This window comes from Hermetia illucens, chromosome 2 (assembly GCF_905115235.1).
Source record: "Hermetia illucens chromosome 2, iHerIll2.2.curated.20191125, whole genome shotgun sequence".
NCBI classification, from domain to species: Eukaryota; Metazoa; Arthropoda; class Insecta; order Diptera; family Stratiomyidae; genus Hermetia; species Hermetia illucens.
In genome coordinates, this window is record NC_051850.1 from 171,492,339 (window position 1) to 171,564,427 (window position 72,089).

At 42.1% G+C, this 72,089-nt stretch overlaps 1 protein-coding gene across 1 annotated transcript; it reads right to left on the bottom strand.

Moving 5' to 3' along the window:
- Positions 1-3,756: 3,756 nt before the first annotated feature.
- LOC119650179 (3-phosphoinositide-dependent protein kinase 1) lies at positions 3,757-34,268 on the bottom strand. Its single transcript, XM_038052733.1, has 5 exons — positions 32,968-34,268; positions 18,320-18,968; positions 9,737-10,759; positions 9,345-9,619; positions 3,757-6,392 (listed from the first exon to the last, which is right to left on the bottom strand). Exons 1-5 carry the CDS (start codon positions 33,031-33,033, stop codon positions 6,255-6,257), a joined length of 2,151 nt encoding a protein of 716 aa, XP_037908661.1. The 5' UTR covers positions 33,034-34,268; the 3' UTR covers positions 3,757-6,254.
- Between the last annotated feature and the right edge of the window lie 37,821 nt (positions 34,269-72,089).

Here is a 72,089-nt window from a genome sequence, read left to right on the forward strand (position 1 = left end):
AATCCTTTTAAAAAAGTGTTGAGTGCGAACTTTTTTTTGCCGGGCATTGTATGTATATCTAGATTTTAGCAATTAAGGAAGGAATATTTTGCATTTTTTGCTATGTACGAATAGAAAACCGTACATAGGGAGTTCTTCACATAAGATGAACACAAAAGCTTTTATCGACTTTTTTTGTATTGAGTCTAGGCACGTGAATAGAATCTGTGTCCTGACAGGGAAATAATATTTGAGAACCATCTCGCTGAACTGCTAGCATTCAGGTTAGTTCCAACAAGTTTGGTCGGTTGACAGCCTGGGTGATCGTGTTGGTGGCAAGATGATGCAACGCTGGACTCTCATCGTAACAATTGCAATTAAGGGGGTCATCCCGTGTGTCGGGTTGGAGAAATCGATATGTGGGCAAAGGGATTTTTCGATATTCCGAGTTGTTCCGAAATTACACTGTTAAACAGGTAAGGAGTTTGCAGCCGCAGCTAGAGTACTCGATGAGAAAGAGCATCGAATCTTTTTTTACCTGTTAGTTTTGTACCTGAGCCTTATAAATTCGAACACAGGTGTAAATATAAAAAGATGGAAAACCAATCAATTGTCTAAACTTATTTGCTGTTTGGAATAAAAAGGATAATCCAGTACAGAGTGAGCACTGGAAGGCTTTCAAGCTATACTCAGTTATATTTTGTTGTAAGTATTGTGCTGTTTGTGTGTTCAGTGATTTTTTTAAATGGATCGTACGAAGGGAGATCGCTTTAACGTTCAACATCATGCTCGCACTAAAAAACGAGTATTTCATGGGAATCGATACGTATCAGAGAAGAAAAAGGACTTCGCATCAACATCAATAAAGAAACTTTTAGCAAGCATGAACATGGATGTTCCAATTGCAACAAGTCTTGTATATTGTATATTGGATTTTGCTGGAGTTTTCTGCGGTATTTCTGCAAATTTCTGCAAATAATAAAATATACGTAGTAGTAAAAAAGGAATGCGTAGGACATGTCGAGAAAAGAATGGGAACACGGCTTAGAAATCCAAGGAAGAATCACAAAGGCATTGGTGGAAAAGGGGCTGGAAAACTTACTGATAAGGTTATTAACAACCTCACTACATTTTTTGGGCTAGCTATTCGTCGACACGCAAATTCGATAGAAGGAATGAAGCAAGAAATTTGGGAAAATTTCTCCCATAAATGTTCTACAGACGAAAATCCTCAGCATCAAAATTGTCTAGCAGGCGAGAACTGTTGGTGCAAATGGCGCAAAGCGGAAGCTAAAGGAGAACTGGATAGTTTCCACCGCGAGAAGGCACCTTTGACTGAAGAATTTCAAACAGTCATCAAACCAATCTACGAAGATTTGTCATGAGATGATCTCTTGAACAGATGTTTAGGAGCAGAGACCCAGAATAACAATCAGTCGTTAAATGCATTGATCTGGACTTTCGCTCCTAAACACCTTCATTCTGGGGCCAAGGTCGTAGAAATAGTAATTATTTTCAATGTAGGATACAATGGCATTCTCAAAATCCTAGTGACAATGGGATGTCAAGTTGGTCACATATATCAGGTTTATGTCCACCGCCATAATGAAGCGCGAATTTGGCGGTCCGAACGACGATCGACTAACCTCGCTAAAAGAGCCAGCATTGAAACCAGAGAGCAACAATCGTCCTTACAAGACTTTTTTGAAAAAACGGAGGGTGCTCTCTATGGACCAAGTATAGCAGATTAATGGTGAGTTAAAATTTTACTGTTGATAATCACATTTAAATTTTCAAATGCGTTTTTCTCGAAACTGCATCTTGAAAATCGGCTGCCACCATAGCTCAACATCTATCCAACCAAATTCTTTGAAATTTTCAAGACTTATTCAGAACATATTTCTACGGTCCGCAAACTAGGATAATTCGGACGGGACGTTTTTTTTTATTCATAAAAAAAGCCGTAAAAAACACCAAAATCCAAAAAATTAAGTTTAAAAGCCCACCAAAAATTTACCTTTTAATATTTTCTAATTATCCTAGTTTGCGGACCGTAGAATATTGTCCACATTAAAATGCCGTTCAGTTTTTTTTCCTCAGATGAACACAGCGCCCTCCAGCGTGGCAGCAGAAAAACACCTTTTTTGGAGATGAGTACATAAATTGACACGTATTCCGAAAACTAGCCACGATATCAAGCTGAATGATATCACATATACTAGAGATATCAATAAACATATGGTGAAAAAAATCACGTTTCTATCTTTATCCAGTCCTTCAAAATAATTTTTCAAAAAAAGGCAAAAAACGGCCTTCACACGGGATGACCTCCTTAAAGATGATCGACATTTTTCGCCATAACGGTTATTATGAATAACACATCGTTCAATAAGTCCCGGGACTAACTATGAAAACATTTTATCGGCAAAATTCTTTATTATTCATCAACATAATCTCCTTCAAGTGTAATACAATGATTACAACGCTTCTCTAACTTTTCAATGCCATGTTTGTAGAACGATTTGTCTTTTGACTCAAAATGAGCCTCAGTAGCAGCGATCACCTCCTCATTTGAGCCAAATCTTTTTCCCTGGAGCATCTTTTTCAGATCCGCAAAGAGCCAGTAGTCACTGGGGGCCAGATCCGGCGAAAACGGAGGATGAGGAAGCAGTTGGAAGCTTAATTCGTTGAATTTGATCATCGTTTTGATTGGCCTGTGGCATGGTGCGTTGTCTTGATGAAAGATGACTTTCTTCTTCTTCATGTGTGGGCGTTTTTTCGCTATTTCGGCCTTCAAACGATCCAATAACACCATGTAGTAGTCGCTATTGATGGTTTTTCCTTTTTCGAGTAGTCAATGAAAATTATACCATTCGTATCCCAGAATACGGATGCAATCACTTTGTCGGCGAGACTGTTTTGTTTTTGGACGCTTCGGGCGGCTTTCACCGGTCGTACGCCATTCAGCTGACTGCCGACTTGACTCCGGAGTGAAATGGTGAATCCATGTTTCGTCCACTGTCACATATCGACGCAAAAAATCCTGTTTATTGCGAGTAAACAGTGCCAAACAGCTCTCCGAATCATTGATACGTTGTTGCTTTTGTTCCATTGTGAGCAAACGCGGCACCCATTTGAAAAAAACCTTTTTCATAGCCAATTTTTGGTGCAAAATAGTAAATGCACTACCAGTTGATACGTTCACCATCTTAGCTATCTCGCGCACTTTCATTTTGCGATCACCCATCACGATTTTCAGTACTTGCTTGGTGTTTTCGGGAGTTACTGCTTCATTTGGCCGGCCCCCGTTCCGCATCATTTGTATCAGCACGACCGTGTTTCAAGTCAGCATACCACCGACAAATGGTTGTTTTCGACGGAGTAGAGTCCGGATAACGTTTTTCAAGCCATTGCTGAGCTTGAACAGTGTTTTTTCCCCATTAGAAAACAATGTTTTATCAACACACGAAACTCGTTTTGGTCCATTTTTTCACGATTGCAAAGGCAGCGTCACTTTAACCACTATAGCTTTCTTGGTTAAGTTTCGAATTACATCAAATTTTGACACATCTTATATAAAGGTTGGTACTTCTGAACCTTGGTATATAAATGGCATTATTAGCCCCATCTCTACGCTAGTCCCGAGACTTATTGAACGATGTGTTATTATGCATGCTTGATGCATGGCAAACAGCTCACAGCTCGCTAAAAGTAGAAATCTCACTTTCCACCTGGACTTTTTTCCCAATTCCACCTCAAAATTGAAACACTCAGAAATATAATTCATAATCCATTTTTTATTTGTTCCATTTTCTTTTTCCTCGGTTGTTCATTTTCATATTTATTTTTTTGGTTTTTACATTTTTCAATTTTTTTTTTACAATTTTCATTTAATTTAATTGTCTTCAAAAATAATATATGTGTTCTCCTATCGAAACTCAACGATCATTTCGCTCATCTAAAATCCAGTAAATAGTAATATAAATAATATGAACTACTAAAGACTACAATAAATTTAGTTACTTAATTAGAAATAAAATTAAATGATTCTATTATCAATTTCTCTGTACATAAAAAGGAAAAATCAATTCAATGGTAAATGTGAAGTTTCAGAAAAAAAAATCCATCTACATTCCAGTATTTTCAAGACTTGCATGTTTCGTGTCTTGTGAACGAAAAATTCTATTTAATTAAATCGCAACTTTTACAACATATTTCTCTTTCATATACACATGGTATCTGCATAGCTCTCGTTACGCACTTTATTTTTATTTCAACAATAGTGAGACATGTGCCGCGTTCACTCCTCGCTCAACCAGAAAACATAATTGAATTGTTTTGCTCAGCGCGGTTGCATATTAGATGAAACAATGTGTGTCTAGGTTATGAAAATGTAACCAAAAATGGTAAATACTCATGAAATAAGAATGGAGACAATTCAGACAACACAATATCGTGGCGAATATATATATATATATACATAATGCTTAGTCAATTGGCAGTGAGAAAATTAACTCTTCAAACACTATTGATCATAAACTTCTCAATAAATATAAATGTTCTGACTCCGAATAACATATTTTCTAGACAAATGATATAATAAATAATTAGCTCTGAGTGTGTAAATAATCTTTAAAGATGCTGCGCTTATGTACAACAAATAAAAGGAATAAATCCACAAAAACAACAGTAATATAAAAATATAAGTCATTCCAAAAAGAAAAATGTTTTTCAAACATTGAAATTTCAGAAATTAAAAAAAGTCACTTGCAGACAGCATTGAAACGAAATAATGAGGTCCAAAGTATACACGAGGAAAACCATGAATGAGCTGCTGCAAAGAAGCAAAACAAACGAGTTCAAGACAAAGTTCTTGCAACTTCCGAATTTTCTTTTTTTGTTTTTAAAGTTTTCTTTCCAATTTCACGTCAACCTCTCACGCGCAATTTACACGTTACTTCTAATATGTTGATAAAAATTAACAATGTTTCATTCTAGACCCACTCCCCCATTCAATCTATTTTCTCCTTTTTTAGTATTTCAATTTATTTTTATTATTTTCCTCTTTCTAATAATTCACACTAACGACGACTCTTCAATTAGTAATTCAGTTATCGGTTTTTTGTCATTTTTTTTTCATTTTCTTTTTGTTTTACTCATACTCAGTAATTCGTTTTATGATCGATTTGGATAAGTTAAATACTACACGACCTATTGGGGTGCTTTTCCTATTACTTATTACTCTGGACGCTGAGAGGTGGAGGGAGATGTAGCAGAAAATAAACAGCTTGTGATTCTTACTTTTGTGCTGCATCCTCGTCCAGCCCCCAGCATCCAAACTAGACAACTTACTTTAGGTATAATTTAACTTATTTGCTCAACTTACAAGACAACTTTAATCGGCGGCCTTCGCAGCCGCTCGGTCTATCTCCTAAATATTAACTTCATTTAATATAAATTTACATTTATCATAGATTTGGTTGTATATTCATGTATGTGTATGACTCCGTATCTCATTAGCTATTGCGTATAGTCTAGAAGTCATCGTGGTTTTTTGTTATTTTTGTTTCACCTAGTTAAGATTAGTTTTCTTTGCCTATTACACAAATTGGACTAAATTAAACATAGTCTTCTCAATTGATTTCTATTTCGTCTGTGCTGCTTTAGAGCTATGTAGGGTGTTTTTCATTCACCTTTGGTGAATCTAATTCAACTAAATTTTCCGCATTTCAATGCGTTTAAACGTATATATTTCATGAACAAAGCGAAATAGAAGGAAAATAACTGAACGATAATTCAATATTTCAATATTTCTGTTCGACAATTCAATATCTCCACAGTAACGTATCGTTTGCAGATTAGTTTAGATACAGAATTCAGACAATTTATTTAGAAAGCAAAAAATTATTCACAATATAATTACACCTTGTTCGCATACTTTGAATTTTCATTTGAAATTGTGACTAACTACGTTATTATTATTATTATTTTAATCAAGATCCATTGATCGAAATTTCTCACCGGTCTACCACACGGTGAAGTTGGTTGTGGCACTGTACAGACAATCGACAGTGGCACGTGTATCAGACACACAAATGGCTTTCATTTAATTGTTGTAATTCACAAGATTTCGATTTATTTTAGTATCTCATTCTAAGTGCCGCGAAACGAGAATGTGCATTTTATGATTCCTTCTTTTTTTTTAAAAAAAATTCAGCTACGTCTTCTTCTCATGTTGTTTGAGTTATTTGGGCGAGATCTTTTTAAGTTGTATTTCAGTTGGTGTGTTCGTTCTGACTGGCAGTTGAGGGTTCACTATCTCCACCATATATTTTCTGTCGGACGTTTTCAATTTCAGTTCCCCATTCCAAGGCGTAACCTTCTGGATCTTCGAGATAGTAGGTCCGATTTGGCTGCAATAGGAAGAAAATAGACTATTAGATTTGTAACTCCAACTATCATTGTAAATCTTAATTCAAAAAGTACGTGTGCCGCCGCTCACGGACAGTTTGAGAACGTTTGACAAAAAAAAAACAATTTTGAGCTCCAGTTTCCTTTTAATAACTTACAAAATTATGAAAGATTAACACAAAATAAATTATATTTCTTGAATTTATGTTTGACGTGCCGTTGCTAGCGTAAAAGTGTAGTAAAAATAATAATAAAAAATCACATTGAGAACTCTCTCGTCAATGACCCCAGTCCGGCAAATCTTTGGCATTTTATTGTTTATTGTTGTTTAAATTTCTCAATAGTGAGTTGCTAATTGGACACACCATTCTCACTTAGTGATCGAGTGCCTCCCATAACAGCTCACTTTGATTAAGGGTTAGCGATTACGGTGGCCACTTCATCACTTCTAGCGCACCTTCATCCTTTTCCGATTGCAAATAGTTTGTGCAGTTTCAAGGTGCGCTTGGGACTGTAAAGGTGTTGGAATGTGAATCTAAAGCCGCTTGAGTAGAGATGAATGTAATATCACAAAAGGGTATTATCACATTAACATCACCGAGTGTGATCCAAACACTACAACATCACAACACCATTTGGCATCACAGCATCACCACCCAGTCAAGTAATGAGGATATTACTCTTGTGATAACTATCGTTTTGTAATGGACGCAGTGATATCAAATCACAAGACCGCCGAGTGTGATTTTGGTGACGTAACACCACATGTAAATTTTGAATGAAAAGTGATGTTTGTGATATTACTATGTACGACGACGAACATATTGACGCTGCCTTTTTCCAAAAATACTCGAACTTTGATTCGATCGAACAAAAAACCCACTGTCATGTTCTGTCGTCCAATCTTGGTGTATTTTAGCCAAACCTAATGGATTTCATCGCTTCAGAGAGAAATTTCTTCACAGCAATGCATTCAAAATAACCCTCATCACTTAGTTTTTGGATTGGTTTGGCTATCGCTAGGAATGCAGTGCAGCTTAGAAAGGACTAATGGTACCTTCACGGTCAGGTTGGACCCAGGAGTATCCCTTGCAAAAAATGACGATGGCGAGCCAATCTCCTGGCACATGGGAAATCCTCATTGTTATTCGCTACCTCATCATGAAGGAAAAAACACCAGTTGAAGATCTTGAATGAGGCTAAAACTGCTTATGATGGAGAGCACAAGTTGTGTCCCAAATTTGCATCACGATCGGAGGAGCGGAAAACTTTCAATTGTAATTGACGAGGTTTTGGTAAAAATCGAGAATGCGGTTCATGACGATCGCAGATGAAGGTTGGATTAATTTTATGTGAAGTTTCCGCAGATTTCTAGGTCATTGTTACACGAAACAATCGAAGGAATCTGCGAATATCAAGCACTGTCTGTGAGATGGGTCTCAAAACAACTGACAGAGCAACACAAGTTTAATAGTGCTGACCTCCAAAGAGTTTTCGGGGCAATGCAAAATCGAAGCTGATGATTTTCTCGACACCTTTGGCGCAGGAGAATATCATCAACGCGGCAAAATACTGATAGACACAAAAAAAATTAAAAGACTAATTCAGAATAAAAGGAGAGGAGCATGCTGGCGAAAGGAGTCTGCCTGCTGCATAACAGTGAACTGCTACACACGGTGAACGCTACGAAGCAAGTATGAATAGAAGGTTCCGAACCGTCCTCTTCCCCTGAATGATGCCTTCAGTTTATCACTTCCTCGCTTCCCTAGTGGTACTCATGTGCGAAAAAAATGTTCAACGGAAGAAGAGGTGAAAACTTGATACGCTGGATGGTGATTTGAAAGCCTGGCGACTTTTTGGATGCGCCCCGTTTTCTACATAAATTGAAGAAATATAGTCTTTTTAGGAAATCGCCCTCAAAATATGAAAATAATTCTCAAATTTTCCGTCGACAATGTAAGCATTAATAAAGTACTTAAGTCAAAAAACTGAGCCAATCCCATATAATTGAGAAAAAAGTGGTTGCGTCTTTTTTTGCAACAGTTTTTTGGTACCCCTGCAGTCATTCGTCGATATCGGTTGACAGCTGTCAATTTAAGCTTGATTCCTTCCAAAAAGTTCCAAAAGGTCAAACAGTGCATTTTCGCCGTATTTAATTCTTTTATATCCGTAGAGGAAAGAGGGCGAGTGAAGCCCGTGAAAAATTGTGTTAAATTTACAGTGACAAGGTTCCAAAAAACGTAAATCCCGAAACTGATTTAAGGAATTCTACATTGATAATTTTGATATTAAAAATGCTCCTCGGTCAGGAAGGACCACTTGCACTTATGTGTAAGAAAGCTGGCGATGTGAATCCCTTATTTTTGCAATATGCAACGTAAACGGTCTTGGTCCCAAAACTATAACTTCATAAAAGGAAGGTTATCCTCTCAGTTTTGCGGGATTAGAAGGATGTGATATCTTTTAAGCTCCTACCAAGCAGCCGAACAATCAGATCAGCTCAGAAGTGTATTGGCGGCAATTGGGCAATTTTAACGTATTTCTCATCGACGAACAGAAATGGAGCTTGTCAATCATAAAGGAAGTGTGTTTCATGACGACAACGCAAAAGCACCCATATTTTTGGGAACTCGTCAAAAATTATTGTAACTTTCATGACTTTGCGTCAAAAGACTTCCATTTGTTTGGCTCTCTATCAAACTTCTTGAATGGAATGACGTTAAATTCGGACAAGGCGTTAATTCAGGATCTTTTTCAGTTTTTCGGAGAATTATGAAGCTCACCGAAAAAATGACAAAAGTCATAGAATAAAACAGAAAATGAACCACAATTGATCTTTGTTTTTCATAGAAATAAATGACTTTGAAAACCAAACGAAAACAAAAAATAACGCAGTTACTTTTTACTCAGCCCAATATAACTAAAATCCTAATCAAACTACTTGAAACACTTACCGTATGTACAAAGAATATTTTGAAGTTCTTAGGCTCTACCCTCAGATCAGCACTCCACGGAATCTCTCCCTTCTTAACCATCTGTACTGGATCGACGTAAATTAGTCGGGGGCCCGTTGTCAATAGTAACATTCGCTTTCTTGCAAATAATCCCTTTCGCTTATTCACGAAACCTTTCTTCAGTATGACTTCACCATCACAAAATTGACTCCATTTATCAATTCTTTGTAATTCTAATCGACGCTCCTTCTCTGCTTCACTTAAGTTTAATTTATCTGAAAAATAGAGGAAATGATCGTTAGAGAGGGCGACATTTTGTGAGTGCGAATGAAACTTCAGCGCACACACAGTTTGGGGTAATTGTAAAGAAATAGATTTGAATTCACACTTACTTTTAGATTCAGTCTTCTTCTCCTTTTGTTTAGTTTTTTCAATACTAGGCGTAACGGCTGTGCCCAACTCCAGCCCCAACAATCTGCTTAGCTGTCGGTCATCCAAACCAGGCTCCAAATTATGTGGCACAAAATAGTTACTCCTTAACTCCTCCTCTTCATGAACACCCGGCAAATACGGATTAATTCGTGGTGGTTTCTCTCTTCGAATTGTATCCCAGTTAATTTTCTCAAAGAATGGATGTGTTCGTATGCTTTCATATCGTCCATCTTTATCCTGAGCACCAATTCGTTCTTCTGGATCAAGTTTCAATAACTTTCTGACTAGATCTTCGGCATTCTTATCGAATCCTTCAGGAAATACTAGATTCAGGTTCATAATTTCGCGGAATATCAAATAATCACTGCTACCTCTAAAAGGAGGCAAACCAGCAATCATTTGATATATAATACAGCCTAAAGCCCAAAGATCAGCAGCCTTTGTTGTCTCCTTTCCTTGTAGGACTTCAGGTGAAACATACTGTGCTGTACCAACGAAACTTCCCCGTCGTCGAGGTGGCATGTTTCCTGTTGTTCCACCATTCGAATAAGAAGCTGCCGCAGGACTATCTTCAGTGCTTGTCGAACAGGAAGAGGATAAATCAGTCTTTTCAGCCGTTAGGATTTTCGCCGATCCAAAATCAGCGATTAAAGTGTGCATGTTTTCATCGAGTAGGATATTTTCTGGTTTCAGGTCGCGATGTACAATCCCTCGCTTATGCATTTGCTCGACAGCCAAAACTAGTTCGGCTGCATAATGGCAGGTGCATTCTAAGTCAAACGATCCAACTCGATTGATATACGGCAGGAGATCACTGTTTTTTGCATATGTCATCACGAAATAGAGATTTCGTGAATCTTGGAACGTACAGGAGAGATTCACGAAGCCTGGAACATTGTTCATAATATGCATGACTTCGCGTTCACGTCGAATGTATTCCTGTTTTCGTTCGCGAATAATATGTTGTTTGTCGCAAACTTTTACTGGAATGAGAGAAAATTGAAAGAATTCGTTAATTATTTGAATTTTCGTTACTTGGAAGTATCAACTATACTGGGAGGCAATAATTAAACTTCTATGCAACCAAAACTTGTGCTAAAGGGAGGTAAGCAATGGCATTGAGTAGAAACTTTAACAATAATTTGGGTTGTTCAGCGAAAGTCAGGGATATATTTCCTTGAAAATTTTCAGAACTGAAGAGCGGCGTTGGCAGTATATTTCCTATGTAAACACTCGAATCTGGAGCATGATTCCTTGTTTAAATTTGTTTGCCCTTCTGTGAATATTCCCTTCATAGAACAGAAATTCACATCAAGGACCACAGCAGACATTTCTATGTTTGCATATTGCCACTTGATTTCAATTTTGTCTGAGTGGGCTGATATCTTGCCGGCCTGGAGGCAAGTCAGTTGGAAACAACGAATTTCGCGTAAACAGCGATGAGATTATTTTTATCAGCAACAAATTAGAAACGAAAAATACCAAGCGCCTACATGCGCAGAAAATTGCGTACGATCGCAAGCTAACTAGACTGAAACTAACTTGTAGCTGGTAAACATTAGCTTTTGGAGCAGTTCAAATATTTTTAATTGTATTCCTTCGTGTAAAAATAGGTACAAGTGCCAGACGTTTGTTGTTTGAAAAGATCAACGAGATCCGTGTGATATGCAAGCGATACCACACACATAAAAAGCGCATACGTAATTATTCCATTTTTAAATAGATTCGATAGCATAATGAGCAAATTCTGGGGGTTCATGATGTATGAGTATCATTGTGGGCTAAGTACCCAAACAATACCAGACTGTTAAAGCCTGTGGGCCTTACGTTCTCACTCACCCAACCTTGAACCTTGCCAGTGAGTAATTTACCGGACAATAGCTGCAAATTGCGGTTTCTCAAAACTCCACACGTGTCTACACTTCACATACTAAGGCTGTGAAGCAACGATACTAGCCCATTAAACTTATCGCATTCTTTTCTATGCTTAGTCGAGTCTAAGGTTGTAATAAAGCTACCTCACAAATCAGGCTTCGAATAACCGCCGCAACAATAAAGACTGTATAGAATGCAAAACGTTGAGCTTTCAAATATTCGGAAATGAGCAAAATTGAAAGTAGCAAGCCAGACATAATAGGTATTAAATTTCCACGGGCGTGTAAAAATGCGAATGGGTTCATAGCACCGTTCTCGTGGTTGCGATTCACATAGCACTCAGGAGACCCCGAACGGCAGGTTGAACCTAAGCATTTCAAAGATTCCCACCAAGTAAAAGTTATTCAATGGAATCCGTCGGTTATTCTTCCAGGTCTGGAGCAAGTGCTAGAGTGAAGAGAGCCCCAGACAGACGTTTCCTATCCAGGTGAAGGGTTTATGGGTCAGAATTGATAGACGACCCTAACAAAAGGTGTCATGCTACTCGCGGCTCGTATAGTTGCGCGTGTGCGCTACTTTGATCAGTTTTGCTGTATGAACAAAACAGCACGTCGCGGTATTGCATTGACGCTGCTGCCAACAGAAAGAAATCTATGCATATTTGGTATCTAGATGTTTTCGCAGGTGGCTCCAGCAAATTTGAAAACATCACTAAAAATTCTAAAAATATTGCAGTAACCAATAATTCTTTTAAGTTATTGGACTCAGCAAGAGGATGAGGACCATTTGGAGGTAGGAAGCCCCCAAGCAATCTGCCTCCAGCCAGCAGGTAGTCGGTCAGATCGCTAAGCACAGTCCACAAATGAACCATCCCATTCATCTGTACCATGTGAATGTGCGATTTACAACTCAAATTGCCAATCATTAGAAAATTAGGGCTAAATGAAAATTAGTGCAAACATCGCACTGTCGATTCTCACGAATCAAATACTCCATTTCCTCAAGCATCGTTTGTTCGTCCATCATAAGCACAAGCGACTTAGCTCCAAAACTATCAATCCTACTTGGTGGGCAAAGAACTTTAGACTGCTCCGGCCAATTCCGAGCGACTGGAAGAAGAAAACACAAGTTAAATGACCAATTCTTCGGATTAAATTAACTTCAAAATAAATCATTCATAGGCAATGACCTTTTATTTTCTCTTCCAACAGTTGACCGCCGCGCCTTTCCTCTTCTTCTCATGGCAATCTATCTCGTTAGTCATTCATCGATTTGTGTGGTTGTTTTTTTCTACGTTTTTGGTCACATACCTTCTAGCCTCTACCCAGGCGACCAAATTGGCAAACAGAATAGATTGTCGTGCTACGAAGTGAAATACATCTTTTGCATCGATTCAAATGCAAAAAAAGATGTCTGAAACTTTCGTTACAAGAATGCATTAAAGAGTTGGGAGAAGAAGCAGTTAAAAGCACTAGGATGATGCCCAGAGATGCTGTTGGCCGCAAACCATGAGTGAGGTCGTCGTTTAGAGCTTGTACACAGAGCATTCTCCATATAAACAAGCACACACGCGAAGAATGTGGTCTGGTATCGATGAAAGCAAACAGGAAAACATATAAAAACGCATACGTTTTATAGGTACTTTTGTTTTTCTCACAGAAGTTTCTACATTCTTCACTTGAGCATCAACACATTTTTGATTGAAAGGCAAATGAAAAAAATGACTTGTTCACTTCACTACAAGGGGACTGGAACAGATGTCATTGATCTGGGTTCGAGATGGGAACGCTTTAAAGGTAGTGCGTCTGACTGTGTCCCGGAAATCTTCCCCACAAAAAGAAAAAGTTATCATAACGACAGGATTCCTCGCAAATACGAAGGAGGAACCTATGGGGTTTACTAGCCTGAAACAAGAATCTATCTGTCTATCTTGATAATTGAACAAGACAACCCAGAATCGAAGATGTTGAATGCATTTGTCCCGGGCTCGAAAAACTAGCCCAACTAGGAAAAATTCCAAAAATTCAATACCCACATGGGAGCATCGCCTTAAGAGAAAAGAAACACATAATGGAAGCTGGAAGATGGATGAAAGATCTGCGTGAAGAACGCCAAGCTGCTCTTGGCGGGAAAAGATTATCGCACGCTGATGATGGTGATGTTGAACTGAACCCAAAGAATGCCTTTATTTGATGTTATTTTGGTTCAAGAACCTCAAAGGTATTTTCGACGTGCATGTGTACACATTTTATCTGTGGACGAGGGAGCTATAGATGTAACACTGACAACATCAGTAAAGATCGATAGTGCAACAACATCACGGGGCCCAGAGCTCTCTCAATCCACTGAATGTTATCTGTTGCGTTGTTGCTTCACTTTACTCGCTCCCCTTCCCGCCTACAGCATTCACTCTGTGTACCACAGCGGGAAGTGAAGGTCTTTCTGATCTCCTTCTCTTCATTCGAATAGCACATAACTTCGGTAGTTTGTTTTGCCTTCAATTCGTGTTCGTTACTATAGTTTCAAGCAACCAGTCAAACTAGCAAATGGAGAGTAGTAACCATCTAGATAGTTGGCTTCCTAAGGCTGCCTGCTTGCTTGTTTACAATCTAGTGATTGTAATGGTGTGTTTTTTTTTTATTTATGCAAATACCGAATATGCCAAGTCGTATGGAATTTCTGGAATGCCGTGCCGAGGCAGCAGCACTGGAAAGAAGGCCTTATGCGACTTTTTTCTTGTCCTACTTTTTGCCCTCGATGTTAGCAGGCATTGCACTGAACTCTCTACGGTCCTAACGAGAGTTTTAGGAATTTGAAAATCTGAAACGGAAACCGAATGATTAGAATTTTTCGCTTGTGTAAATTGACTGAAGAAAAATATACACAAAGCTGGAGCAATCGTTTTCATTTAGGCACTTGTTTCCATTGTGAGTCCTTCCTCTTTCACTTTTATGTCTAATACAACCTCCTCGAACTCGCCCTCTTCTGCATTGGACCTTACTGACATCGATATTTGTTGAGCTACTATTCTGCTCGAATCACATTCAATCCTGACACTTGATCTTAGGAAATCCCACCAGGTCTGGACCTTTAAGTCATCCATCTCCTTCGACTCTATTGCAAGAGCTTCAAACTAAGAGTCCAGAAAAAAACTAATCCTCAAAACAGGAATTTGAGAATCCACAAGAAAATGGATAGTTCAATAACCTCGTGAACAGCTTTTCGTCAAAACAGACGCATTCATTTTCAAGAAAGCAGCAGATGTTTTCCCAAAAATTACAAAAACAAAAGGGAGACGAAGCAAATAAGTGAGCAGTGAATGATATGAGGTGAAAAGAAAATTCAGGGGGGAACGTCTTTAAAGTTGTTGAACCTTAAACTGATGCTAGACGAAATCTGGAACTGCATTTAGCAAGTAGAAGACCGAAAAGGGAACCCAGTATGTACTGAGCCCCATGAGAAAATCCACTGTGAAATTGATACTTTTGTTTCAATCCTCCACTTTCCTCTCCTATTTCATTTCCTAAGCCAAAAAATATCTACAATCTCCCCGCACTCATTCATCTTCACATGACAATCCAGCCAGTCTAGTGTGACACTTTTTATTTTTACAATTATCGATGATTTTTGGAACTTTTTTGGGTCAGACTAGTCTACACACACCCTGCCAACCACCAGCCACTTAATTTTCAAGAAAAACGAGCAATCGAGAAGAGGTCTGTGATCTTTGTGAAATCAGAGCAGATGTTTCATCTTTGAGCACAGACTTAAAGTAAAGATATGAGAAACACGTGAATCAATCAACACATACCCCCCGAACAGAAACATGAAAATGTTATTTGTGTAGGGCACTAAGAGACACAATTGTTTTGTCTCGAGATTTGAAGACCAGAAGGGCTGTGAAGACAAGGGACCAGACCAGGAATACACGGAATAATACCCAACTTGCACCTTTCGTATATAGATTAAAAACCATCTGCAAAAAGGTCATGAGGAAGAGGATCTTTGAAATGAAATTTTTTCCTGAACACCTGGCGCACAAGCATTTTTCCTTTTCATTTTTGATCCTCAACTTGGAAATTCTTAAATGAGGCACGAAGACCTGTGATGCAGCATAGGAAAGTGATGGGCTTGGCGTCTGCTGTGTTCGAAATTCGTTTTGGATGGATTCGTAAGATACCAAGGTACGGAGGGCCTACCTGAAGGTCCCTGGTCTAAAATCAAACATTTTAATTATCTTAGGATCTTTCAATTTTTCGGCAACAATGGATTTACGATTTACGATTTTGGAATAAATATAAATGGATAAGAAGTAATGCTACTGAGCGCTCTACAGGAGTTTGGAACCCTCTGAGAAAACCTTGCGGAAAAGCGAGAATAGTCACTTAACGAGAGAAAATATTTCCAACACAGAGGCCAGAACACGTAGGCAAAGGTCATGGAAAATGTTCTGAAAATCATAAATAAGTGATATTTTAAAATTTATGTTTAATGTACAACAGAAACTATATAACTCCATGGAAAGAAATAATATCCCTAATATGTGCAATGAGAGAAAGGATAAGGGCGAAATCTGTTCAAAAAAAAAAAAATAATAGGCGGGTTGATATCACACAGGAAAATGTATTCCAGAAGTAAAACAATGAAAGACATTTCCCATCGCTAATGTGATATTCATTAGCAAAAACCGATATCAGACAGCGTGCACTGAGGAAGGAATCAAGTTGTTCCCGAAATACTAGTATCTGCTAACTATTATAAATGCCATCACAACAAAGGTGGTCCGTTATCAGGCATGTCACAAATTTCCTAGGGACGCGATGCATCTTCAATTTTTCTGCCAAAATCTAATAACAAGATCTCCACTTAACGGATGTAAGACACCTTGCACTGAGGAAGTGGTACAAGTTGTTCCCGAAATATCAGTATTTGCTAAATGTTCAATGTACATCACATTACAAATCTTTCAAAAACAATATTTAGCAAACGCTGAAATTTCGCGAACAACTCCTTCCTGTCCTGAGCCGGAGGCTTTGCACTGAGGAAGGGAACAATATGTTCCCGAAATATCAGTATTTGCTAAATAAATGTCACATCAGTAAAGTTAGTCCGTCATCAAATAAAGCACAAATTTCGCAGTGACGCGATACATCTCCAATTTTCCAGCTGATGTGGACATACTGAGAAAGGGAACAAATTGTTCCCGAAATACCAGGAACAGTCGATATAATTCTCATCTATGTCAGGTTTTTGAATTAGTAAGCATTCACAGTAACACATTTAACCGCCTACCTCTTATTTCTTGCAATTTGCAGAAAAATTGTTCCAAATAAAAAAGAACTCAAAATTAATAATAGGTCCTGCAGCCTATGGCCCTTATGACTTCTTGGAGCTGGTTTGACAATCCTTTCACATGTTGGGTATCCTATTGGGGGATATTATGCCATTCCTCTATCACGGTGCTCGTGGGTTAGGATCAGGACTGCCGGCCATGATACAACTTGAATCCCCACCTCATTAAAGAACTCAAGTCACGGATCTTGCGGTATGGCAAAGTGCGTTATCGTGCATGAATCTAAAGTTGACACCAATAAATGGCACAAACTTGAAGAAAATTTTCCGCGTATCTTTGAGCGATCACACTGTCTCTATCGAACACAACAAGATCCGTACGATCTTCGTAAGAGATAGGTTCCCAAACCATTATGGAGCCTCCTTGATAGCTTACTGGTTCGGATATATCGCACGAAGCAAACCTTTAATTTTGGCGCCTGTAGACACGCTAACGTCCATCTGGACCTGCTTTCATCCTCCAAAGCAAGTCTAGCTCTACGGTGTTGAGCTTAGCGAAAAACCCTCTTATTTCTTTCTGCCAGTCTTCATCTAATGGTACATTTACTCACACTGACATTTTTCACATCAACAAGTTGCTGGCAGCGAAGCAGTCACCTCGAGCTGAAGTGAATCGATGTCTGCCTTAACCTGGCCTGCGCCTTCGCCTGTCTACCGAAAACCTCTAATGACATCCCGCGCCGTAGTACGAAGTACACCAATTATACGAGCGATGCGACGTTGGTTGTACCCAGCGCCAGCTAAGCCGCTGCCCTAACTGCACCGCTATAATTCTTCAATTTGAAGAACCATAACTTTTTAAGGGAGAGCGGAGGAGTGACGGTCGCTATTTTTCCACCTAATTTGAGAAACCCGCTTTCCCTCAAATTTTCATCGTAGTTGAAGAGGGGGATCCCGCCTTCCACTTCTCACACCCTCCGAGGATAGGGTCAAAAAATCAACACTGGGAAGATTCTCCCACCCATTGGAAAGATTGGAACTCCTTTTCAATGCCATAGCCATAGACCCATAATTCATAGCCTGCTATGATTTTTTTAAAAAAGAAAATTTCTTCTAAGCAGTTCCTGACAAACTTGTCACTAAACTGTCACCCTTCCTTAATGTGTGACCTATCCACTGCCATTTGCACCACCAACCGGAAAACGGCGTTACCAACAGTTGCCACCCTTGGAACCGTATAGAGCCACGCCATTCAAACACTAGACATACTTTTTTGAACAGACCTAATACAAAAAATTTGACAGCCAAATATTCTCTTTAAAATCGCCCTTGAAAGCACTTATCCCTTAGTAAAACACCTTGAAAATGATACTTACTTGCATACTCCTTACTCGTATGAACATCCTTCGCCAAATACACCGTACTATAGCTGCCTTCGCCAATATATTTACCGAAAATAAAATCATTTGCTGTTTTCTTAATGACCGTTTGATTAGGTCGGCCGGTAACTGTCGTTGTTGGCGTAGTTTTTGGTGGAGTGCCTGTTGATGATGGATCACTTTCTTTTTGGTCTGGTGCTGCCATTGGTGTTGTTGATATTGAAGAATCCACTGACGCGAGTGTCGGTGTACTTGATGTATTCGAAAACGATGATGATGCCGATGATGAGGATGGACAATCTACTGTAGATGATCGCGCCGACGATGAACGAGACGATACTGGGCAACGCCGTCTTGGAAAATCTTTTTTCTTCGATAAGAACCCATGTCGAAATTGAGACTCAGACATTACTGTTGGGTCATTTGTTGCTACTGGTGAGGATGAAATAGATCCCGTATTGGCCGCAACCGTTGCCGACGTGATACTATTCAAAAGCTCTGTTGGTACTTTAGGTGTACCTAAATATGTGGTTGATACAGCTGTCATATTGATGATTTCAGAATAAGGATTCTCAGATATTGATACTGGTGATTTCTCTTTTGGCATAGCTGGCATTGTGGACAGAACCTGTTGTTGACCGTTTATCTGCAAGGAAGAGAAAAATATCAAATTTATTACCGCAAAATTAACAGAATGCAATAAACATTTAATATGTAACCACTTATGAGAAACATTGAAAATTCCAACAGCGAAATTCAACAAATGCCATCGACAAAAGGTCACCCAAATCAAGGTTTAACGACACTTTCCATTATGTGGTGAATCACATAATCACAATTTCACTGCGCACCTTTCAAACTATTTTCATCAGGCCAAAGCCAACTATTCATTTTCGACAATAGGCGGCATAATTTGGCGAAGTTGATTAGAAAAACCTTAGGAAAAATACAGGAGATAAGAGCAATATTCGCGCTTATGTATACGATTGACTCTTGCCTTTCCAACTGTCCAAGTTGCCGACAAACTATTCCAGGCACAAATAAAATTCAAGCTCTTTAGAAGCAAAAGTGACACAGTCACTCAATGTAAAATATGTAGAAGGAAACAAGTTTCAAGTTATTTGAATATTTGATATAATGAGAACATCATTGGCTCTGAGAGACAAGTTAATCAGTTTCGAAACAGATACAGCGGCTATCTTATTTTGTTTTGATGTTGTAAGCCACCAAACTCAAATGGAATGGATCTTATTGTTCGTAGTGACGTAGTTGCGTAGATCGATTTCCATTGTATGTTTTATATAAGCATTCTCTCTTCTCTGTCCAAAACTTATCTAAAACTTTTCAATGTTTCTGAGCTTGATCGGTGAATCTCCCAACACAAACAGCTGTAGTCATTTGAATTTTTGAGAAGTATCTTTAAACAACGAACCAGTACCAGAGCACAAATATTTCCATACTTGTTTGCATATTTTGCATTTTTATTATCTGGGGTTTTTTATTTGTTTCAAATGGTTTGGTGCGAGGATGGGAACGAGAATTCCAAAATGTATTTTGTCTTTCAAAAGCGGTAACCATGGGTCTTGTATTATTTGTCACCTTAGAAAGTGATGATTGGACAAATGTCATCCTTTTGTAAGGTTCCATGTAAAACAGAACCTTATTAAAATCAGTTTCCTGTCTGTCTGTCCGTCTCTCTGTATTTTTTTTTTATGGATGGAGGTGGAAATTTTACAAAGACACTGCCGCGCCAGGCTGCAGCAGCGTTTGGGATTCTCACCAACTAAAACCACCCCATTTTCTCCTTCTTCCTTCCCCGCGGAACCGCCGCAAAGCATTAGTTCGCGGGGTGGACCGCGCTTTAAGCGACCAAGCCTTCCATTCTTCGCGTCCTTGCGCGCTCCGCTCTTCCAAGTTCCTTCTGTATTCTTTTGATTGCGGAATTCACCGCACACCAGTTTCCCTCCAACTTCAACATTTCCCAAACAATGTTTTCCGGGCTTAGGTTGGTTTTCAGGGAGTGTTCCAGGCTCCTCTTTTCTGAGAAAAATCTTGGACAGTGGAGCATAACATGCTCCGGGTCCTCAGGTGCGCAACCACATTTAGGACAAAAGGGAGAATGGTGCAGGTACTTCCTGTAAGCATCATGTCCTGACAGGAACTGCGTCAGTGGTATGGATCAAAGTGTGGGTCCAGCGACCCCTCTGCGAGTCGTTCCACCGTTGCTACCACTTCTCCAACGACTTTCGCCTTTTTCAGGAGGATTCATTTTTCTTTTCTCGTACAGGCACCGTGTCTCACTTGCCAGAATGCCTATCGAGATCATCCCCACAATAACACACGCTGCTTCGCCTGATATTGTTCTGAAGGCACTGCACACTCTTAGCGCCACTAAGCGGCAAATCATATTTACCCCCCTCCCATTACTCTCACACGCTAGTGTTTCCTCCCAAACTAGTGCCGCGTATAATAGTGTGGAGCGAGCGTACTTCCTACGATTGGTCATCAAGACCGCCGAAGGTCAAGCTGAACCATCTCCAGCCACGCTTTTATGGCGCTAATGATTTCGTTAGTGTACATTTCAACGTCTTCAGATTGTTTCGCGACCACAACCACAGCTAGATCATCTGCGAAACCGATTATTGATTCCGATAATTCCGATTCCACAGAAGAGGACCCAACGCTGAGCCCTGTGGCGCTCCTGCGGTGACGGTGTACTGCTTGGATCCCTCATCCGTGTCATACCAAAGTGTCCCCTCCAAAAGGTAACTGCCGAGGAGCTTAATCAAATAACTAGGGACACCCAGCCAGTGAGGGGAATACATGCAGAAGGAGGGGGTATACATTTTTTTTTCATCAAATATAGTCATGTGGGGTTTCAAATGGAAGGTATCGGTTAGTACTTTTCGAAGCCGGTCTTAGTTTTGACATTTATCAGAAACGTGGGGAGTGCGGGTGGTTGAAAGTGATCACTTTTTTAAGGGTGCCATTCCCAGAAACTATCCAACTGAAAAATCTGAAAAAAATCAGGAGGCTGCCACCATATGGTGCTTTCAGATTATTGACCGGAATTAGGGTTGAAGTTTCCTCGAGTGATCCTAAAAGTTAAGCGGAAGCAAAATCGTAAAGTCCTAACCAGAATCAGAGGGCCTTCGTGAGACAATAGCTGCTCTGTAATCTGCTTGGATCATTGATATGTGTATAATGAAGCCACGAATGTCTCGAAGTGCCACCAGTCATCATCTATCTGGGAACCATTTCTCGGTGACTATAAATCTACTTGACTTCTCATTTGTTAATATATTCGCCCCAACACAGCGCCGTCCGTATTCAAGGCATAACTCTTGAATATAATTTACGTTCACTTTTCAAATGACCAGTCGAGAAGAAAGGCAACTATTTTAATTAAATTATTTTCTTCATTCAGCATTCACATTTGACTAATTATCAAGAAAACAAGATTGGAAATTGTTTTCTTTGTGCCACCATTACACACTTCGTGGCTCTTTGCTATCGGCATTTCCACCATTGCTAACTCCTGGCGTTTTTTTCTTATATATAAAATCATCATTGTGTTGCTGTCGCTGTTCGTCAAAACAGACTACCAAAACGAGCTGTAGATTATGTTTTCAATTATGTGGCGTCTTCTCCTCGTATCAATACTATTTTTTTCTCTCACTTTCTATATTCATTCATATCGGTACCATTTTTATGAAAGAATATTAAGGCGCTTATCTGACAAGCGCGTTCTGGTAGAAAAAAAGATTTCTAGTTCATCACGCAGGTTAGTCTAGGAAAACGGAATATTTTGGCAAGACTGATAACGTATCACAGGGACCGAGGAAATAAGGGGGTGTTCGGTGAAATAGCCAGGGCAGCGCTATTTTGGAAGACCAACTAAATGTTGATGACTGCGATGAATTTCAAATGGGAATTTGGGCAGCCAGTTCAGCTTACCAGAGAACCGGCCTAGTAATTATGGAATTATTTAACCATTGACGGACTTTCACATGGTCTCGGAATTCGTCACGAAGCCGACTGTGGAACAGAACCAATCTCGTCGAGTTTTCCGTATAAATATTAATGCTAAAATCAAATCCTGCTATCAACGGCTTTATAGACGCATAAATACTTTCAGCTATTTATTCAAGCAGAACATAAACCAGTTCTTAATGATATACACCACCCAGACTGTCTAGATTTCTTATCTTTGAACAGGATCGGCTTTGGAAATGTATCTTAAGCAAAACGACCTGCGACCTTCTACATAATCACTTTTCGTTGCGACAAACACAAGAATAAATTATTTTTTATGTGAATATTTATTCAATTCACATAACTCTCGGTAAGACCCCGTTCAGTCTGTCACCAGGCGCTCTACACATCGAAGCCACGAAGATTGCACCTACACCCAAATATTAACTTGTTTTATAATTCCTGATAATGAGGCTCTGATTAGAGACCTGCTGGGTAATATTGCATGCGATTAGAAGAATTTTGCGCAGAAATCATTCATTCAAATTTTATGTAAGCAGAAGAAATAGAAATGTCCACAAACTTTCCTTAAGTATTTGCAGTTTATTTGAGTCTATACATATTAATGGAGTCACACTCGAAAGCGTAACAACTTTTTTGTGTAGAGCACTTGATCAGCCATTCAAACACATGGGAATATATTTCGAAAAAAGTTGGTCTATTTTTTTTTATCGGCATGTATAGATTGACTTATTGATCGTTATCATGTGGGATCACAATTTGTGGCAGCCAATGAACCTTGGTTGGAATTATTTACAATGAGTAACAAGGTCCCAGCAGGGCGCCAAAAGCGAAGCGTATCAACCGCAAAGTACCTACACGTGCCAGTTTGAGATAGTAGAGAAAAAGATTACTTGGCGACTGTGATAACTCGATTCATAGATAATTTTATTCGGGCATAGCTAAAAGGTGTTCATTCTAAGACTTGTGATAATTTTCACCTGAAACTCCGGTCCTTTAACGCTTATCCACAACTACTCACTTCAAAATAGTATTCACAACAAGCCAGTGAGCTTTGAACCCCAGTACACTGTCAAATCACCATCATATTCACTTAAGTTCGACTGGGTCAATCAATTCAGGCGCCAACTCAATCTCTGGAATCAACTCACGCTTGAATTCCACAACCCATAAAACTCCGCTTTCAGTCGTACCAAAGATAGGAAAACAGAAGTCCAAGTCAACACCCAATTAGTAGTATACCTACTCACAAAGACTATTTTCTTCTATAGACGTCAGAAACAGCATCTCTCGCCTCGGACGTAACAGATAGTTTTGCGTCATACCAACAACAATTCTGCTCTATCATCCTACATTCTTCTTTCTATTCATTACTTTTTATATAGACAAAAGCCGAATAGCATTCTATGCAAAGATGGAGCTTGTACTTAATTAGAAGAGACAGAAAACTAACAGAAAAGCTTACCAGATGAATTTAGATATTTTTTTTTATTATTATTATTATTTCGCTTGTGTTATCTTCAATAAACTTTCAAAACTTACACATATCCCGCTTTGCCGGCTTCGCTTTTGCTCAACTTGAAATCCAAAATTAAACTCACGCGCCAGACACTTTTTCCAATAAATAAAACTCTTTTTTTGCTCTCTCAATCTCCTGAATTGATATGATTACATTTTGTTCAATCTTTTTTTTTCGGAATCGCTAAATTCTGCTAAACTTTCTAAATATAAGATCTGATTTGGTGATTGCTTCTTTTTTCGGAAATTCCTATGCAATTTTAATTCATAACTAGAGATTTTCTTGAAATTTTCAACAAAAGATGGAATGACAGTTGTGTGGATCGACTGGCGTTGTTAGCAAATTTTTCACACCTTAGCCTCTTTGCATATAACAAAATGAAACGTTACTAGGTGGAAGCCGAAAGAAATACCAAAAAAAAAGAAGACAAAAGCAAGATGCAGCTGGTTTTTGTGGACCAGGAGCTGGTTTTATCGGAGACAAACGAGAAGCCAAAGTTAGAGCTGCGTCGCGTGATCTATTTATAATCGATAAAGTATAATGAACTGGTTTTCGAATGAACCCGATCAATTCGGCTAAGAATTATCGTCAATCGAATCGGGTCACATCGATTCAGTTGAGATACAGATGGTTTGAGATCCGGCTTGACGGAACAAAGATGGGATTTCTGCGAATGTCAATTAGCCGGTTTAAATGGTGACCCTATTTCGGCCTAGTAATACCAACCCCTTCGACCATTTTAACTTAAAAATTATACTTCCCGCACTGGTACCAGAAGAATACTCTTAAGCTCAAACTAGTTACTAAGCATTTCGCAAAAATCACGGGTAATTTTTCGGAATTCGTATCATTTGACAGCTTGGTGAACTACGAAGAACCTAATCCCTATCAGCAGAATGTGTTCATCAGTGATCCATCAAAAACCTAGGAAAAATTCAAAATATCCAAAATTTCAACAACTACTCTCAATTCCCCACAAACATCGGCGTGACTACCCTTAAAATCCAACATAACCAACACATATGGTCTAAACTCAACCAGGCCTTATACGCATTCTATGATAACACAGTATGCCAACAAACGATGATCGCACTGGCTAATAAACGTAATAAACAGCAACGGCAACAACCATTTAAGTAAAAGCAAACGATCGTCTTAGCATATGTTTATATAGGGGATATCTTGATGGTATAAGCAGCTACTCTTTAAACCATCAAGACTACACATCACTTAAGTGACACCAGCAGAATACATATGAAAATCATAACAATCATGAGTCCATGGATCGCGATTAATACACTAACAATGGTTTCATTATCCACTGGTAAGCCTAGTTGGGCTAGAGATCGATTTACATTTAGATATATGGCATAAAATTGGATATTGTCGATAAAATTAGGTTTCGTTCAGTGCAGAAGTAGTTCACCAGAAAAGATTCTCACAAAAAATAAAGTATCTTTAGACAATAAAGATAACATTTTCAAAGCTACAGAGAAGAAAAATTAACTGCTATGGAAGATAAACAGGTCAGAGACTCCTCCAAGCAAACAGTTTTCCAAAAACTAGCTTATTTTCTACCTAGGTTCGTGAGAGCCCACGTGTCTTTTTCTAAGTTCTATGGTGCCTACTTTGCTCCTGTACATTCTCAATACATTGTCAAAACTCAATAACAATTGTCAATTGTCATGCCTACCAAAATAAGGGAATCCAGCAGCTTGCATGGATGATTCCCAAAAAAAACCGTCTTCAGCACCAGAAAGATAGCTAACGTAATCCAAATAATGATCATACCAGGATCTTTTATCAATACCTCTTCTAAATCTATCGTATAAATCCCTAGAAAAGACGATACAGACACTTGATTTCTATATATATATTGATGTCCTATGACTACTGCAAAACATCGTAGTACACTTACCAACCTACCCTACCAAATAGGACCAGAATATTACACCCAACGTGATGACAAATGGAAAATTTCCTACCGGCGCTCTCGAAGCTTATTTAGCAAGCTCTACGGTTCGTGGAAGGTGGGATGATCGGTAAATAATGTGATAAATCTCCCAAAAAACAACCTCTTATTGTGTACTACAGAAAGAAAGCTGGATGAATGCCAACTGCCAATCTCTTTTTGTAGAAAAGCTTCAACAATCAGATGTTGCCAACTATCTGGACACTCTTAAGCATATAATAAACAAAGACAAGCGGGCACCATAATACACAATGCAAGCGGACTCCTTTTCCCACCAAAATAACTGTAAATAAGACGTAGACGTGGTAAGAAATGTTCTTACCTATGGACCTTCAGTATGGTGGTCAATGGTAGATTAGAGTGGAACTACAAAGGACTTGAGCCGGCTTTAAATACTAGTCCGTCTCTGCATTACGAATGCCCACTTCCATCTTGCATCCTTACACCTTACAGCAAAGAAAGAGGTGGGATTTGTAGTTTAGACTTGAACTAAATGGCATGTGAACATATTTGACGCACCGCCAGGCTAATTTCATGAAAGGCAAACCAAACTGGAAATTATCAGTGATTTTATGGCAAACTAAACTCTGGAAATGATCAGCGGTGTTTATGCCTGCCAAAGTACAACGGAAATTCCAAATCAAGACACCTCAATAATTAGGGAAGATTGGAATTCCTGGGCAGATAACCACCTGACAAACTACGTACAATAATACCGAGAGGAATCCATAACAGAAGATGGAATTAAAGAAGAAATGGGTGGAATCAATCCAAAACACCATATTTCAGAAGCCCTAAACCAACAGACCACTATATCTTAGGCGGCTGTGTGTACAACAAACCCGTGCTTCAGAGAGAATTTACAGAGGAAGTACAGACGTGTTAAAATTCAAGTTGTGACAAATAGGCATCCTCAAAAGTTGTTGATAGAACTGCAACATCAAACCAAAAAATTGATAGACATTGACAGTAAGACATAAAGGTATTGACAGCGAAACATAAAGGCATAGACAGTGAGACAAAGATATTGACAGCAATGAGTTAATGGATGAACTTGTAAGAAAGGGATCACTATCCCCATTTGTAGGACCGCAACTGGGGCCTTGGATTAGTAAGTCTGTCGCTAGTTATGATAACCATAAAAACCTGAGAAATTAAAGACCAGTCGGGGGAGCGTTTGGTGGATATGATGCGAGAACCCCAATTTTTGATTACTTTTTGACATAAGGTCGGCGTAAAAAGCAATTTCACATCGGACGTAGTCCTTAATCTCTTCGAGGGTGCTTAGCTTATTCGCTTAGACGTGCGATTTCAAAAAACCCTCAGAGAAAAAAAACAAAAGGCGTCAAATCGCAGGCATTTGACGGCCAGTTCACATCACCGTTTCGAAAAATTACGCGATCGGGAAGCTTTTCATGCAAAAGAGCGATTGACTGACTACTTATGTGACACGTAGCGCCATCTTGTTGAAAATACATGTTGTCAATATCAATTTCATCCAAATTGGGCCAAAAAAAAAAACCGAAAACCATCGCTCTATACCTTTCCCCAGTGACAGACACTGCCTGGCTAGCATCGTTCTCGAAAAAGTAGGTTAGATAACGCCTCCAGACCACCATCCGCACCAGACATAGATCTGGATGTGATAAAGTCTCTAAGATCTCGTGCGGATAGTTCTCTGCCCAATAAGGACAATTTTGTTTGTTGACATCCCCCCAACCGAAAATGAGCTTCTCATCGCAGGGACGATTTTTTTGGCCAAAACTGGAGTTCGAGTTGCTCTACGGCCCAATCAGCGGTTCGTATTGATTGGTTTCGCTATTTTAGTCAGTCAAAAGCCTGATCTGGATGAAGTCGGGAATCCTTCAAATCTCCATCTAGCGTACCGGGCCATCTTTGTTTCGGCTGGCCTTTCGATCGTTTCTCATTAACTTCGCTGTTCAGAAGAGACTGAAAAGGGGGCATGAACAAGTGCATCTAGTGGAGTATGTTTTGAACCTAGCGAATAGGACACTTAAGCAAATTTTGGTATGATGACATCCAATAAACCAACAGACTGAAATATGAGGCCACAAAAACAGGTCCTAGAGCAGTCACCCAAAACTACCACCGCCCCTCCCCCCAAATTCGTAAATAATCCTTGGATTGTCAGAAGATCATGTTCTTTAAGCCGCATTTTAACTTAGAAAAACCATTAACAAATTTGTTAATATCTTTTTTAACCATGTGCAATAAAATTTACGTGTTTAAAGTCATAAAAATGTCATATTGACATTGAAAAATTGTAAATTTAACTGCTTAACATTTTAGCTTAAACGCCGTATAAGCTAAGTTACATGACCATTTTGGCATCAGTCAATCCTCCACCAGTCTTACATCAGTCAATCCACTTTGACCCAACTGGCGGATCCCATTCAAAACTTTTTAAAATATTCAAAGAACCAGGTTAGTCTAACATAATCAGGATAGCGTCATTCCTAATGACGGCAAATTGATCGTATATTCCAGTTTTACGTATCAGTTTGATTCATGCTTACGTATGCATCTAGCGCCAGCTGTACAGGTGATCTCACAAGATCAGTTTCACATCAGTCTGGATGTTGACGTGAACATAACCAGTTGTGAATCATTGACGAAATTGACTTAAATGTCCAAATAAAAGCTGTCGGGTTAGTGTGGTGAAGTTGATTGAGGTGAATCGAGGCTACTGTCAGGTTGATGTTGAAACTAATCGTGGTAGCCGAACTGTGTCATTTGCATACAGGACATGCGTAAGAGCGGCCTTTCGCCGTCGGCTTTCCACAACTGTGGCATCAGTCCCAATTCAACGTTAGCCTGACATCGGTCTCAGTTCACCACCAGTTTGGCATCAGTCTAAATTCACCACCAGCTTGGCATCAGTCTGAATTCACCACCAATTTGGCATCAGTCTCAATTCACCACCAGTTTGGCATAAGTCTCAGCTCAACACCAGCCTGACATCAGCCTCAATTCATGATTGGACAACCCCCAATCAGACTGATCGGTTTCATTCGAAACTGATCATATAAGGCCACTCTGGGAGAAAAAGCTCCATCCGATCTTTAAAGAGTTTAAATTCAAAATCTCGGCTGACCTAGGGATCAACAATCAAACTTATCAGAAACTGATCGCGTAGGGCCGTTCGGAGGTAGAAAACCTATATTTTTTCCCGTTCACAAGCGAGCCTCAAAAACTTCAAACCAGGCTGTCTGACCTGGGAGAACTAAGGTACCCTATTTCAACTCCGGCCTTACCAAAGTACTATATTTCAAGTCCGGATTTAGCGGAGAAAACTGCTATTCCGTGGCCGCAAAGATGACCTACTTTCTACAAATATTTCTCACTTTTCTTCTTGTCGACCTTATGCTGGCTGATGTAAATTTTTTATCTGTCAAAGACGTGCTACATCCGCCTAGGGTTAGCTTCAGGGTAAAAATTGTATAATTAATTAGAGAGAATAGAAGAATAGATTTTGATAATAAAAAAAAATGATTAGACCGTTATTGAAGCTGCACACAAGAGTATCAGTTGTTAGTCAATACCTTTTCGTCACTTGAGGAGACCTTAGGAGCTATTGATTGATTTACATGTAGCCTCACAGGCAAGAATTTGCTAATTCGTCTGAGTTTAACTTCAGTCGTTCATGGAGGATTGTGTGTTTAAGGAAGAAATCGCTGATTCCAACTACGAATATTTAAAACATTAAGGTTTAGTCCCTAGGCCAGATCCTTCAACTAGGTATGACAAATTTTTCTTCAGTTATGTATGTCGTTTTTTCGGCTTATTTTGTAGTGGGACAAGAAGAGACAAAATTTTTTTTTTTTCGTTGTGGAGACCAAAACATACTGAGGAAGAAGCCAAGAGGTCCTCGAAATACCGATATATGAACAATAAAAACCCTTTTCTCGGCATTTAGGTATGACAAAGTTTGAATTGGAAAGCATCCCCCAATTCCTGATATTTTTTCCAAAGATATTAAGCTTGTTCCATTATTCCAAAGGCTTTGGAACATTTTTTTAAAATTTAACTATTTTTTTTTCGGAAATTCTAGTGGTATGACCACTTAAGTGCCTTAAACTATTGATCTGGATAAAATCATCTTCCCATTGTTATTAAATTTAGGACCAAAGGTCATTAAATCAAGTTGATATCTTGAATCTATTACCATAAGCAAAGTCTGACATATTTACCCTATCTACCCAACAAACCGAAAGACCAGAGAGATACACCAGCTCTTTATGGGTTAATCTCACCCAATGGAATGTCAAGCGCATTTTTCTATCAATGACTTGAACTTCCAAAGTACGTGTAGATTTTATTACTTATGTTATCAGTAAACAACTTTTTTTCTCAGCTAAAATCCTAAAATTCCACGCATTCACCAAAAATGAGATTAGAGAAATGCCGACAACTAAACAAGCAATTGGAAACAAACAATTCATTATTTGATAAATCGGATCACCACTTAATGCCAGATGATTATGTACTTTTCCAACGAGAAGTAGATGTTGTTCTATGCAGGGATTGAGTTTGGAAGATTGCCTGGTGGGACTGGTGACAGTTTTGGCAAACCAGGTGTTAGGTCATCATCAATATGGAGGCCAACCGCGATTAGTCCACTTTTGAATTAGGAGAAAATCCTTCACACAAAATAGTGAAAGTTACTTTCTAACGTATAACAAAACTGTCACATCAACCCCACACATATCTACAGATGCAGCCAAGACTTCCCGAGTTTCATGGTTCACATGCAACTTGGAAGACTGAATGCTACAATTTTCGACAAATAGCCGCGTGTCAAAATAAATATTTTGTCTACTCCTGTGACGAACAGCATCTGTTAACAAATACGCAAAATTCTTCAAGTAAAATATTATCCACGCGCCACACGTGCTTTGTGTTTTTTTTTCTCTGATGAAAGTAGGACAAATGAGTGGACGAATTGGATCATTGAAAACAAAATATGCTAAACGAATCAGCCTGTGCAACCCCCCGAAGCAAACTTTAAGGCAGAGCAGGTGCCTAACTGTCAGTTGACTTAAATTTAATTAATTCTACTTTAGATACAAGAACGATGTAGGCGATTGAATGATACCGAACAGTTGGTAGAAAACATGTCACTTGAGTTGGTTTAACTTCGAAATTCTGGAGAAGTACTTGTCAAGGATTACGTGCGATTTACTGGGAGAACCTAATTGACATCCAAGCAGTTCGGGACTTCATTTTCTTCTCTCAGTGTTGTCTTTTTTCTACTCCAGGAACGGAAAAACACTTCATTCGAAATGCAACCCTCAAATCATATTTTTGTCGTTTACTACCCCCTTACAGTGCCTCCCCCAGCATATGTTTAGCACTCAATTAAATTCGTCAATACTCGAGTGACATTGTTGATTTTATCAGTTTTACTGCTTCCCAGTATTATATAAGATCAGAGACAGGAATATAATGCAGAAGGTGTTAGTGTCCCTCATGTCGTGATGATGTGCCTTATAAATATTTATTATTACGGCCATTTTCCATTCTTCGCTGTTTTGACTTCTTCCACATTTATTTTATGTGAGAATGATCTAGTTTGACTTATTTCTCCTTTATCTCGATCTTTTAAGCGACCGATTGGACTTCAGTACGCTGCAGAGAAAAAAAAAATGTCCCGGATCTTTGGGCGGCGAACAGGTTTCGAGAAGGCTCACACTCTCGAAATGCTGTTTATGGCTTTTATGTATCAATTAAAATAATGCAAATGGAAACCGAGATTTTTGGTTGTTTGCTCTACATAGAGGGCCTGAATTAGATTTGAATCCCCAACGTTTTCACTGTCCACGTCACTGTCATGAATGGCCGAGCTGGGCGAATGAACAAAGGAGCCAGCCGCGACCTTGGACCAGTTTTTTTAGATACGACTACGGTTACATAGATATTCGCAATGTCGAAAGTTGATTACGATGAAATATAGGAAATAAACTCACGCACCAATTTCAATTTTTAATTTCTGAGAGGTTTGCGAGGCTAGTGCCTGTGGGGTTGACAGTGAAAGATTCAATTATGAACGTCAAGCGATACAGGGCGAACAAGTTTAGGAAAGTGCGCGACCAAAAGACCTTCGTGGGTAGAAAAGAATGCAGGCTCAGATCGACTAGTTGAAAACAGTAATCTCACTGCAAATTAAGCATTTCGTGACCGACATATGTGACACGATAGTGTTGCGTGTCGGGGCACTCGCAGAGGACAAAATATTGCGTTTTCTTGGCTATGCGATTTTGCGTATCGTCAGAGTACCAGGTCCACAAGAAACTTCTCTGAAATAATTGAAAACACTTGTGCTCTCGGTGCTGGCATTAAACGATCCAAATTAAATAAACAATTCAACTAACGAATGGAAGTGAAAATGAACGATGTGTATCTGATACAGAAATGCGAGGTGGTCGAGCCAGAGCTACACTAGGCTAAGGCAACTCAGAGCTTCACGGGCTAACATACTTGCCTCGATTTTATTTATCTCAAGGCAAGGTGCCACCGCGACTCCCACCGAACAGAGATACAAATTGAATTAGCGAACGTTTCGAAGAAACTGATATAAGAGCCCAACAAATCTCTGCCAAGACACAATTGCGTATTCCACACTGGGTTAAGTCGAAGAGCAAAACAGCTGACGCCACGGCCAAGTAAACAAGGATGTGATTCGAGCCCACCCATCCCAGTTGAATTATCTCCGCTTTAACCCAATTGCGAAATACATACTGCGCTCATCACTAACAAATGCAATTGCGTACTTCAGTAGAACGCAAAAGACGTAGTTTCACCATCAACAGATACTTTTTGCACTCGTCCCGAGCTGGAGAACAGCGCGACGGGAAACCAACGAAACCTCTATTCACTTCAAATCTAGGACACTGTGCGTGTTGTCATAAATCCATCATGAACACCCATCGCGACTGTCACACACCATTCACGAAACTCAAAAAAAGGACATTCAACCTGCTGGCGCCCTGTCGCCAGTTGCCAGCGATTTCCGAGCTAGACACCTCCCAAATGACTACTGTCGAACCCAATGAGCGTACAACACGCTGCACTGACATCATTGCAGGACTAACGACCTAAAAACTACTTTCAACCCAGCAACGGCAGGACGACACTTACCTTGAACGACTTCAATCGACGGACAACAAAGTTGTTGAACTTATTTGACCAACTTTTACATTTCATCAGGAGGCTTTTTTGCGAAGCTAATACTCAGAATTCACAGGACGACGACAGGACTCCCGAGATGCAGTGATTCCCCCCAGGGAGAAAAACTAAGGCACCCACTAATGTCTCTGCAATTTTCAAATTTTCACGGTTCTCCTATCGCCAAGTGTTGTATTGCACTGAAACTGTTGTCCGTGCAGATTCGTACGAAAGAAGTTTTTATTCACAAAGTTACACCACACGACGCGGATGGATCACAGATTTACAGAACTGACCCAAGTCAACGCTGTTATGAATGTTCTACAATCGTAGCAGGTACCGCGTTTGCATCGGGAACGGCGTGAAAGACCCAACTGCCTGGTGCGAGCCCTGCATTTGACGCATTATTTGCATGTAATTGCCCGCTGTCAACTTGAACGATGCAAGTTCTAATTTCACGTGGACCAAGTCCAGCGCGGAATAGTCTAATCCCAGCTTCCGAGCACAGTCTGTCCGGGACTCGCCTGCTGTTCCGTTGCCGGGCCTTTTCGAGAATCTGTGTAAACACTGCTCCCGTCCGGATTGCTTTTCGTCGCTCCACTCTCCACTGTGGTGGTGAATTGTCGATGCGTTGTGTAACGGCACTTGGAAACAAAATCTGGATTTTTTCGTCGGTGAGCCTTGGCACTAGCGTTCCAGCTCGCCACACGCGCTCCAGAGTAATAACACCACTGAGGTCTCTTATTTGCTGTACACCAAAGTGGAACGGGATTTGGCCGTCGATGTCACTGGCCCCGAATTAAATCAGCGCGAGCGATGGGTCGCGGGCTGCCTGGCAATCTTTTTTTTCCAAATTAAGTCCCAGCGCGGTCTGCGAACCCTCTCCGGGCTGCGGACGGATATTCAAGGGAAATGGGCGCGCAACTGAAATTTTTCACCTGCGGACGGGCCGGACGAAACGCGGCAGGACACTATCTTCACTTCACACTCGTCCTCTGTTACGCCACGACCTTTGCGAAATGTTTCTCGTGCGGATCGGAACTCGCCAAACTAAATCACTAAATTCAACTGAACACTTGACTGCTGCCGTGCGGATTGCGGTTGTGTGTTTACTGCGACGTCCTCGACACTTGTACGGTACGAAACGCAATTTTTTCCCAGCGAGCACTTTATATTTGAACACTTGTGGTACACTATTTCTCTGACCTGGATTGCGGACTCGCCAGAGGTCCGCCAAATTGCTTCAAATCGCCACGAAAAGTCAAAAACGACTGAACAACAATTCCATGGCAAACCTGAAGCACGAACGCTCGACGGCATCGCTTCGAGCGGATGACGTTCTTTCCGCGTTCGCGCAGTTCGGGTTCCCCAGCTTCCCCGCCGCGCCGTGTACGTATACGGAATCCAACACAGCCAAGCGAGGTCTTTTCCATTTTTTTCGCGCTGTGTTTTTCCAACCAAGTGGCAGAAAGTGCTTGAAGTTGTATAAAAACAAACCCCGCGGACCACCGACCCCGCACGGAAGGTCTTAGGCTAGCCAGGCAACGAGGGGAAGCGGTGGGCTTTCGACATTGCCTGCTACGGCATTTCCCATTACACAACAAACGACTGTGTTGCCCGAGTATGGAAAATTAACGGGATTGTAACAGATTTTCTGTTGCAGTTACGGAAATCAGTAAACATTTGTGGGAAGACAAAACAATCTTTTTTGCATGGTTCTCTATGGTTTATTCGTAATTGGGATGGGACTGGAAAACTGCTGCTTTATTTTGATTAATTTGATTTCTCTACTTTATTTCGACATCGCATTAATACAGGAGCCTTGGGTCGGAGGCGACCGAACCATCAAAGGGCTTCAAAGCAAATATTTTAATTTATTCCACAGCACAGGAGACGCTAATCAGGATAGACCTAGAGCATGTATTCTTGCGAGGAAGAGTCTGCACGCTTTCCTGTGCCCGGACCTGAGTTCCAGTGACCTAGTTGTGGTAAAGCTGGAGCAGGTGGGGGCAGAGAACGTGTATATTTCCTCGGCGTACATGGCTCATGACCGATCAGCTCCGCCAGAAGAACTACAACATCTGATGAACACCATAACAGCAAAGAAAGCCAACCTGCTGATAGGCTGCGACGCAAATGCAAGGCATACGCTTTGGGGCAGCTCCGAAATCAACGAAAGAGGTGAGTCATTCTTTGATTTTATTATTACTTCAAATCTATCGGTGTGTAACAGGGGCAGTACACCAACCTTTCATTTCCACTGCTCGGAGAACTGTGACGGTTGGGAGGAGATCCTTGATATCACCCTAATAACAGACAACGGGATTCTTAGGGTGGAGGACTGGAGAGTGTCTGACCAGAGATCCTTCTCTGACCACAGTTGGATACTCTTCAGTCTAGATCTCGCCGCAGAGGTTCCCAAGCCCTTTAGAGACCCCCGGAGGATCGACTGGAGAAAGTTTGGTTAGGTAATTAAGAACAAACTCTCCGGTACGCAAATTGGTAGTATTGGCACGGCAGACGAACTGGAGTCAAAGGTCGGGGCTCTAGAGAGGGCTTTTGATACCGCCTTCAAAGTCTCGTGCCCTGCTAAGTACAGCAAAAAGACCTTGTCACCGTGGTGGAACGAAGATCTCTCTAGTCTCAGGAAGCTGACCAGAGAAATCTTCAACATCTGCTACAGGCAAAAATACTGGCAGCCATATAAGGACTGCCTAAAGAAGTACAAGTCGGCCATCAGGACCGCCAAGAGGCGGTCTTGGCTAGACTATTGTCAGAGCATTGAAAGCACTAGTGAATCCGCGAGGCTCAATAAGATTCTGTCCAAGGAACATAAGAGTCCATCCTTCCTTAAAAAGTCGGAAGGCTCCTGGACGGAATCTTCTAGTGAAACCTTGGAGCTGCTGGTGCAAACGCACTTTCCCTTCAGCGAGGAGGACTGTGAGTCAGCACCTCGCTTGGAGGGTTTGCGGCAACCCCAGCTGTGCGAGACTATCAAATCGGTAATTACCGGGGATAGGATCGGCTGGGCTATAAACAGCTTCTCCGCATACAAATCTCCAGGCCCAGATGGCATAATGCCAGTCATGCTACAGAAGCAGCAGGAAAGGGTTGTGCCGTGGCTTGTTGAGATTTACCGGAGCTGGATCACTTTAGGATACGTACCGCAGTCCTGGAGGCGCGCACGGGTGGTTTTCATACCGAAAGCCGGCAGGCGAGGTCATGAGTCCGCGAAGGACTTTCGGCCAATCAGCCTGACCTCTTTCGTGCTGAAGACCCTAGAACGCGTCCTGGACATTCACTTAAGGATGATTATGGAGAGAACGCCTTTCTCTAAGTCCCAGCATGCCTACCTCAAAGGAAAATCCACAGAAACCGTCCTCCACGAGGTAATTGGCACGGTTGAGCGGTCGCTGCAGTACAAGCAGTATACCCTTGCTGCCTTCTTGGATGGAGCTTTCAACAACGTCAGTACCAACGCCATCAAGGAAGCCTTGACCGGTATTGGATTGGAAGGGTATCTCACGCATGGGGTAATATCCATGCTGAGTACCAGGATAATCCAGTCCGATCTGGGAGGCTACCACTTGACCAGAGCGGTGAACAGAGGCACGCCCCAGGGTGGTGCTATCTCACCGGTGCTCTGGTTAATAGTAATGGACAAAATTTTACGTACATTGGACAGCAGCGGGGTGAAGGTAGTGGCGTATGCCGACGACTTGGTGATATTAGTATCAGGGATGTTTCTGTCCATTATGAGCGACATCATGGAAGGAGCGTTGCGAAAGGTGTGCCTGTGGGCCGCAAGATGCGGACTCAGCATAAACCCAACCAAAACGCAACTGATGCTATTCACCACCAACACAAGGATACCTGAACCCCATCTACCACGGCTGAACGAACAAAGATTGGTTCTTTCCTTTAATGTAAAGTATCTGGGCGTAATCCTGGATCCTAAGCTAAATTGGAGGTTGAACATAGAACTGAGGGTTAAGAAGACCTTTATAGCCTTCTATGCCTGTAAGAGAACCTTTGCCAAGAAATGGGGTCTCCGGCCGAGGATGGTTCTCTGGATGTACACCGCTGTAGTGCGTCCGATCCTCACGTATGGATCTATTTTATGGTGGCAGGCTTTGAAGAAGAAATACAATAGAACGAAGCTTAATAGGATTCAGAGAACCGCGTGTGCAGGTGCTACGGGGGCTCTGCAGTCCTGCCCGGCAGATGCTCTCAATGTACTCCTGCATCTCCTCCTCCTAGACCTCCACATCAAATATGTTGCAGCGTGCAGTGCCGTCAGACTACGTGAGTCCGGATGCTGGGCAGCGAAGTCCTACGGCCACAGCAACATCCTAGATGAAATACCTCGAGAAATCTGGGCATCCCCCACAGACTATGTCACACGCAAGCTGAACTTCACGAGAAACTTTGCTGTGGACCTTCCAACCAGGGCAAAGTGGAAAACCGGCGGCGTGTTGCAAGACTATGACACGGTATTCTTTACGGACGGATCAAAGATGGCCTATGGAGTCGGCGCGGGGGTTTTCTCGAATACACACGGTGTATCCAAGTCGTTTGGTCTCCCAGGTTTCACCAGTGTATTCCAGGCGGAAGTACTGGCGATATTGGAAGTCTGTCGATGGCTGGAGCGTGATTCGAGCCCCAAGCGTAACATAGCCATTCTGACCGACAGCCAAGCGGCCATCAAGGCCTTGTACTCAACGACGACATCTTCCCGGTTGGTGGGGCAGTGCAGAGACACGCTCAACCATCTGGGCGGCACGCTCAAGATCACTCTCCTCTGGGTTCCCGGGCATAGGAACATAGAGGGGAATGAGCGGGCTGACGGATTGGCCAGGCAAGGCTCTGCTCTTGGCAGCCCCTCGGGGAATACAGTCGGTGTTCCGCTGGTGGCCGTCGGGGGCCGAGTCTACTCGCACTACCTAGCAGCCGCGAGCCTGAGATGGCGAAGGCTTACAAGCTGTGCCAAATCGTGATCGGGCTATGTTATAAGCGGGCCAAAGCTTATAACATAGCCCGATCACGAGAGCTCCTGTGCCAGACGCGTGCAAATGCATTCAAGATTACGGCGGTCTGCACGGGGCACTGACCCATAGGGGACCATGCCGCTAGGCTCGGCTTACCCCACAACTCGCATTGCCCAAGCTGCGGAGAAGGAAGGGAAACCCTCATGCACTTTCTCTGCGATTGCCCAGCTCTGGCTCGAGTCAGGCTGCGGACACTGGGTAAACCATTCTTTGGGGACCTCAGTGAGATTTCTAGCTGCAGGGTCGGAGAGCTGCTTTCCTTCGTGAATGCTACGGGATGGCTCTGAAGATCCGAGCCAGCTGGACTCTGCTTCCCTGTTCCTATAACAACAGTCACGGTCTTAGGAGTTTGTGGCATCAAAACGGCGCACCAATGCGCTAATTGGGCTCCTCGGAGCGGCCACTGATACCTACCTGCCTACCTACCCTACTTTATTTTCGATAGATTTAATTTAATAGATGAAGACACTTGAGATTCATATTACAGAAGGACATGGCCAAAGGTGGGTTCTGCCTTCAGCACCGCCTTAGATAATATAGCATTCGTCATTTTGGCAATTATATTAATTCACATTTTGGCAGATAAAATGGCGAGCATAAAGAACATGAAGTTCGTCTCTCCTTCAATGCGGGACTTACGGATCCCTCAATCCTCAAAGAAATTAGTTTCCTTTGGGTCTAAATATAAAAGACGATTGTACTTGGATAAAATTCGCTCTCATGCCGTGTTTGCGATTGTACATAAAGGAGCAATTACTATGTGGGCTTCCAAGCAAAGGCAGCGTCTAATGTGTTGCCTCTGCCCTAGATGAAACAGAAGGTATGGGGAGATTATTTATAATCTTACTTAGTTTCTCACAGGACATGCCGAATAACGCCAATACCTGTACAGGTTTAAATTGGTCGAATAACACGATTGTCCAAACGGCAATGGAGTCCCTGAAAACCCAGAAAACGTATTTGTCTACTGTCTGAGATTTATGGGCGAAAGGAGAAATCTAGGTGAGTCGCTGATACTAGAAAATACTGTCATGTCAGGAAGATTGAGATGCGATCGACTTAAAGATCAAATCTATCCAGTGTGAACTGAAAAAAGTGGGGAAGGCCAAAACTTTGCGCCTGGAAATTCACCCAGGTGACAAGGTTATTCGGCGAGAACACTGCAAAAAGAAGCCGCGAAGGGGTGGGAAAAATACCTGGACCTTAGCAGATCCCCAAAAGGATGAAACCCCCTTTTCCAAAAAACCGGAGCAGGTATTGAAAACAGCCAAAGATGCCAAAAGAAAGGCGGTAGCTGTGATGCCTGCAAATGAGGCAGAGCATGAAGTCCAAGGGGCAGAGACATGGAGCAAGGTTGTCTCCAAGAAGAGGAAGGGGAGGAGGAGAATACGGCCAGAGGTGATCGTCATTTTCAAAAAGGGGAAGGCAACTTATGCCGACATTCCTAAGCAAGTTAAGTCGCACCCAGAACTTAAAGATCTAGGAAACAGCGTCAATCGAATTAGGTGGTCGCAGAATGGAGACCTCATGCTGGAGCTAAATAAGACGAATGATAAAACAGAGGAGAAATTCCTCGGTCAGGTGGAAAAATCCCTTGGCCAGCAGGCTGAAATAAAGGCCAGACGGCAGGAGGTAACTCTCGAATGCAAGGATATCGAGGATAGCGATTGTACATAAAAGAGCAATTACTATCTGGGCTTCCAAGCGAAGGCAGCGTCTAATGAGTTGCCTCTGCCCTAGACGGAACAGAAGGTATGGGGAGATTATTTATAATCTTACTTAGTTTCTCACAGGGCATGCCGAATAACACCAATACCTGTACAGGTTTAAATTGGTCGAATAACGCGATTGTCCAAACGGCGATGGAGTCCCTGAAAATCCAGAAAACGTATTTACCTACTGTCTGAGATTTATGGGCGAAAGAAGCAACATAGAGAAAAATCTAGGTGAGGCACTGATACTAGAAAATACTGTCATGCCAGAAAGATTGAGATGCGATCGACTACAAGATTAAATCTATCCAGCGTGAACTGTGAAAAGTGGAGAAGACCATATAGGATCAGAGCCTTGAAGTGTGTTAGAGCACTTCATTCAAGATCGTAACAGTATCCTACAGTACAATGTGGTCTGCATTGCGCTCGCTCGAGATTATTACCCTGATTTGACTCAATTACTCATTCACAGCTGAGCCAACTGATATCCGACGTCAAATCACGATACAAATCCCCCTGCAGCCAGTGAGATTTGAATCGCGACGTTCCGTATGACAGTCTGAAATGAATGTTTATTTAAAATTTGAATACTTAGATCGTTTTCAATTTCATTTACCTTCGATAAAATATGTTCATTATTTTGGGTATGCTGAAAAAAGTTCATTAATTTTTTCAAATATTCGTAAACTACTTCAAGAGTTGGAGGTTTATCTGGTTTGGATACGATGTCGTTATCGTCATAATGTTGTGACATTTGTTCTTGATTTTCTTCTTGCAAAACATATTCTGCGATTTCCTGATCAATAAGTTCTTCTGTAGTGAGAACATTGTTGTCAACGTCGACATACTCGAAGAATTCTTCTACACACATGGCCCAATCATCTGAATTATCAGAATTCCTTGAAAGGTATGCATCCTCAAAATCCGATGAAATAATTGCTGAAAAACGTTAGCAAAGGCGTGGAAAACGGGGAGTTCTAGGAGCTCCTGGACAGAATTTCGTACTCCAGGCGGACATGACGAGTAACAAAAAATGCGCGGAAATAAAAAACAACCGCACATTCCGCTGAAAACACCGTGTGCGCTAAATGGATCGTAGACAGCCCGTTGCAGAGCGAACTGGGGACAAACGTATGAAGAAAGGGGCATTTGAAGGAGATTTCACTCAGGTACTCTCTAGGGCTCAAAACAAGAAGGTGAAGAGGAACGAGAGGCAACAACACGCCGTATTATCAGAAAAACCTCTGCCTAAAATTAAGGCGAACACGAAAGACGGAGCACCAAAAAAAGGTGGGGAGACGAAGGAGGACAACGGAAAGAATGACCTTTGCAAACATTTTCAGCGAAATCCGTTACAAGATCAAGCCCGAACATAACAGAGCGGGAGTGTCCTCCATTCGAAAAAAGAAAGGTTGGTGGAGTCCTAATCGAATTAAGTCCGAGGGGAACAAATAAAGGTACGTTCTGTGAAGAAGTAAAGGGCTTTTGGGAAAGAAAGATTGGATTTCAAGGCTGAAACCTACATGCTCTTTGGAAATCTGATACCTTGACTGCCTCACAAAAAATAACGAGGTAGAAGAGACCATTTAACACGAACGTCCAAATTGGTATTATTTCTGCGAACTTTCGCGGCCGTAAACTCAATGCGGTGGAGGAAGCTTCTAAACAGCGGGAAAATCAGAATTGGTTGAGTAGTGTGTAGGATACGAATCAGGGCCGCCTCAAATAAATGTTACAAATGTTTGGATTATGGGCGAATGAACAGTAACATGCCGCAAATACGGTCAGGCAGGCCATAAAGCGAATACCTGCAACGAAAAGAAAGGTTGCATCCTAGGCGCGTCTAATGGGCTCGGTCCAGGCTTCAGATCAGAACCGGAAACAGGTAGGACGTGGTCAGCATGAAACACATCCCACAAGTCAATATACATCGGAGTGCAAGCAATCACGAGTTCCTAGCGCAGTTTGCTGCGGAGACCAAAGCGACCTTCGCGTCAGAGTCGCTGATGTCGCTGGTAGACGGGTGGCGAGTCCTGGAAAACTTCTTGGTAAGCGACCATCGATACATTGCCTTCAAAGTGGTTGACACAAACTCCCGGTGTGCGCCATTGCGGTGCTCTTTCTATGTGTGGAACGTCGCAAAAGTGAACACCGGGAGATTTGTTGAAACTCTTGAAACCGCGCTGGAGGGTACTCCTGGGGGTGATGGCTCTGCCTGTCGTAAATTCAATTCAGGTTCATGAAAACGACAGCCTGCGGAGCTTCCATGCATTCTATGTATTAGTGAACGACGGAAATTGCAGAGCTCCGGAAGGAGCATCACAGACTCCACCGCTTGACACAACGTCTAAACGACTTTTTTTTTTTTTTTTTGAGGAGGTGGAAATCTTCAAAAGACACTGGTCTGGACACACCAGCATGTGGGATTTTTACCCACTAAAACCACCCCCGACTCCCTCCCTGCCCCGCGGAACCACCATAAGGTATTACATCACGGGGCGGAGTCAGCTCACTCTAGCTTAATCCCATTTCTTCTATACGCGGCGCACGTGACCGCGCTTTTCTCCTTTCCTCTGCCTTTCGCAATTTATCTTGAATAGATGCGATCATGGAGTTGACCGCATCCCAATTCTTTTGATGTGCTAGCATTTTCGGTACCAGATTTTCTGGTACCAGCACCTCTCCTAGAGTCTCCTCTAGATTCCTCCTTTCTTCCACAAATCTCGGACAGTGGAAGAATACATGCTCTGGGTCCTCTGGGACTCCATTGCAATTTGGACAATCGGGTGAGGTCTCCAATTTAAACCTGTGAAGGTATTGGAGATATCCTCCGTGTCCCGTGAGAAACTGGGTGAGATTATAATTAATCTCACCGTGTCGTCTCTCCAACCACTCCTTGATGGCAGGAATGAGCCTGTGCGTCCACCGGCCCTTTCCCGAGCGTTCCCATCGCTCTTGCCATCTATTTATGGATCTCTCCCTCTCAGCGTTCTTTGTCCGCGATGAGGAAGAGGTTGGCTTTGCATTGTATATATTCGCCATCTCATCTGCCAAGATGTCAATCGGCATCATTCCAGAGATGACGAATGCTGCATCATCTGAGACAGTCCTGAAGGCAGAGCATACCCTCAAGGCTGTCCTCCTGTAGACTGAACTCAGTTTGGTAGCATTCCCTGACATCCACAACGCCTCCCTCCAAACTGGGGTCGCATAGAGCATGATCGAGGTCACCACCCTGGCTATAAGCAACCTAGAGGTATGCCGTGGCCCTCCCACATTCGGCATCATCCTCGCCAGGGCCATACTAGCAGTGGATGATTTATCACAAATATACTGTAAGTGTTGCTTATAGCTGAGCTTCCTGTCTATCACCACCCCCAAGTATTTGATGGTCGGCTTGGAAGTGATGATATGATTCCCGATTCTAACACAGGCGTAATTTCTCTTCCGGCGCTTCGTGATGAGGACCGCTTCTGTTTTTTCCTCCGCAAGCGTCAAACCAGAGCTCTCCAACCAGCATTTGACAGCACTGATTGCCTCGCTTGAGTATAACTCAGCATCTTCAAGATGCTTTGCGACGACAACCAGTGCAATGTCGTCAGCGTAACACACCACTGTGGCTTCCTCCGGAAGGGGAAGATTAAGTACATCGTTGTACATGATGTTCCACAATAGTGGGCCCAATACGGAGCCCTGTGGGACACCGGCGGAAACAACGTACTCCTGCGGTCCGTCATCAGTGTCATACCATAGCCTCCTTTCAGTTAAGTAACTATCGACGATAGCAGCGAGATAGGCGGGAATACCAATCTTCGCTAGGGATTTGCGTATTAGATTCCAATTGGCCGAATTGAATGCATTTTTCACGTCCAGGGTTACTACCACGCAATATTTGCTGGTACTACCCTTTCCGTGAATCGCATCTTCGGCCAAGCCAGTAACCAATTTGATGGCATCAATGGTTGATCTGGCTTTTCGGAACCCATACTGCCGATCTGAAAGGCCGCCTTGGCCCTCAACAACCGGGAGTAATCTATTATAGATAACCCGCTCTAACATTTTCCCTACTGTGTCCAAAAGACATATGGGTCGATATGACGATGGTTCACCTGGAGGTTTACCAGGCTTAGGCAGAAGTACCAACTTCTGTCGCTTCCAAGCCGCCGGAAATATTCCTTCGGACATGCACGCTTCAAACAGCTCAGCGAACATGTCCGGCCTGGATTTCACGGCAAGCTTAAGGGCCTTATTCGGCACTCCGTCCAGGCCCGGCGCTTTATTGTCTCCTATTCTGCTGCAGATCTCCAGCAGCTCGTCTCTGGTGACTGGAGGAATTGCCGTCACATTCAGAGGTGGTTGGAATGTGTCGGTGCTCTCCTCTTGCTGGGGGAATAACCCCTGGATGATTTTCAGCAAGAGGGTGGGACACGTGATCTGCGGAGAGGAGCGGCCTCTGAATCGTCCCATCACTATTCTATAAGCACTCCCCCACGGGTTGATGTCCGCTTCTGAACAGAGAACGTCTAAACGACTGGGAGGAGGCATATACCATAATGACAGAGTATAGATCATCCAAAAGGAGGCTCCGCAATGCAATAACCGGGAGCAAAGCTCCCTGCTGGCAGGACCTGGTCGACGACGTGAATGGAGACCCGTGGGGACTCGGTTCCAAACTGATAACCCGAAAAATTGGAGCTTTGCGGAAACTCTGTTCGCCGAGGACTACCCAATTTTCTCAATAAAAGAGTTGGAGGAGGCTGTCATCTCTCCCCCGATTGTATCCCAGCAGAGGTGTACAGGCTGATACTCCAACATCGACCAGACCTACTGCTCGGTGCATTCAACGCTTGAATAAAAGAGGGCATTTGATCAGCAAAGCAATAGGCGACCCTGAGTTACCGTCTTTATACGGCCCGCTGCTAGGGTCGGACCTCTCGAACGCAGCCTAGATGAGTGGACACTCTCTTGGCAAAATGAACTAGAGGCAAATGGACTGCGCGGCTCACTGGCAACTTAGGTGTATGCCTAAATCAGAAGCATGGTGAGACCGGCGTGAGCGACACAATTTCGAGTAGTGGTAGTTGAAACGCAATGCCAACTTAAGACATTTACCGCATTTAATAAAGTAATGGTGACTTTTTGTTGTTATCTTGCATATCTAATATTCTAAGTAACAATGTCTTTCTATAATTAACTTTCAAGCTATGAATGACTCCCTGATCCATTGTAGTTGGAGGAAAAAAGGTAATTTTATGTTAGAAAGCGTAATATTGGGGTGCGCTCGGCAATTATCGATCAGTAATAAAATTGTAATTCCATCTTCTCAGATACTTTTCGAACATAGAAGAAGTCATCCATGCCTTTTACTTAAAATCCAAATCAACTGGGAGGTTCTCAATGTGTTTAAAACATCTTGGATTTTGAAATTTTCCTAAAAAGAATTAAAAAAATAAAACTTGTTCCGAAGTATAGTGGGGAAAGTACCCATAACTAGCAACCGGCGTTTTTCCGTACCAGTCAAATTTGCCCACACTATAGCAGTAATGCGATCTTTTAAGAGTTTTCCCCCAGTAAAAACTTCGTTCCTAAATTTTAACGTTTTGTCAGGAGTTAGTTTGTAGAAAATTCTAGTCTCGTCCACGTTAAAAATATTTTCTGGATCGTAATCTTTCTGCAGATTTTCGACCATATACGATACTGTGTCTTCGTTTAAATCTATTTATCCAGCCGCTACTGCAAGTAAATTCATCACCTATAAGCCTTCCGAATTCCTGTGCTTTTAATATAAGCATAGCATTTCGGTCAAACACAAACACGAAGAAGAATAAGGATAGGAGAATACAACTTTGAGACCGTTGACAATTTCTCCTATCTGGGGTCGAAAATCACAACCGATAACAACTACGATGATGAAATCCGCGCACGGTTGTTGTCAGCCAACAGAGCCTATTTCAGCTTACAAAGACTGTTCCGCTCGAAACGTCTCACCATAGGGTCAAAGCTCTTACTGTACAAGACAATGATCTCGCCAGTTCTCATGTATTCCTCGGAAACTTGGGTTCTTAGCAAGAAAAATTGCGAACTCTTGGCCGCGTTCGAGAGAAGAATCCTCCGAAGAATTTTTGGCCCCCTACATGAGGATGGACGATTCCGTAGCCTACACAATGACGAAATCTATGAGCGATACCATGACCGTCCGGTTGTGGATAAAATCCGGCTCAATAGGTTACGGTGGGCGGGTCACTTAATCCGTATGGATGAGGATGATCCCACCCGGAAAGTCTATAAGGGCGATATCTATGGTAGAAAAAGAAGACGAGGCAGACCCTGCCTAAGATAGAGCGATGGCGTAGGTCAGGACGCCAGACAGCTTTTAGGGATATCGAATTGATGGACCTCGGCGCAAAACCGGGATGTCTGTAGTTCCTTATTAAGGCAGGCCTAGAGCGGATACCAGTTGTTGCGCGGTTGATGATGATGATAGCATTTCTAATAGTTGTATTAGCTCTCTTCAAACCATATTCAAAGCATGCTATCCATTTGTGGATGTAAGGATGTCCTCAACTTTTTCTTGTCAATTTATGAGTTTAACTCTCTTTTAATTTTTTCGCGACTGTTCCAAATGCTGGAGATGCCCGCTTATAACGGACTTGTACCTAAAAATATGTTTCAAACTAGTCCATTATAGCGGAGTTCACCTTAAGCGAAGATTTTTGCATAAATTTTTGTTGAAACAATTGACCCTAAGCCATCGAGTACGGATTATACTTCATCTTTTCTGTTTGTGGTAAAAAGTCAACGTGTCTTTGATTGATTGATCACATCAAAGTTGAAAGCAAATAAGTCGCTTCGTACAAAAAAAAAAATCCTGGGTATGCTTTGCCCAATTAGTTATCAGTGCGCCTCCATTGTTGTAGGGTTACTGGAATCTTCGCTCTTCTTTGAAGTTAGTTCGTTTGATAGTCATTTTGACTCATGCTTGGCAAAATGTTAGTTATTAGGATGAGTCGAAATGACTCATGATTGCACTTTTGAATCAAAATGACCCACGTTTCGTGTTAATTCCCATTTTTATTATTTGTTAACCTTAATTTGTATTTAGGGAAAAAAATTGGAAGAAAATCAACATTTGACAATAGAAGATAACGAGGAGAACATTTTACGACAAGATTATAGTGACGATGCAGACTTTGAAGATAACTTGGAAATAGATGACTTTGATTCTGATGATCGAGATCTCGATCACGATTTTGTCCCATCAGTATTTGTTGATAAAGAAGATGAGGATGCTATCGTTTTCAACGAAATCAGGAAAATAGAAGAAATAAAGGCGAAACATACAGCAAAAAAGAGAAAAACCAGCAAAAGCGACATTTCATTTTCAAAGCGTGCAACATTGGTCGCTGGCAGTTCAAAAGAAGGTTCCGAAATAGTGTCTCTAGACTCACCAGTTGTCTTAGGAAAGGATGGGACATCGTGGGAAACGGAAAGCTTTCTTAACACCGGAAAGACAAAAGAAATTAATATTATTCACATTAGATATGGACCTAATCCTTCCACGAATTATTCTTTTGACATGTTGGATTGTTTTGGGCTATTTTTTTCAACTGAAATCCTTAAGTTAGTTGTGTTTCACACAAATCAAGAAATAAAACGGCAGAAATTGATATATAAAAACTCGAAAAATTTCAGTCTTAACGAAACGAGTAAGAATGAAATCAACGCGTATCTCGGATTACTAATTTTGTGCAGCCGCTTAAAAGGATAATCGCCTTACTGCAGAACGCCTTTTCCGGGAAAAACGCTGCAATGATCTTTACAAAGTCTGCATGTCGCGCACTCGATTTAATTTCTTGACTAATTGTCCAAGGTTCGACGATAAGGACACTGGAGAACAACGGAATAGCAAGCTTGCGCCAATTGAAGAAATATGGAATATCTTGGTTGAGAATTGTAAAAAGCGTTACAAATCCGGAAGATATCTCACCGTTGACGAACACCCAGTCGGATTTAGAGAAAATGTGCATCCCTTCAAAACCTAACAAGTACGGCCTAAAAATAATAATGTGTGACTGCAGTTTTAAATACATGTTAAATGCCATATCGTACTTGGGAAAAGAACAGTTCCTGAAAAACAAGGTGCAGGAGAATATTTTGTTACAAAATTGGGTCTTCTTCTTCTTCAGCCTTTGTCCCGTTCACAAGCGGGGTCGGCTCGCCGTGATCGGCTTCGCCATTTGGCTCTATCGAATGCCTGATCTGGGTGCAATCTTGAGGCTTTCAAATCCCCATCTAGCGTATCAAGCCACCGTTGTTTAAGTCTGCCTTTTCGTCGTTTACCATCGACTTCGATGTTCAGACCAATCCTGGCAAGTGAATTTTCATTAGCACGAATTGCGTGACCATGCCATTGAAGACGCCTCTCTCGCAACTTTTCCACCATCGGTGCAACCACATAACGATCGCGGATATCCTCATTTCGGATGTAATCTAAACGTGTAACGCCACTAGTCCAACGTAGCATCTTCGTCTCCATTACCGCAAACCGCCTTTCATTCTCTTTTATAGTCGGCCAACACTCAGAACCATAGAGAGCGACTGGACGGACGACATTGCGGCAAATTTTAGATTTGAGACGTTCGTTGATCACAAAGAACACCAGTTGTGGAACGCCACTTCATCCAGGTTGCGTTAATGTGTGAAGCAATTTCATAACGCAGTTCTCCATTGGCTGATAGCGTTGACCCGAGGTATTTAAATCGCTCAGTTCTGGGCAGATCACTGACAGTGATTGTGCCTGTTTCATGGGGATCGGTCGTCAAAAATTCAGTTTTGTTTAAATTCAATCTGAGACCGTGTTACACGAGGCGATCATTCCATTTTTGAACAAGTTGCTCCACGAGTAACCGCGCAGCGTGTATTGCGTCAGTAGTTTCGCAGTTCTTGACAAATCCGGCTTGATTCACGGTTATTTCAACGATTTCGCGAATACGGTTGTCAAGAATTGCCTTCAAAAATCTTCATGGTATGGAAAAGTAACCGGATCGGACGGTAATTTGAACATTCTGCTGGACTACCTTTCTTTTTCCATATTGGAACAGTGGTACTTTCTTGCCAGTCAGATGGTGTTCTTCCTTCCTGAATAACCTGGTTAAAGAATTCACTGAGCCACAGTGTTGGGTCCCAGCTCTTCGCTTTCCAGAGCTCAAATGCGATGTCGTCAGGTCCTGTGGATTTTCCTGATTTCATTCGTTTTATTGCTTCCTCGACTTCAGTTGGGCTGACCGGTAGAACTGGTAAAAATTCTTCAGTTGAAATCTGCTCGAAGTATTCTCGCCATCTATACGTTGCGACTCGACGATTGGTAATTGGTATTGTCATTAACGCAGCATAATTGTTCGATATCCTGTGTACGTTCGCTACGGCTTTTAGCAAATCGATACAGATCTCTTTCGCCATCCCGAGTGTCCAGTTTATTGTAAAGATTTTTGTAACGGTCCGCTTGGTTGACAGCGACCGCTTCATTTGCTTCCCGGTTGGCATACGTATAAATTTGCCTATTCGCCAGTATTTTATCGTCGAGAAATTTGTGGCGTTTCTTTTCACGGAACTTCATTTCAATATTATAATTCCAAAGCCAAGTATTTTGGTTTATGTACCGCTCACCTGGCTTGGTGTCTCCAAGGGTTGCAGAGACCGCTTTGTGGATAAAGAAGTTGATATTTTTCAAGAACTTAACAAACTATGTGCAAGAGCATAAGTTATCGAATCTTACTTGCCTTCAAAACAGCCATTATCTTGGCATTTTGTATACCTTTACTCCATCAATCCTAAGAAATCATGATGATAAGTTAAAGTTGCCCAGAAATGGGTTTATAGATTGAAAAATTCATAGTAAACAACAATCCTGATCCCAGAAGTTGGCTTATTTTCGTAAAGAATAATATTCGACGAACATTATTTATTTTTAATTTTTTTACGTTCAATAGAAGATTATCTGCTAAAAATTTCTAAAGAATTCCCAATTTATTGCTTAATATTGTGAGATATTTTTTTATTTTGCATTGGAAAACAATTCGCCATATTTAATCTTATTTTAGCGGATTATTTTCTAAACCCTCTCTATTAAACGCAAACACGGTGAAGAACAGCGAGGTCGTGTTTCATTTAAACCAAAAATCGTTATTTGTTCAATTGACACGATACGGCTAAATTAAACGCAATTCCCACGGGAAAACCCCTCATACTTGTTGTCCAACTACCAATCTGTGAGCAATCTATTTTGATTTCTAAAGAAATTTTAAGCGGCGCGAAGAAAACAAAATAATGAGCACATCAAGGAAAAATAAATGAACATAAGCAAAGGTTCTTAGCCTTTCGCGGTAAATATGTTGTTCCCACTAAAACAGAAGACAAACAAGTACAGTTCCCATCACTGTGTCCCTGAAACCACTGCTCACTGGCAGCCCGGCTCCACGAACCCATTCCTCCAGCTTCCACTTCGGTACGCTCTCCTGCACGTGTATGCGATCAAATTGGTCGGCCAGGCGTCCGTCGCTTGTCGGTTAGTGATCCCGTTCCTTTACCTTTTTGTTCTCATTCCGATTCCAGGCCAAATTGCCTCCTCGCGCCTATAGTCATCCCCTCCTGCCTGAAATGCGGGGAACTGACTTGGGTAGTGTTGGCGGGAAAATCGTGGCTACGCGAAACGGCTCCGGAGGTGTGCAGCGCGCACGAGAGCTTCCCCGACGTGCTAAGATTTCGGGCGGATGCTGGTCGGGTGCGATTTGAATGAGTTGGCGTCGTTGCAGGGGGACGGGTACCGTTGGGTCCAAGCCACCGCCAAAGTTCACAGATTGCCTTGGGGTCGGGTCCAACCCGGGGTCGAGACCGTTGCAACCCCGAGCGCCGCCACCCCGTATCGCAACAAACAATTTGAAATAACGGTTCGTGAGCCAAAGACGACGTGATGAGTCAACGGCGACTTGCCAGAATTCCGCGGGGAAATTTCTGCCGACGACGACGGTTCTGCAGAAAAATGAATGTCACAATTTTGAATTATATTTGGAACGTGGGAAGCAGCGCTCGCCCCGCCAAAACGGTCGGGATTTCGCGCAGTCGAGCAGCGAAGGCAGAAGACGCGCGCACTGCAGTCAGCGCCAGCTCGACGCACACACACACAGCCACCCACCCCGATTTCCACTTTTCATTTGAATTGAAAAGGCCACTTTGCTCTTGCTTTTCATCCAGTTCCTTTCGCGGGCGGGACGCGGCGGGGAGGTTTCATCAAAACAAAAACATTGGCGGCCCAGTTTCTGAAGGCGGTCATTGCGGTGTTGCCAAGAGGGAGCCCAGAGTTCCATTTGATTCTGGTACAGTCCGCGAGGAGTGCAGCAAGGGCGCTGCGTGAGAAATTAAGTTTTAGGATGTTTTGAGCTGGAAAATTTCTCAATTTATGTAATTAATATAGCGTAAACATAATGGTTACCGGTTTGCTGCATTCGTACTATTGATATGTTCCGTTATTATTGGTGCATTGTGAGGCAGTGATGCAAAATATGGTCACATACTTAGTGCGCTAGTGCAACCACGTTTGCATTTCACTTAATTACTTTTTAAGTTATCGCAAGGAATGTCCTTATCTAGATATTGAATTATGCAGTCCTTTGGAGGAACCCATTGGGGATGATGTCGGACACCATTCAAATGACCTGTATGGCGAACGGAATGCTGATCACATTGCCTCCCAGCATATCGTAACGTTCTTGAATGAAATCCCCTAAAGCACTTCAAGATCCAGTAAGACGGTCGTGCCAACGATTATTATTATCATTTGGGATGATTCAGTAATAGTACTACACTAAGAGCGTCCAAAATATAAATATTGATTCAAAGTACTCCCTGTTTGTCGTAAAAGGCGACTAAAAAGGATAAAAATTTGTGGCGCTGGCAACCGGCAAATTTTGAAACTTGACTGCTTTCGAAATGTCAACAACTGCGACCTTTGGCTATCGAAAACGGACTATGATTGGTTTTTAGAATCTGCACAAGTTCCTTGATAATGGTATTGAGGGTTCCCAGAATGCTTTCCTTTTCCAATTGGAGTGATATAAAATAGACATTCTAAGCCTAAACGAAGTGAGATGGTAGTAGTATGGAGAGTAGTCCTCTTCATATTGAGGTACTTTGTTTTTATATTCTGGAACAGACGTCGGCGTCGGGTTGCTACTTACGGGTACCACAAAACGCATTCTTTTCACTTGGGAGTCGGTTTTTGACAGAATCTTCATTGCAAAATCCTGGCAAAGGATAAGACGCATCACGATTGTGCAGTGTTATACCCCATGGAATTTTCCGATGTAGTGAAAAACAATGCTTTCTATGAACAATTACACGCCGTCCAGAAGAGGGATCCTAAAGGTGAAATTATCACGGTGGTGGGCTTGGACATGTAATAGGGAAAAACGGTCGTGGCGATCGTACCGATAGTGGTGGGAGGTTTGTGGATTTCTGGTCGTGGTATGTCCCCGCAGTGTGGAAAATCCTCTAAGAAACCAGGGATTACACCTGAAGCCAAGCGCGGGTTAAATGATAAGAGGGGCTAAGATCTGGCCGTACATTTTGTGTACAAGGCTAGATCAAGTTTCAACTTGCCTTGTCTCGGCAAAAGGAGCTCTGCCGAGATCAATTTGTAAGGTCATGATAGCCAATTATGAAAAACCAAAAATTGAGACCTACAGTCTAGACTCAGATTCTCCACTTATTCAAGAGGGAATTAATCCCATTGGGACCTAGTCTTTGACGGAAGAGCCGAAGCAGGGCCCTTCTATCAGCACTCCTGATCTCGGATTCCAATCTGGGCCACCAGCTGCGGCTACAGTCTTGCCTAAGGGTAAACATCTGTCCTCGGACAGTAAACAGCTTCCGAGCAAATCACAATCCACGGGCTGCACTAAGGTTGAGGGAAGAGGAGCATTCGGCGCACTTCCGGCTAAGGGCAAACTGAAGCGGCAAGAGTCATCGAACGATCCCAATTCTTCAACAAAAAAGGCAGCAAAGAAGGCTCGGCGGCGTTGCCACTCTTTCATTTGCTGTCAAGGCTATCGAAGCCGAAGGATCAGTCTTGTATGAAGATACCAATCCACGGTACTGAGCAGTGCCAAGAGCTTACGGGGAAACTCCTTCTAACTCCATTCTCGCAAGGCATTTGTTTTGAGTCGGTTGGTGTATAGCGTAAAATGTTACGGCTAAATTGTTCCGACGAAAACAAGAACGAATTGCTCAAGAAGTACTGTTCCTCCTTAACCATGTGCAGCAGGGTGCACCACTAGCTCTGAAAAGGGTCTCTGTACTGTTTTCTCTGACTTCCAGAAAAGGAGCGTAACGGTACTGAGGATTTGAAACTATTTGGTATTGAGAACAACCGCAGAGCCAGGACACAGAAGGAATCGGCTCTCGGATATTAAAAAGGTTCAGAAACAAACGCTACTGGTTCTACTACGGGCTTGAGACCGTCACGTTAGTAATGTTGATTTCTAAGACTACTGAAGGGTACGGTCAGCCCATGGCATCCTCGTCTGAAGCTAAGATGAGGTGCCATGTTTCTCAAATAAATTTGCAGCACTGTAAAGTGGCTTTTTGACTTGAGGCATAAAAACACACTCAAAGTGCTTCCTGTTTGTCGTAAGAGTTAGTCGCCTCTTACGGGATAGAAATTGCAAATTTTACCGCTTGTATGTTACTTCCGCCACTTTTCGCAAGGTTGGGAAGCTGCGACCCCCTAAGTTCTACATTGACCGCTTGTATGACCTAGCTGTCACTCGACAGTGGGAGAGTTATCTTGCTGATCGGACGGCAGATATACTGAGTAACCCGCCTACGAATATCGATAAGCATTGGGCTGCCATTAAAAATACTCTTTTCCAGGTGCTACAGAGGTCGTCGGCCTCGTCTCGTAACGGCGTCATAAGATCTTGGTAACCACTGAATTGTGGACACGGATCGATGAACGGAAGGGGTTGAAGGCTCTTTTGACCGCTGCAAGTGATGGTGACAGGCTTGAACTCCGATACCGAGCGAAATCCCAAGAAGTTCAGTGTAGTGTATGCCAAGACTAAAGGGAATTTGTTATTTCGTTGGTCATGTAGTCGTAAATCGACGGTTCTGTGAAAGACGTCAATGCTGGACTACTCATCCATAATGACGAGACGCCACAATTTTAAACGAATAGTTAAGTTGGCGTCCGGGCCAGCTGCGGGAAGACGCGATGATTCGCAGACGGAAGTAGCAGAGAATAGGTCGCAGTTTGACCTGAAAACGAGCCAGAAGATATGGTCAAGTTGGTTGAGAGTTTCTCGAACTCGTTGTCTCACTTCGAACCCTGATCGTCATGGATCTCTGTGAATATTTTGTGTTGTTTCGCTGCTATAGGCTTATAATTTGCAAATCATTGCGATGATAATGAAAATGAAGCATAGAATATGATAGTCGAAATGGCTGGAGCATTAGCTTCGAAATTTCGGCCTTGTAACCCGGACTCGAATCTCAGCCACGATCATGGATGTTTGTGGTTATCTAAAGAAGATAGATATGCGTGGGACAATGAAACTACTAAGGTGCTCGTAGCTGGGACTTCGAAATTTGCCCATCAAGACAGAAAAGCTGGAAGTCTAGGGCAGATAAATTGAACTTCGAGAGCTTGGACGGTGCAATGGATTTAGCTTCCAACTAGTATACGTGTAATGAGCACTAACAACACCATAATTCCAAAAACCTACCGAATGTAAAATAAAAACCAGTAGAAGGGTCGTTTTTTGCCTAAATTTTATGTGTTTATCGCATATACGAGTACATACAGCATTTTCGACCCAATTTGTTCCTTCTTCAGCCGCAGACTTCTTGCTAGAAAATGGAATAAATGGTTCCCGAAATACTGTATATGCCATAAGAAAATCAAATTTATCTGAGTGTAATTATGCGGTGTTTTCACTGATGAATGGAACAAGTGGTTCCCGAAATATCGGAATTTGCAAGAATAAATATCTACACCAACAAAAAAGCAACAACAAGTTTTTTATTATTTCAGATAATCAAATTTAGCCAGAAATGGAATAAGCATCTACTTATTTAAGAGATTGGCTAACAAAAACACAGTAAATCTTCGGAATTAGGGTCAGTTTAACACCTTAATCTTTGCAATGAATCCTGGAAAGGTGAAGAAAATAGTGCGAAAGACAAAGCATTGGGTTCAGGTACCCGTAGCTAACAGATGGGAACAGAAAAGATATAGGTAGTTTTGAGCTAAATCTACATAGGCTAGAGTGTTAGCAGGTCACATTAAAGGTTCCATCCTCAAATCAAAGCGAAGAGAGTTCGTAATCTATACAGATTTCAAAGAAAATTTTTTTTTATTGCTAGTTCGCAGGCAATTCTAAACCTCTTCAAACTACCTTGGTGAATGCCAACATTGAAAAACCTGACCTTGAGTAATAAATGGAAAACTGGTCAACTATGAAACATTGTTTGTAGGTCAAAACATTCGCCGTTAGCATGCACGAATGAAAGGCAATTTGCATTTCGGTTGAGAAAGGGTCAGGTAGGAGTTGTAATCTATTTAAATTACAAGAAACCTTAGATGAGGAAGTAATTAGTGGAATCTAGGAAAATCTGAATGATTAACACCTTTAGTATAAACACAAGCAATCAACTATTCTACAAGTAAGCGTTTGCCTGCGTTTTCAAGGTCATTAACGCCTTCTTTCCAGGATTCCCGAGTCGTCCTAATAAGCGATTAAAAGCAATGAAGGTTGATTAGTTACCAACCCAAAAATCTTTCAACTCCTTTCTAAAAGAGGCAACATTATTTGGGATACCTTATGGATATTTGCTTGTCTATAAGGCATCTAGCTAGCTACAGAAAAGGTCTGTACTGAAAGATTCCAGTTTAGGTGGCGAAGCATTCTAATGAGTTACACAGAAGGAGAGGCTCAAGCTACAGTTGAAAAATTGCGTTGCATATAGCCTTTCAAATTGTATGGTAGATGCAGGCAAGTTTTGACAATCCATAGTAGCAACGGCGACACTTTTACAAACTAACCCTTTCATCAGTGTGAACGTAAAATATTCCGGTAATACCGTCATTATTCAGCAAACGCGGATGACTTTGTTTTTCGCGCATTAAGCCACTAAAAGCTTTCCATAAATGGAGCGTGAAGTGCTGCAATTTCCATAACAAATGTCGACTTAACATGTTAAACAAAAACGCCACCCTTGCCACACAAGTATATAGTCACTGTAAATCCCTATCAACCGCACCTATCGTTCCTTCCGCTTCCCCAAGACTTTCCGAGCAGCTTGTACTCTTTTTCCAATGCTCTGTGTTGCGTAGTTCTGGGGCGACCTACTAGTAGCCCATTTGGTGATAGCGGATTTCATTGCATGGCATTGCCCTCAATCTGGTTGTCGCCCTTCTTCAATTTTTCATCTATCTATTGCCATTTCCGCCTTCTGAACAATATACCCCAGGCGCCTGCAAAGTATGGGCGCAGGTTAGAGTACCCCGATGAAACGACGCAGGCATAAACTGATGAAACATCTTCGTATCGAGACAGATGCATTTTCAGATTTTCGATAGAACAAACAATTAGGAAATGCACAGGTTGAAAATTTTGGCTTTATTACTATTTATCTTTAGTCCGACTATACTTGCCTACTTCTCCAAATCCAGAGCCGTTTGATCGGGGTCCACGACTTGATGAGATTGTAAATAGACATCACCAGTGTAGTTAAAGTGTTTTAGGAACCCAGAAAGGAATATATGGCGTCTAAGAATCAAAATAAACTTCAGGGGATGTTGCTTCCTACATATGTCCAAATAGAAACAATATGGAAGGAAGATCTGGTTAGCAACTAAGATTCTACTAAAGTTGTAAAATCCCCAATCCACAGGAAGTATTCTTGCTGGTACCAAAAAAGTGGGAAAATTAAAAAGAACAGATCCTTCCCGCAATTGGTGGAATTTCGATGTGACCATTCGGCATGAGTAACCTGGTGTGCTACTTTGATGAATCAGTGCCTGTTCTAACCCTAACTCGCGGGAGCTTTTCTCAGTTCTCATCCCCGCAAACATGGGTCTTTACTTCAACATGTTGCTGGAGCACGGGACCTTCGCAAAGCTGATCAATCCAGGCATCTTGCGCCATAGTGGACATTTTTGTTCATTTTGATCATTCGTCTTCAATTCTCTTCTCACAATCGCCAGCTTGCACACTTTTTTCTTGGTCTATGTTTGCTAGCCTTGCTTTTATGTTTGTCAGCTTTCAAAGTGTGTCTAATCCAGTGCCATTTGTACCTTTTAATTCGAACAGCGATCAATTCTTTCTTTGCAAACACTTATATCTTTTGACTTGTGATGTAGGTATCGAAGGCCGGTATGAAGAGCCCAATTGGGGCTGTGATGCGTCATTGTGGTGTCGCAAATTCCTAAGACCACAACTGCTAGGGTAAGAGTAAGGGGAGCAGAATTTTAGTAGGCTCAGATCTTTATAAGCCGTCCCTTATAGGCCAGTGTCTCGTGCAGACCCCCGTAATCTTGTATGCATTTGCAAGCGTGTTGTACAAGAGCTTCTGCGATCGGGTGTTGTTATATGCGGGTCAAAGGATCCTTGGCTTGGCACGGGTGGTGAGCCTTCACCATCTGAAGTCAGTGGCTGCTAAGTAGAGTAGATTCCGTTCCTGACAGTCGTCAGCGGGACTGCCAGCAGCACCAGTTCATCAGCCCACCCATTCCCATCTACATAAGTTGCCATGGCAGGGAACTCAGGGGAAAATGACTTTCAATGTGTCACCCAGACTGTTCAGCGCATCGTTGCACTGGGCTACCAGCTTGAAGTATGTCACCATTGAGTACAACTCATTAATGGACGCTTGGCTGTCGGTCATTGCGGCTATAATATGTTACGTTTGGGGTTTGGATTATGCCGCAGCTATCGAAAGGTTTCCAGTATCGTCAGTACTTCCGCTTGGAATACACTGAGGAATCTTTTGAGACCGTACAACTCGGCTACGCTGTGCCTATTCAAGGAAACACCTGAACCGACTACGCAGGCCATCTTCGATCTGCTGATGAAGAATATTGTGTTATAACCTTGCAGCACGCCGCCGGTTCTCCACTATACCTTGGTTGGAAAGTCAATAGTAAAATTCTCGTGAAGTTCGGCTTGCGTGTAGCGTAGTCCCTTGGGACCGCCTAGAGTTCTAGAGATTCTTTGCCTAGGATGTTACTATGACCGTGAGGCTTCGCTGTCCAACTTTCGGACTCACACAGTCTGATAGCACTGTACACCACAGCATATTCAATGCGGAGGTCCAGGGAGAGGAGGTGTAGAAGTGCATTCAGTTCTATGTTCTCTCCGCAATTTAACTTAGAATCCAGGATGACACACAGATATTTTACTTTGGATGAAAGAATCAATTTTTATCCATTTGGCCGCGAGAGATGGAATTCCCTTGGGGCCTTGGGGGTGAACAGCATCAGTTAACTGGATTTATACCGCGTCCGCTGCTTGCAGCCTACCGGCATAACTTTATCAGCGTTCTCCTCATGATTTCAGCCATAACCAAGAGAAACATACCTCACACGAATATCACCAATCATCCTTAAGTGGATGTGAAGGACGGAACCTAGGGTCTTCAACACCTTAGAGGTGAGGATTCATGGCCGTCCCTGACTGCTTGCGGTGTGAAAACTACACGCATCCGTCTTCAAGAGTGTGGTACGCATCCCAAAAAAGTGCAGCTCCTATAAATTTCGATTTCGGCACAACTATTTCTTGTTCAAAAAGAGGGACTAAAGGCTTCGTTCAGCCGTTCGTCCCTCATTTTGAATGCTTTGGTACTATGCCGCAAACGTGCGCTCCGTGGAACAAAAAAACGTGAGAATCAGTTGCTCTCCATTTGGTACGGCCCAACATCAAGTGGATGTGGACCTAGGATCCCTCATATTCCGAACAATAATCTTTCTTGTTGTTTTTGAAGCATGACTGGCATTATGCCATTTAGATCTATATATTTATATGCGGAAAGGCTGCTTGTAGCTCAGACGATTATAATCACGGTAATCACCGATTTGATAATTTTACACGACTGAGACTGTATACTCTCCAAGGAAGGCTCTGACTCATAGTCCTCCTTGCCGTCGTGGAAGTGAGTCCGAACAAGCAGCTCCATAGTCTCTCCAGGACTCTTCTGACTCCTATGGCCCTTGCCAGAATCTTACTAAGACTCGTTGGTGCTTTCAATGTTCTGACAATAGCCCAACCAAGTTCGCTTCTTAGTAATCTTGATAGCCAACATGCATCTCTTCAAGCCATCTTTGTATGGTTGCCTGTAACAGACAATTAGATTCCTGAGGCTGGACAGATCTGTATTCCACCGTAGTTCTTACTGTATTTAAAAGGGCATGAGACTTTGAAGGCAGTTTCCAGAGCCCCGATCTTTGACACCAGCTCGTCTGTTATGACAATGTTGCTAATTTGTAGATTGACGAGTTTGTTCTTGATAACTTGCCCAAACTTCCCCAGTCGATTCTCCTTTGGTTTGTGAAAGGGTTGGAGACCTCAACAGCGGGATTTAGACTGAAAAGTATACTGTGGTCTGAGAAGGACCTCTGCTCAGACACTCTCTACCCTAAAACTCCGATCATCGGTTAGTTAGCTGATATGAAGAAACTTTTCCCAACCTTCACAGTTCTCCGAGTTGTGGAAATGGAAGGTTGGTGTACTGACCTCTGCAGATTTATCTGCGTAATCCTCAGTTTGCGTAGAGGTTTCATCAGTTCCCGTCGGACCATCGATTTTCATCTCTTCCAACAGCTAGTTGCCGGCGCCGACTGGATTTCGGTCATCCGGAGGGGAACACTTTCAACCTTGCGTTCCTGACTCCGATTCGCCTTTGCAAGTGCATGCAGCACTCTCCGTTTTTTTTGGAGGGGAGGAGTTTGTCTGTTCGCTTGACAAACACCCAGGCGTTCACGGGGATCCCGGGGTCCTGTCGACTGTAATGTCTTTTCTTAAGGGTTCTGTTTGCCGTCAAGCACTGGTAGCAATACACTATACTAGGACCTGTTTTAAGTGGTGCATAATCGGTAACCGGATGCGGTTGAAACGGTACAAATATATTTTTGGGGTTGTAGTTCAAACGTTGTACTCTGGCTGAGGTGATTTATTATAAATTTCTTCTTATATAAAAAATTGCGCAGAAAGACTAATGGAAAGCAAGTGTCAGCCGAACCACCAACATTTCATTTATTTCATAATTCAAGACAAGTTAAAATCACGTTATGGAAACATCCCAGTAAAGGTCGAACTTAATTTCTGGCACGCCCCGTGACAGTTAACTTACAATACTAAAACGCAGAATGATAACCACTTTTGGCACACATTTTCTTAATGGAAAAAAACCCATGTGATTTGAACTTGAGATTCCAACAACCTATTCCGCATTATGCTCACGAAGACACCGAAATTCGAAATCCTCCCTAAAGTTCTCTCCATACGCAAAGAGAGTTAGATTCACAATTTTCGAGTGGCATTCATTGAGTTCTAGCCTAACCCGGGATTAGCGCTACCAATAACCTAGGGTTTGTGAAGTGTGAAGATGCGCACCACAAGCGGAACCTTTGGTACTCTAGTTAATCCCGGGTGATTCCTGTTTGGATCCCCCAAGGAGACCATTTGGCAGGCTCTATCACCGACTAGAAGTTTGCTATTCTCCTGTCATATTTGAAGTATCTTATTCTGGGTTAACACATCCGAGGTGATAGTCACCATGACTTGCAGTTGATAATACAAGATTAGCGCACATTCCTATTTTTTATTGCAGAATAATGAACAAATTGTTTGTTGACAAAAAAATGTGAAATGATCTTCATTCATGACACCCAGACGCTTTGTGCCGATGTCAGGAGACTGTGAGCGTGTGCGCCTGAATCACGCCAGCATTAGTTAATTACGAGTTATCAGTTGGCCGCCAAGAAACGCCAATTGTTAATATCACAGGCAATAAAGTGGTGAGAGTCTAGCGAGCAAGTGAGCGATGTCGCTGATAGACAAGGTTTGGAGGCTTCTTGTAGTCGTTGTTATTATTTATTATTTCCGGCCCATTAGAGCACATCAGCAAGCAATGTATGGAGCGTACTCGACCATGCTTTAGGCCACACACTATTCACTCTGATTCTTCATGTTTGCTGCAGTGATATGATACGACGGCTTTCTAGGAATTTCTATTACATCAGAGCTCTATCAGTTGGTGCTTTCTTTTGGAAGGCGTATTGATCTAAGTGATTCATTTGAAAATATTTAGAAGCGATGTGGAGAGAGAATTGTGCTTATCATTTTAATAGACCACTTCTTTGAAGACAAGTGCAATTGTGCATATTTGCTGCTTGGCATTTGGTCAGCGATATTGGCCACCCCGATAGGGAAAACTTAAGGAGCTTCGTGGGTATGCAATGGTGAAACCACAAACTCACATGTTTTGAGCATCACGGCCTCAAGAAGGAAATCGACTCATGCTGTCAATATATTTCATATAGTGCAGGAAGGATGACTCCGCCATCCTAGATATGTCCGAGCGGATCTAGTTTACAGCGTGCTGAAACCCAGATATAAGTTCAATTCGATTTCATTCAGGAAATTTTGAAATCAAAGACTGATCTCACCCAGGTCACACAGCCACACAGGTAAAAGAGCCAATAATATTTTGCAACTGGTCCAGCTAAACTACATGGCGTTCTGCCAGGAGATATACTAGAAATCAACCATGTATGGTTGTCTTTCACCCCTTGGTGGGGCATAGCGCGTCAGCCACACCTACGCGGGGCTCCCGAGAAGCTTGCACTCCTACTTTACGTTCGGCACCAAGTGCTCTTGGGGCGACCCACTCGTCAGCGATCTTGGGAGAGTGGATTCCACTGCATGGCATAGCCCGCAATGCAATTGTCGCCCCTTTTTAATGTGTGACCTAACCACTGCTACTTCCGTCTTCCTAAAACATTGCATACGAGTGCCAAGCCTATGCGCCGACCAAGTTCTTCGTTTGAAATTGTGTCAGGCCAGCGTGTTCCGATGATACGCCACAGACAGGTATTGAAGAAAGCTTGGAGCTTTTGAGTAACAGTGATGCTTTCGATGTTCTGCCCATTAATGACCCGTCAGACTGAGAACCTTGGTTTTGTTGGTATTTATCTTCAGTCCAACTCTACTTGCCTCTCTTTCCAAATCCAGTGCCGTTTGTCTCATTTTCGAAGCACGATGAAAAATGGATCAGATATGATAATATTATTCGCAAAAAATTCTGGCATAAGCATGGAAAACCAAGGACTTCAAAACCAAGACTGGCGAAAAATCAGTTCAGAGCTCTACTGCAACTGGATAGATTACAGGAAGCGTTTAAGGAAAAGCTGGCCTGTGATGACGAGCTGTTGATGATGATGAAAGAGACAATTGAGGCCTCCTATAACTTTATTTATTTATTTATTTTGAACGGATAATAAACAGGGTAAACTCCAATTACTTTTTGCCCTCAGGAGGAGGAGAAAGCAATAATCTATGCTTAAAACTACTTAAAGAAGAGAAGTTAAAAAGAACTTCGACAAAGCCTAGGAATGGGGGAATGGAAGTAGACTTTGAGCTCTGCGAAGGGCAAGTTGAGAATAGCTGCGTAAATGGTGTTATAAGACGCAGGATGGCAGGTGATATCGTTAGAGGCGGAGCAGTCCATCAGACCTGAGGAAAGTTTAAAAAAATGTGCCTAAATCCAGATAGTATCTACGCTGTTGTAGGAAGGGAAGGTTCAGAAAGCAGAGGCATGCGGGGTAGCCCACACGAGGGAAGTTGTTCTTAAAGAAGAGGGAACAGGCGAATTCACGTTGCACATTTTCAAGACCAGATCACGGAGCAGTACTCGAGGCTATTCTCCACGAGGGAGTTGAAGAGAGCTTAGGAGGGCTGGATAGAGTGAAAAACAGAGGAGGAACGAAGTTTGACAATTTTGTTGCTCTATTGGTGACTTCGAGACAATGGGTATCGAGAAGTGGAGTTTATTGTCGAAAGTGACTCCGAGGTCATGAATGGAATTTTGGTATGATAAGGAAAGTTCATTAAGAGAGTTGGAGAAGAAAGTGGGTGAGGATTCAAGCGAGTAGCACATAGAGTGACACTTTGTGACGTTTAGGGCTAAGCCATAAGCAGAGCACCAACGAACCTGAGTATGTAGGTTAGATGGAAGGAAAACAGAAATATTGAAATCGCATGAAGAGTTCCTCCAGGCGAAGTTAAAATCGAAGAAATACACAAGAGTTTGAACAAGTGCGTAAAAAGTTGCGTAATAAAAGGTTGTCCTAAATTACTGCAGGGGATAGTTACGACGTTGTTTCTTCAACTTCAGGAAACTACCTTCTAAACGGTAATAATAACTGCCAAACACAGCCTTCGAAGATCCGAAGGGAAGTTCTCTACGCAGCGTGAAAAATCCGGGATAAAACAGCTTCCGGCATTGATCTAATTCCTGACAAGCGCCTGAAAGTGGCAATTGCAACAGCACTAAGTATGTTTCCATAGGTATTCAAAGCCTGCTTGAAAAGGGCATCAGAAAGGCTTGTGCTGATCCTTAAGGTGTATGTGCTATTAGGTGGGCCAAAAAATGTATAGATCTATCTGTTTTCTGAATACAACAAGCAAGATTCTCGAACGGAAAATCGATAACCCGCTATATGTAATAAAAAATAGGAAAAATAGGGGGCCTAGTATAGAGCCTTGGGGAACATCAGCGGAAGAGGAGAAGGATCGGGATGAGTAATCATGTAAAGAAACTCCGCAGGAAGAAAAGTTGAGCACGCTGAGCTAGGCTAGGAGAATAATAATAATAATAATAACGGCGTCAAAAGCTTTAGAAAAATCTGTGTAGGTAGAATGTGCCTTCTGCCGTGGACTAAGGCATTTAGTAAAGAAGTTAATATATGATAGTTCAGATAGTTTGAAGTAGTAAAGCTATGTTCCATAAAACCATGCTGCTCTTTTGTTAGGAGGTGACTGAAGACGAAGGCGGTGACGTACTTATCTCTCGAGGATTAGTGTTCTCCATTTTTGACCATAGGGTATATAATGAATGCTTTCCAAAGACGAGGAAAGTAGCATCATTCGAGGTACTTTCGTTGAGGAGGAAGGGAAGCAGGGAAGAAGGGAGATGTATTGTTTGCAGTTAGCAGGAAAGAAGTTAGAAAACCTTCCGGAAACAGCTCCTATATTGGTGTCAAGTTTACCAATGAGGAACTCAACTAAGGAGGGAGAAAGGAGAGTGATGATGAGCGACTCGGAGCAGCCTGCACCTAGACGGGACGCATTGGGTGTTGAAGAGATAGAGGATAGGTGTAAGGACAAAGTAGGTCACAGGACTGTTGTGTGGTGTTACGGGAATAGCAAGTGTGGGGCCAAAATGGTTTCCAATGAACATGCGCAGTGGCTTTGACGCTCATCAACGATCACTTAATCGTTTTTTCCGTCATTGTCTTCCCAGAGGAACGCATAACCTTGAAATGAGCAAAAGTCGGAATATTTTTAGAAGCCCGCAGTGCATGTTTTAGGCGGATGCTTTTATGGATCTTTGTGTTGAACCAAATTAGATAAGAGCGCAGATATATAGGAGAATAAGGGATGTAATAGATGAAAAGATTGGAAAGGATATTGTAAAAATTACTAAGAGGCTGGACATACGTTAAGTTAGATAATACGCGATATCAGTTGATTGGTGCTAAGGCTAAGTTGAGAGCGTCAAAGTTGACTTTGTAGAAATGAAGTTAACTGATTTTCACTTTGGTTTACAGTCGGATGGGCAAGTCTCCGCTTCAAATTTAAGTATGAGGTTGTAGGAATCAATTTTGACATCCGAGGATGTGCTTTTCATTTTTGAAATGCCTGGAAATAACTTCCGACCCAGAGTTGAGTTTTAAACCATATTTAAAGCTTATTTGGAGAAAGCGAGGGGAATAGAATTACAAAACTCAAACTTTTCATGATCCCATTGTTCTATTTCTAACCCCTTTAGACAATCGCAAATATCCATGATCGTGGTCGGGAATCGAACCACTAACCAAAACGGCCATTGTACTACCATTAGCGAGAATGCTACCAAATATAGGCGGTCAGGAAATACACCAGACGATTACTTCTGCCGCGGGTTCGCTCAGTTTTTTTATGAGGTACCATTGTGGGCTCCAGCACTCAACATCATGTAGACAGTTTCAAGTTACATATCGGTTAATCGCATTTCAAACATCTGACAACATCGTATGAGCCAACATGCATCATTGTAGGGATGCTTCCGGTGGGTAGACAAGAAATAAGCGCAACTAAGCAAACTGAGCGCACTAGATCAGTGGCTACATGACAAATAGGATGGGATCAGGAATACCATGATTGCTGGATGTACAGGCTTATTCCAAATATAAGTACGTCGACTGTGGAAGTCACGACGAAATAAGCTCAGTTTTTAGGGGGACACGGTAGCTGCAAGAAGTATCTCTACTGACTTGTTTAGGATGCACCGTCTTTTTATCTTACTACTTGCGAAGGTAAAGCCAAAAATGCTGAACAAGCTTTCACTTCTTGTCCAAGAATTGAAATTTTACAGAGAAATCTAAAGGTTGAACCAGGGTCTCATTTACATGCTGAAGTGGGATCCAATGGTACCTATAACAGTGAACCGATTACACCAGCAGCCAAAACAAGCACAAGTAGGACGGAAGTATAGACGGTTACCACAAATCAAAACGATATCAAACAGTAGCAACTAGTACAAATAGGATAAGCAATTAATGACTGAAGAGTTCGGTGAAGCAATATCAGAGCAATGGTTTCCCGAGAGTGTGATGAAAACATAGGAGGTTTCAACTGGTAGGAATCTGTTATGGGTAATTGACGCTACCACTTCAGCAGGTTTGCGAAGGCAGCGGGTGACGTTGCCTGAAGAAATGAACCTCTTTATCCCGCTGAGCCAGAGATACGACAACTGTTTCCCGCAATTCGTGCACGTGACTGTGCAGCGAGTCGCAAACCAGTACCGTTTTATTACTCGCAACGGCACAATATTGGCCATCATCGGGGAGCGTGTTTGACTTGAGGTCATGGCGGAAACTGGTGAGGAATAGTTAATGGGGTCAGAGGGAGCGGTATTAATAACACCACGCCGCACTGCAGGCAACAGTTTCAGTACTCGCTGAAGCACTCTTCTCCACCTTTCGAGTGAAGTCTCCGCTGAGATTCGGAACGACTTCCAAAGAGCGTATATAGAATTCTCGAAAATGGATTCTTTGCATAGACCCGGTATTCCCAGGTTCTATGCATCCCTAGCAACTCCGAGAACTCAAATCAATGATGAAATTGTATCGCGGCTGTGTGCTGATATGTCGCTGCTGGAACTACAATCCCCATTGTATTGTGGTGCAGTTAAGGCTGTCAGATTGCACGGTAAGAAGATTTACTTTCGCCTTATTGGTTTGACCGAAGAGATCCACCATGGAAAATTCTTCTGGAACATCGGCGGGATTCACTAAGGCAGAACATTGCGGATTCAAATCAGCTGCAGAGAGTTTACAGGAATTATGGTATCTCCAGTGAAACACCCGTAGTTGAAATTCTGAACACACCGAAGCAGAAACTTTTGACGTGTCAAGAATACAACTTACGCGAGGAACCTGCGGAGCTTTCTCAGATCACTGAACGAAACCCAACGGAGCGTCCAGAAGGAAGTGAAGGAATATTGGGGTGGACTTTGGAGGTCACCTGCCCAACATGCTGGCCATGCTGAGTGGATCACCGTTGAAGGCACCCCCGCTATGGCACTACGCCTGGCATGAATTTCGTGGATGTTGCCGAAGAGGAGGTTCGATGAGCCATGAACAGCTCGAAGAACTGGAGAGGCTTTGGTCTGGATCGGGTGCAGAACTTCTGGTAAGAAAGTTCACCAGTATACATGGTCGGTTGGTACACAGCATAAATTAGGTCATGAGCCGGCCGGAGAAATTTCCACCCTACCTCCCTGCGAAGATTATCCCTAAGAACGACACGATACAGGACTTCGCAGGCACAAGACCGATTACTTGTTTGCCAACCCTCTTCATCTCTCTCTCTTCATAACGTCCATTATTAGTGGTAGGGCCGATGCACACCTTGAGATGAACAACATTCTGTCCGAGGAGCAGAAGGGCTGCTGAGTCGAATCAAGGTATCGACTCGGTAGTTGTAAGGCAACCAAATAGAGGTCTAAGAAACCTATTTAGTTGCTACATCGATTATGCTATATCGATTACGTCCAGTAGACGCCTAAGATACTTCTTTAGTTGCTATATCGACAGCCTACCGCATACCGCATAATCGATGTCCTACGTCTGTATCGCATTGATCCTAAACTAATAAAGTTCTTGGCGACGTCATGGAAGGGTGGCATGCATTCTGTTCCCGCATTGATACCCCTAACGGGGGAAAATAAGAACCATTTATTTCACCGTCCGGCCAACTGAAGATCTAAGACACCCAAGTTCATCATCTGATCGCACCATATTACCATAAAACATGTCAGCTAGACCCAAAGCATTACTTGCATGCATACCTGCACAATGGCTTGAACCAGCTTCGTTAAGGCATTATGCATTTATTTGTCCACAGGCCGGAAAACATACACATCATTACAACACTAAAATGGCAAAAGCTCGAATTTTTGTTCGAAAATTTTTCTATCAAAATTATGCAATTGTCTCTAAAACCGTTTAAGATCCCTTAGGATTTTCCAAATTCACTTTCACCCAATTATAATATATATTGGGCCGGAAAAGAAAGGACGTTTTTGCGCGCTTCATCCAACTATTTATTTCAAAATCTTGATTGTGTATAATGTTTCAAACTTCCTTTCCTGGGTAATATTCCAAACTTCCTAAAACTCAGTAAGTGCATTATTATGCAAATAATGAATATTAAATTTTCTAAAATTCATTATGAACGGTAGTCACCTAATTAATGTGAAAGTTAGTCATTTACGCGGTTTGGTACGAGTAGCATCCAAGCTGTCGATCCATTGCAAAAATTACGCATGCACGCTTACTCAATCCTTAATTTTTCAGCATTTCCGATTGGTATTTGCGAAACTTCCAAGCGAATCTCACCTATATGTGCGTACACAATTAAGTACATATTAATCAACTTTTCCATAAACTACGGCATTTCCTGTTGTTCAAAAGCGCAGTCAGTATTTATATTATATAAGATAGGTACGTATCTTTTTTTCTCGGAGCAACATGTTGCGGTTTCATTCTGGTTCCATTCAGGTTTTATGTTGCGCGTACCTTTTCGTGTTTAGGTGGAATATGTATTAATGAATCACTTGGAACTGTTTCAGCACCTCTTAATGGTGGAATGTAATCCATATGTATCAATCTTCTTTTCTAGATTTGAAATTACTTGAAAAAAAATGTTGGCCACACAAAGTCACGATTTTGATGGGCGTCTCCGATGTTAGATTTGTAGCTGCATGTGGTGTGCAGAACTAATTCTATGGTTCATCGTAAGATTCTCGAAAGGTTCCCAAGTTTTTTATGGTAAATAAATTTAGTGTTATTGCAGAGATCTTAGGCTTTAAAAGTGCAATAGATAACAACAGAAAAATCTAGCTCAAATGTCTCCAAAAGCAAGTGCGATTTGCTGTGGTGCTAATCTCCACTAATTGGGTTTCCTTACACATATCTTCCATATAGTTCTAGCCTTTTGCTTGTTGGAATTATTAACTTTTATTAACAACCGAACGCCACAGACCGAATCCACCAAGGAGAAGGGTGAACGAGGGTTTAACCTCCAAACCCTTCTCTTGCGAACGGGCCTACTTAATCCTAATAAGCTACCGAATCCTTGTTATCATAATACCTCCCTCCAGATTCTCCGTCTGCTCAATGGGAGGAGTGTTAATAATTTTGCCTTATTCTTTGTGGAGAAATGAATTGTTACTTTTAAGTTAATTATACCCCCCCCTCCGTGCTTTACGAGTTTTTCATCCTCTTTGCAACGGTGTAGTTCATCAAGACGATGTATTCCCACCTTTGATTTGAAGTTTATCGATTCCTTTTATCCGCTAAATTTCCCTTTCTCAAGTTCTCACCAAGGCGTGCGTTAACCTTTCTTGTAGTCAGCCCGATGTACTCTTTATAGTACAGTAGTGAATTCAGGGAATCTTGTATACTCCAGGTTTTGCTATTGACATGGACACAGGATCCAAACCATGTCTTCGCAGCTTTCGTTTTCGGGAAAGGTAGATTTGGTTCAATCTAAAGTTGATGAACGTTTGTCGGTGAAAGGTCTTCTTACGATTGCCGTGCAAACTATTGATAGTCTGGCCGCTCTCGATGATTACCTACCTTGTCGTGATGAGGGAGCTCAGTAAGGAAGATCCTCTAGGAAACAAGACGTGGCACCTGAAGTCAAGCAGTAATGAAAACCCTAAGCCATGATGTGACTACCGTGCCGAGAGCTGAATGGTCACAGGGGTTAAGATGTGGCTTAAACGGTGAACTCTGGGTACCAGGCGACTCCCAGTTTCAACTACCCTTGTCTCGGCAAAAATGGGCTCCGCCGAGATCGACTAACTTTCCCCGATGAAACTGAGGCCGTGGCAGCCAATTATGAGGAACCAAAAAAAGAAAACCTACTAAAAAACTAAAATTAAATCTCGGTCATGACGATCCAACCCCGAGTGAAGTGCCGTAAGCTCATCGATGGAGAACCAATCCCACCAACCAAGTGGGAACCAATCTAATTGAGACCCAGTCCCTAACGGACGAGTCGAAGCAGGTGTTCTCTGTCAGCACTCCTGACCCCGGGCTCCAATCGGCACCACCTGCTGTGGCTGAAGTTTTGCCTATGGGTAAGCACCTCTCTACGGATGGCAAGTAGTTTTCGAGCAAACCGCCTTTGGGCACAAGCCTCCGGACAAACCGCCTTCGACACAGAAGGCAGCAAAGTGGGTTCGGCCGGCAACGGTTAGGTCTTCATTTGCAGCCAAAGCTATCGAAGTCGATGGGAGGGTCTTGTATAACAACGCCAATCCATCCGGTTACGACACTGAGCAGTGCGAACAGCTTAGGAAGAAACTACTCCTAGCTGTAAGGATTGCATCCTCGCTAAGCCGTAAAATGTTATGACTAAACTTTGCAGATGAAAATACGAACGACTCAACCAGTATTGCTCCTGCCTCAATGATGTGTAGGAGGGTGTGCGACTATCCCTAAAAAGGGTCTCTGAGCTGTCATCGTTCAAAAAGTGATCCATCTGGCTTCCAAAAAAAGAGCGTAACGGTGCTGAGATTCTAGAACAACTTGGTGTCTAGAATAACCTCAACACCTTCACCTAGATGCTGCTAGGCATCAAAGTAGGAGAGAGAGCCGATAGGCCAGGAACTTTCCTTAGTATCGCGTTCCCCGTCTGGCATCCTGACCTACGCCATCGCTCCATCTCAAGCCTGGTTTGCCTCGTCTTATTTTTCCACCATAGATATTGCCCTTATAGACGTTCCAGGCTGGATCATCCTCATCCATACGAATTAAGTGACCCGCCCACCGTAACTTATTGAGCCGGATTTTTACCCACAACCAGTCGGTCGTGGTATGGCTCATAGATTTCGTCGTTATGTAGGCTGCGGGATCGTCCATTCTCATGTAGGGGGCCAAAAATTCTTCGGAGGATTCTTCTCTCAAACGCGGCCAAGAGTTCGCAGTTTTTTCTTGCTAAGAACCCAAGTCTCCGAGGAATACATGAGGACTGGCAAGATCATTGTCTTGTACAGTAAGACCTTTGACCCTATGGTGAGACTTTTCGAGCGGAACAGAGCGGATTTCATCGTCGTAGCTGTTATCGGTTGTGATTTTCCATCATAGATTGGGGAAATTTTCAACGGTCTCGAAGTTATAGTCTCCTATCTTCATTGTTTTCATTTGACCAGTGCCATTCGATGTTGTTCGTTCTTTTGGTTTTGGCGTGGTAGGGCGAGAGGTCATCGACATTACGGTGGCATTCCCTGACTTTACGGCTCTGGTCGGAGAGTGGAGAGTATTGAACGATATCACACTCTCTGGTCACAGACGCATTGATTTCTTTATGGGCATAGATCCATCTCCACCCACTCTATTTCGGATTACGCGGAAGACAGATTGGGCGATGTATAAAATAGAACTGAGCGCCCGAGTCAGAAGAACCCAAAGACAACTAGCCAAAGAAGGGCATAACACCATGGTGGAACTCGGATTTGGTAAAACAGAGGAGAAAGTAGTGGTAAAGGATGCCCTGCTATGGTTTCTGGAGTACAAAAAAGTCATCGCGCAAACATTTGCGGACGATCTAGCCGTGATAATTAGTGGCAAGTTTAATTGGGGAACCTGATTAATTAATTCATTAATTAGGGGACCAATTAAGGTATGAGATAATTTAATTAGAATATTGAAGTCTAAAATTCCTGATTTCAGGAATCTTTAGTCTCTTATCATTTAATAATTGGATATATTAATACCAAATTGAGATATATTAATATCAAATTGAGACCATCTTCAACTATAAAACTACTAAGGGAAAAGGTGAAGGATCATTCTTGGTTGAAAAATCACGAGCTTAAATTCGATATTGCAAATATTTTAACGAAACAACATGGAATTCACTGTTACACAAAGCATCGTCATCACCAGAGAAAGGTTGGAGAAGTGTCTCGAAGCAAAGGAGGAACTAGGAAATCTAGTTAAATCTTCAATTCCAGGCTACTACGTTAAGCAGGATAAGTTCTTATTCAAAAATCTCCAGATTTTATCCGAGACTGATATTCAGCGATACAAAGCTGCGTTGGACCGGGCAATCAACAAGTTGACACAGGAGCTTTCCGATATGGAGACTCAAATTTGGGAGTCATCTACATCTTCACGGTATGCAAACATTTTATTCGCAGAATCTTTCCCGGCATTTATTTCAGGGAGAGATCCTTCCATTAAATTCGTTCCGGTCCCATTTTTCTCAAAGGAGCATAATTCTATAATGTTTCATCTTGTCAGCCCCGACGGTGGATCTTATGTTAGCAACGCTGAGAAGTATAATTGTTTCGAGGGTGGCACTATTTCCGAGAAGTCCCTATAAATCCTAAGAAGGCACTGCAAAGACTAATCCGCATAGCTGATTGGCATTATTTTGGTAAATTTGTAGATTTAAGTTCTCTTAATAAATTTTAGGTTAAATATACATATGTTTTGGTTTTATTGATT

Bases quoted from the DNA above. Each gene is read 5' to 3' on its own strand.
- LOC119650179 (XM_038052733.1), bottom strand. From the start codon at position 33,033: ATGAAATGTAAAAGTTGGTCAAATAAGTTCAACAACTTTGTTGTCCGT. The intron at 18,969-32,967 runs GTAAGTGTCGTC...TCTTCCTTGCAG, and splicing joins GTCGATTGAAGTCGTTCAAG to ATAAACGGTCAACAACAGGT. The intron at 6,393-9,344 runs GTAAGTGTTTCA...TTCCTATTGCAG, and splicing joins AAATATTCTTTGTACATACG to CCAAATCGGACCTACTATCT.